The sequence below is a fragment of the Scyliorhinus canicula genome, chromosome 11 (genome assembly GCF_902713615.1).
Source record: "Scyliorhinus canicula chromosome 11, sScyCan1.1, whole genome shotgun sequence".
Taxonomy (NCBI): Eukaryota; Metazoa; Chordata; class Chondrichthyes; order Carcharhiniformes; family Scyliorhinidae; genus Scyliorhinus; species Scyliorhinus canicula.
The window spans coordinates 8,969,560-9,041,648 of record NC_052156.1 but is presented as its reverse complement, the minus strand read 5'-3'; positions in this window follow the sequence as shown (position 1 = coordinate 9,041,648).

The window sequence follows — 72,089 nt, the reverse complement described above, 5'->3', positions numbered from 1 at the left end:
CAGGAGATGAGGGTCTTCATCACAGAATTCCTAGCTTCTGATTACAGCCATGCTTCCTACTTTTATATTCCATTCTCTTTGCAATAAATGCCAACATTCCATTTGCCTTCCTAACCACTTGCTGCATCTGCATACCAACCTTTTGGGGTCCACGTACCAGGACACCCAGATCCCTCAGTACCATAGAATTCTGCTGTCACTTTCCAGTCTTCCTGTGAAAGTGGACAATTATAATTCACAGTAACATTATTGTAGTGTTAATGTAAGCCTACTTGTGACACTAATAAAGATTATTATTATTATCAGTAGGACAAATCCAACCTAGTTAATTACCACCCCATCAGTCTATTTTCCATTATCAGCAAAAGTCTGTGAGGTGTTGTCGACAGTGACAGCGCTTACTCAGCAATAGCTCACTCAGCTCACTGACGCTCTGCTTGGGCTCTGCCCGTGTCACTCAGCTCTCCACCTCATTACAACCTTGGCCCAAACTTGGACAAAAGAGCTGAGCTCAAGAAGTGAAGTCGTTAAGGGGTAAATATCAACCTGGACACCAGGGGAAGACCCCTTGTTCTTCTTCAGAATATTGCCATGGAATTTTGTACATGCATCCAGACTGGGAGATGAGATCTTGGTTGAATGCTTTTTCTGAAAGGCAACGTTGCTGCCAGTGCAGCACTCCCTCGGTACTGCAGTAGAGTGCGGCCTTGAGTTTTATGCTCAAGTCCTGGAGTGGGATTTGAAGCCAGGAGTGCTGCCAACTGAGTTCCAGCTGGCACACCTTAATGAAGCAATAACCCGAAGCCCCATCTACCCTTGCAGGTGGACCCAAAGGTTCCCAAACCACACTATGAAGAAGATCACGGAATTCTGTTTGGGGTTCTGAGCTATCCATCAACATTACTTTTTTTTAAAATAATTTTTATTCAAGTTTTTTAATAACAATAACAACAAATTTTCTCCCTGCAATTTAAAACAAACAAGGCGTGTTTCCACACCAAAACAAAAAAAAGAACTTCCCCCTCCCCAAAATAAAAACAAATAGCAATACAAGAAAGAAGGAAATAACATAACAAACCCACCGCCGCATAAATACCCCCCCAACCATCACCAAACCCCCCCCCCCCCCAGCCCCCCCCCCCCCCACCCTCCCCCAGCCCCCCCCCCCCCCCCCCCCCCCCGGTTGCTGCAGAGACCGACCACTCTCTACCTCTTCGCCAGGAAGTCGAGAAAGGGCTGACACCGCCGAAGGATCCCCTGTACCGACCCCCTCAGGGCAAATTTCATCCTCTCCAGCCTGATGAACCCAGCCATGTCGTTGACCCAGGTCTCCGAACTCGGGGGCCGCGTATCCCTCCACTGTAACAGAATCCTGCGCCGGGCTACTAGAGACGCAAAGGCCAGAATGCCGGCCTCTCTCGCCTCCTGCACTCCCGGCTCCAAAGCTACCCCAAAGATCGAGAGCCCCCAGCCCGGCCTGACCCTAGACCCAACCACTTCCGACAAAATCCCCGCCACCCCCTTCCAAAACCCCTCCAGAGCCGGACAAGCCCAAAACATATGGGTGTGGTTTGCCGGGCCACCCGAACACCTCCCACACCTGTCTTCCCCTCCGAAAAACCGGCTCATCCTTGCCCCCGTCATGTGAGCCCTATGCAGCACCTTCAGCTGAATTAGGCTGAGCCGTGCGCAAGAGGAGGAAGAATTCACCCACTCCAGGACGTCCGACCATGTCCCATCCTCAATCTCTTCCCCTAGCTCTTCCTCCCATTTCGCCTTGAGCTCATCTACTGAGGCCTCCTCCTCCTCCTGCATCAGTTGGTAGATAGCCGAGATCTTCCCTTCCCCGACCCACGTCCCCGAAAGCACCCTGTCCTGCACCCCCCTCGGCGGCAGCTGTGGAAACTCCTCCGCCTGCCTCTTAACAAATGCCCTGACCTACATATACCTAAAAGCGTTCCCGGGGGGAGATTCCACTTCCCCACCAGCTCCTCCAGAGTCGCAAACTTCCCATCCAAGAAGAGGTCCCCAAACTGTCTGATGCCTGCCCTGTGCCACTCCCAAATCCCCCACCCGTTCTCCCTGGCGCAAACCGGTGATTGCCCCATATCGGGGCCCAAATTGAGGCCTTCACTTCCCCCCTATGCCGCCTCCACTATCCCCAGATTTTGAGAGACTCAACCACCACCGGACTCGTGGAGTACTTTGCCGGGGGGAATGGAAGTGGGGCCGTCACCAAAGCCTCCAGACTCGTACCCGCACAGGGTGCCACCTCCAGTCTCTTCCATGCGTCACCCCCCCCTTCCGTCACCCACCTGCGAATCATCGCCACGTTCGCCGCCCAATAATACCCACACAGGTTGGGCAGCGCCAGGCCCCCTACATCCCTTCTTCGCTCCAAAAATACCCTCCTTACTCTCTGGTCCTTCCTCGCCCACACAAACCCCAGAATCGACTTATTCACCCTTCTGAAAAAAGCCTCAGGGATCAACATGGGGAGGCACTGGAAAAGAAACAAAAACCTCGGGAGCGCCGTCATTTTAACCGACTGGACCCTGCCCGCCAACGAGGGCGGCAGCGCATCCCACCTCCTGAACTCCTCCTCCATCTGCCCCACCAGCCTCGAAAAGTTAAGCCTATGCATAGCCCCCCAGGTCCTTGCCACGTGGACCCTAAGATACCTAAAGCTCCCCTCAGCCCTCCTCAATAGGAGTTCCCCTATCTCCCTCTCCTGACCCCCCGGGTGCAGGACAAACAGCTCGCTTTTCCACACATTTAGCTTATATCCCGAAAAGTCCCCAAACTCCTCGAGTATCCTCAGCACCTCTGGCATCTTGTCAGCCGGGTCCTCGACATACAGCAGCAGATCATCTGCACACAGCGACAACCGGTGCTCTCCCCCCCCCCCCCCCGCCCCGCACAATCCCACTCCAACCGTTCAAGTCCCTCAGCGCGCCATGGTCAGGGCCTCAATTGCTAACGCGAAGCGCAGGGGAGACAAGGGGCACCCCTCCTTCATCCCTCTGGAAAGCCGAAAGTCCTCTGACCTCCTCCCATTCGTCACCACACTCGCCACCGGGGAGCTGTACAGCAACCTCACCCAGCTAATGAACCCCTCACCAAACCCAAACCTCCGCAAAACCTCCCACAGGTAACTCCACTCCACCCTGTCAAAAGCTTTCTCCGCATCCATGGACGCCACTATTTCTGACTCCCCAGCCGCCGGCGCCATCATCATGACATTAAGGAGCCTCCGCACGTTGGCATTCAATTGTCTCCCCATTACTAACCCCGTTTGGTCCTCATGAATCACCGTCGGGACCACATCCTCTACCCTCCTGGACAGCACTTTTGCCAACAACTTGACATCTACGTTAAGGAGCGAGATCGGCCTATAAGACCCACACTGAAGGGGGTCCATGTCCCGCTTCAGAAGCAAAGAGATAATTGCCCTGGGCATCATCGGAGGCAGAGCCCCCCCCCCCCTTCCCTGGCCTCATTCAGGGTCCTCACCAGCAGAGGGCCCAGCAAACCTGAAAATTTCTGATAAAATTCCACCGGGAACCCGTCAGGCCCCGGCGCTTTCCCTGTCTGCATGCTTCCCAGCGCCTCCACCAACTCCTCCAACTCAATTGGGGCTCCCAAACCCTCCACCCGCTCATCCCCTGCTCTTGGGAACTGCAGCTTATCCAAAGAGCGGTCCATCCCGCCTGCTTCCCCGGGGGGTACCGCCCGGTACAGCCCCTCATAAAAGGATCTGAACACCCCATTAATGTCTTTCCACCCCGCACCAAGTTCCCTCCTGCATCCGTGGCTCCCCCAATTTCTCTAGCTGCCTCCCGCTTCCGGAGCTGGTGAGCCAACATCTGGCTTGCCTTCTCCCCGTACTCATACACCGCCCCCTGGGCCCTCCTCCACTGCCTCTCCGCCTTACAGGTGGTTAAAATGTCAAACACCGCCTGGAGACTGCGCCGCTCCCTCAGAAGCCCCTCCTCCGGGGTGTCTGCATATCTCCTATCCACCCTGACCAGCACCTCCACCAGCCTCTCCCTCACGACCCTATCCCCCCTCTCCCTGTGCGCCTGAATAGATATCATCTCCCCTCTAACTACTGCCTTTAGCACTTCCCAAACCATCCCAACCTGCACCTCCCCGTTGTCATTGGTTTCCAGATACCCCTCGATACCCCTACGGATCCGCCCGCACACTTCCTCCTCTGCCAAAAGCCCCACATCCAACCTCCACAGCGGGCGTTGATCCTTTCCCTCCCCCAGCTCCAGGTCCACCAAATGTGGAGCATGATCAGAAATGGCTATCGCCAAATACTCCGCCCCCACCACTCTCGGGATCAGCGCCCTGCTAAGCACGGAAGTACGCCTTATGAACATGGGAGGAAAAGGAGAACTCCCTACCCCCCCGGCTTCAAAAACCTCCAAGGGTCCACCCCTCCCATCTGATCCATGAACCCCCTCAGCACCGAGGCCGCTGCCGGCCCCCTGCCCGTCCTAGACTTCGAGCGATCTAGAGCCGGATCCAGCACCGTGTTAAAGTCCCCTCCCAGAATCAATCTCCCTGTCTCCAGGTCCGGGATCAGGCCCAGCATACGCCGTATGAAGCCCGCATCATCCCAGTTTGGGGCATAAACATTAACCAAGACCACCCGCTCCCCCTGAAGTCTCCCACTCACCATCACATATCTACCTGCACTGTCTGCCACCACTTTGGACGCGACGAACGACAGGCTCTTACCCACCAAAATTGCCACCGCACGGTTCTTTGCATCAAGCCCCGAGTGAAACACCTGTCCCACCCAACTCTTTCTTAGCCTCACCTGATCCGTAACCCTGAGGTGTGTCTCCTGGAGCATAGCCACATCCACTCCCAGCCCCCTCAAGTGAGCCAAGACCCGGGATCGCTTCACCGGACCATTCAGCCCCCTCACGTTCCATGTGACCAGCCGAACCCGAGGGGCCGTTCCCTTCCCTCTATGCCGATCAGCCATATCCCTTCCTCAACCCACCATGTGCCCAGGGAACCCCCCAAGCCCGCTCCCCACGGTGGCAAACCCCCCCCTTCACCATCCATTCCCTCACAGTCCCTGCAGCAACAACCCGGCACCCCCTCCCCTCCTCATCCCCCCCTAAACCCCCCACCCCCATTCCCCCAAAGCTAGGGCCCCCCCCTAGCTGCGTTACCCCCAACATTATGCTTCCGTGAGTCAGCTGACTTCTGCTGACCCCGGCTACTCCTGCCATAACCACGACCCCCCCCCCCCCCCCGGATGCAACACAGCCGCCAATCCCTCCCTCCCAGCGCCAGCCCCGCCCCCAATTCCTCCGGCGCGGGAAGAAAGCCCGCGCTTCCAACCCGAGCCCCGCCCCTCGACCCAACACGCGGGAAAAAGACGGACACATGACCCATCGGGACCCCAAACTACTCCCCAACCCACCAGTGGAAAAAACAAAAAAAACCCACCACAATAAATAACCAACAGCCCCAAAGAAACCCCGAAAGAACCCAAATAACCATAGCTAAAATAGCGAAAATGGTGAAATCAAACAGGAAACAGCCATCAGCAAACACAGCCACTATGGGCGAAAGGATACCCAAGAGGACAAAGCCTCCAAGCAAAGTACATTTCCCCCCAGCCCCCCAGTCCTCAGTCTGAATCCAAGTTCTCAGCCTGGACAAAAGCCCAGGCCTCCTCCGGAGAGTCAAAATAGAGCTGGCGGTCCTTGTACGTGACCCAGAGGCGAGCCAGCTGTAGAGGCCAAACTTCACCCCCTTCCTGTGGAGCACTCCCTTCACTCGATTGAAGCCAGCCCTTCTCCTCGCCACCTCCGCGCTCCAGTCCTGAAAAATCCGAACGTCCGTGTTCTCCCACCTGCTGCTCCTCTCCTTCTTCGTCCACCTCAACACACACTCCCGGTCGGTGAAAACGGACCAGCACCACCCTGGGCGGTTTTTTCAGCCTGGGCTTCCGCTGCAGCACTCGATAGGCACCTTCCAGCTCCAGGGGACCACGAAACGACCCTGCACCCATCAGCGAGTTTAATATTAGGACCACATAGGCCACCAAATCCGAACCTTCCAGCCCCTCCGAGAGGCCCGAAATCCGCAGATTCTTCCGGCGGGAGCGGTACTCCATCTCCTCCATCCTCGCCAGCCATTTCTTGTGCAGCGCCTCGTGCGACTCCACTTTCACTGCCAGGCCCAAAAGCTTATCCGCATTCTCCGAAGCCTTATGCCGCAACTCCCGAATCTCCCCGGCATGAGCCGTCTGAGTCGCCACCAGCTTGTCCAGCGAGGCCTTAAACGGCTCCAAAATCTCGGCTTTGAGCTCCTTGAAGGAGCGCTGAAGCAGCTCCTACTGCTCCCGCGCTCACAGCTGCCACGCCGCTGCTGCTTCCCCGCCTGCCGCCATCTTGCATTTTCTGCCTCTCGCCTGTCTCTGTGGTAATACCGACTTTTGGATCGCTCCACTGCGAGTCCAGTCCATCCACCGGCCGCTGGGCACACTGGCTGTGTTTCCCCCCGGGGGAAAAGTCGAAACAGCGCCGTTGCGGGCTCTTAAAAGAGCCCGAAAGTCCAAAAAAAGTGGGAGCTGCCGAACGTGCGGCTTAGCTCCACATTTCCGCCACTGGAAGTCATCCATCCATCAACATTACTAAGACACAGGGGCGGCACGTGGCACAGTGGTTAGCATTGCTGCCTACGGCATTGAGGACCCGGGTCCGAATCCTGGCCCTGGGTCACTGTCCGTGTGGAGTTTGCACATTCTCCCCGTGTCTGCGTGGGTTTCACCCCCACAACACAAAGTTGTGCAGGATAGGTGGATTGGTCACGCTAAATTGCCCCTTAATTGGAAAAAAAAATAATTGGGTACTCTAAATTTATTTTTTAAAAATCACTAAGACAAATTAACTGATTATTATCATATTAATGTGGGTACGAGCTTGCTGTGCGAATTTTGGTCGCCATGTTGCCCATCATACAATAGTGGCCAGACTTCAAGAAGACTTCATTGGCTGGAAAGTCCTTTGGGTTGTCCTAAGTTTGTGAAAGGTGCTATAGAAATGCAAGCTTTTTCCATTTCTAGCATCATCACGGGGAGGGGGGGAGTGATGGTGGGGTAGTGGTATTATCACTGGACTAGTTAACCAGAGACCCAGGGTAATGCTCTGGGGACCCAGGTTCAAATCCCGCCACGGCAGGTGGTGAAATTTGAATTCAATAAAAATCTGGAATTGTATGAACATGTCTAGTGATAAGAGGTCTTCCAACACTAGGTGAGTGATGAAGTGTTACCCGATGCAGGAGCTACGTGCTGAAAGCACCTGTTGGACTTTAACGTGGTGTTGTAAGATCTCTTACCGTGCCCACCCCAGTCCAACATTGACATCTCCACATCAAGTCTAACGATGACCATGAAACCATTGTCGATTGTCGTAAAAACCTATCCTGTTCATTAATGTCCATTAGGAAAGGAAATATGGTCTGGCTTACGCGTGACTCCAGACTCACAGCACTGTGGTTTACTCTTAACAGCCCCCTCAAGGGCAATTAGGGATGGGCAATAAATGCTGGACCAGCCCGCAACATCCATGTCCCATGAAGCAATAAAAAAGCATCTCATGCGTCAGCTGTTGAACTTTTGTACCTCAAATGTGACGGACGCATGACAGCTGATGATGCTTCAATATCCTCCGTATATTCTTGGCCAATCCCCGAATCTTCATCCCACACAGAGATGGTTTCTCTACATTGATGTCCTCAGGTAGAGTTGCTTTGATGGATTTATTAAAAAAATATTCTTCAAGTAGGACCATGCGTTGTTTCAATGATATGGAAAAAAAATAATCTTCGCAACACCAGAGATTGCTATCAATATTTCATTACTGTAGTAATGTATTACATGCACTTGAAACAGAAAAGCTGTTGCAGAACTTACCCTGTGGACAGACTCTGAAAACCGAGTAAGTGTAAATAAGTAATGTGTGTATCACTGGCTTGTCTGAGGCTCTATTGGGTCCTCCTGATACTGCATAATTAGAGGTGTCTTCCGAGGATTTGAGCTCACAGCTCTTCCAATGTTTAGTGCATCTTCTCAATGATGGTGCGGAGCGAGGGAGGCTAAATAAAGCTGAGCATTTCCGGCGGCTTGCTGAGGGAACGCGATAAGCTGACCAGACCGGCAAAGGGGGGGAACGCCCGGGATTTGGATACTCGTAGCCTTGGCTCACCTGAGCATTTGCAAAACAGTTAGATGGAGTTACACAGCTTCGGCCCAACTAGTCTGAGCTGATGTCCATGCCATATGCGAGAGTCCTCCCATCGCTGCTTCACCTCACTCTATCAGCATACTCGGCTATCCCTCTCTCCCTTATGTGTTTATCTAGCTTCCTTTTAAGTGTATCCATGATAGTCACGTCAACCAATCCCTGTGGTAGCACTTTCCACATTCTCACCACTCTCTCGGCAAAGACATTTTCGCCTCAATTCCCTGTTGAATATAACTGTTCTTTTATTTTATTTTAGAGCACCTAATTAATTTTTTCCAGTTAAGGGGCAATTTAGCGTGCCGAATCCACCTACCATGCACATCTTTTGGGTTGTGGGGGAAAAACCCATGCAAACATGGGGAGAATGTGCAAACTCCACACGGTCAGTGACCCAGAGCCGGGATCGAACCTGGGACCTCGGCGCCGTGAGGCAGCAGGGCTAACCCACTGCCCTAACTGTTCTTTTCTTGATTCTTTCATGGATGCGGTCAAGGCCAGCATTTGTTGCCCATCGCTAATTGCCTTAGAACTATGTAACTCCATAGAGCATTTCGGAGGGCAAATAAATGTCAACCCACTGCTGTGGGTCTGAAATCACAAGTATGCCACACCAGGCAAGGGAGATAGATTCCCTTCCCCTCGTGAACCAGATGGGTTGCTGCAATAATTGTTGGCAGTCATTAATGGTCTTCATTACTGAGACAAGCTTTCTATTCCTGATTTCATTAAGTGAATTTAAATTTCTCCAGCAGCCATGGTGAAGTTTGAATCCACTTCACTAGGCTGGGCCACTGCATTACCAGTCACGCGACCATTACCCCACCATGGCTCTCACATGTTTGTGATTCCAACTCTCTGTCCACCTTGTGGAACCACTTAATTGGCAGTTTGGGAGACTATGCTCGCCTGCTGGAGATGAATGGCCTCTGGTTTGTATTCATGCTGAGCATGACACCCAGAGGCAATTCACTATCCCTTGCCACGGGAACATATGCACGGCGGAGATTTCAAGGGAGTCCCTCGTGAATCACAATATCGGCTTGCCATTTTGAGTGGGCGTCCTGACAGTGAGGACCTGTGACTGTCCCCCCTCCCCCATAATGCAATTCTGCCACCCCCACCACGGGATTTGCTGGGTCCCCCCCCCAGACTACACACGCATGAAAGTTACCTGACCCCCCCCCCACTGACCCCATACCAGTGACGCCCATAAGAGACCCCCCATCAGAGACCCCTACCAGAGACCCCCACCAGAGACCTCCATGACAGAGACCCCCAACAATGATCCCGACCACAGACCCCCCCATAACTTAGACCCCAACCAGAGACCCCACCAGAGACCCCATAAAAGAGACCCCATAACAGAGAGCCCCCAGAATGGGGAACCACTATAGCAAAGACCTCCCCAATAGAGAACCCAGCCTAGAAACTAAAGAGCAGTCCAGACAGAAAAAGTTAAAACACTGCTCCTTAAAACTCACCTGTCCCCTACACCTGCTGCCTCAGGTAGAAAAAGCAGCAGCTGTAATTCCCTAGAAAGCAAAAACCACATCACCAGGGTTTGAACCCCCTCAGATCCTTTGGCCTGCAAGGCTTTTATTCACATCAATGAGGAATTGCTTTTACTAGGCTATGATTGACAGCTTTCAGATGTCTGGTTTGTTTAATTTAATTTCCCTTCATGCTTGTACCCTGCTGTCAAACAAACCGCAAGGTTCATAAACATCTAGCTATGATTGACAGCTCTTGACCACATCAAAAGCAGTTGAGTGCTTTCACTTTCTCTTTTTTTTTCCACATTGACAAATACCAGCACCAGTCCACGCCCATGTGAATCGCAGACCAGACGGCCAGACAATCAAGGAGAATTGGAGAATCCGGTGTCCAGCCTGTTAATAGGGTTAATTTGATCTATTTGCATCCTCCCGCTGGTATGGGTGTGAATCTGGATACCGTCGCCAGCGGGGGACTGAAGCATCGGAAATGGTGCCGATCCGGGTTTTTTGACGACACTGGATTCTCCGCGCGATGGCGGATCTGTCTGCTGGCTTCGGGCAGTGGAGAATCCAGCCGGGACTTTTACCCTCAGTCTTCTCTTTTCTGGAGGAAAAGAAAATCCAAAGCTGGTTTAGCACACTGGGCTAAATCGCTGGATTTGAAATCAGACCAAGGCAGGCCAGCAGCACGTTTCAATTCCCGTACCAGCCTCCCCGAGCAGGCCCCGGAATGTGGCGACTAGGGGCTTTTCACAGTAACTTCATTTGAAGCCTACTCGTGACAATAAGCGATTTTCATTTCAAAGCCTCTTCTCTTTTCTTCGCTTTCCTGATTAAATCTCTCGATTCTGGTATCATCGTTGTGAATCGTTTGTGCACCTACTTTCGTGCCTCTATGATCCCCTATAGAACAGCCAACTGTGTAGGTTCCTGTGCTGAGGTTGCATGTTGAAGACAACAAGGAGATGGTGAGGTCTTCATTCACAGAATCTTACAGCACTGATGAATGTCGGAAATTCGGCCCGTCATGAACATTGGAGCTCTTTGAAAGACCTCTCCTATTTGACCTGCTCTTTTCCCCACACAGCTCTTTTCCCATAACACTGAAAATTTGTTGGGCGGAATTCTCCGCTCCCGCGAAAAATCGGGGAAGCCGTCGTGAACTCGGACAAGTTTCATGACGGCCTCGGAGGCCGCTCCTCTCACCTTATTCACCCCCACCCAGGGGGCTAGGAGTGGTGCTCCGTAACTCTCGGCCGCTGAGCCTTGACGCCGGCGAGCTGAGAGTGACGTGACGGCGGCGCCTAAGTGACGTCACACGCGTATGCGCAGATTTGCCGGCTCTGATGTCACGACGGCTGACGGCTCAAACCCGCGCATGCGCGGTTGCCGTCTTCCCCTCCGCTGCCCCGCAAGACGTGGCGGCTTGATCTTGCGGGGCGGCGGAGGGGAAAGAGTGCGTCCCTTTGAGACGCCGGCCCAACGATCGGTGGGCACCGATCGCGGGCCAGTCCCCTCCCGAGCAAGGCCGTGGTGCTCTCTCCCCTCTCCGCCCCCCACAAGCTTCAATCCAGCTTTTGGCGCCATGTTCACGACGGCAGTGACCAGGTGTGGTTGCCGCCGTCGTGAACCGGTCGTGAACGGCAGGTCGCTCGGCCCATTCGGGTCGGAGAATCGCCGCTCGCCGTTTTTCACGGCGACCGGCGATTCATCCGAGCGGGGGATGGGAGAATCGCGGGGGGCGCCAGGGGGGGCGTGTCATTAGTCGCCCGGCCCTCTCTCCCATCCACCATGGGGAGCGGATAATCGCGCCCGCTTTCTTTCAAAATATTTCTCAAACTCTCTTTTGAATGCTGAATCAGCTTTCCGCACCCTGTCAGGCCGTGCATTCTAGATTTCAACAACTCGCTGTATAAGAACATTTCACACCCCTCTCCCTTCTGGCTCTTATTGATCCTCGTAAAGCTGTGTCCACTCATCACACACTCTTCTATCGTTGGAAAACTATTTCTTGCTGCCATTCAGGATTTTGACCACCTCTATTAAATCTCCCCTTATCCCTCTCTGCTCTCAGGAGAACAATCCTGGCTTCTGGATGTAAATTGTGAGGAGAATGTAGAGATCTCAAGAGGAGCCGGCTAAGTGAATCGGCTGGAACATGACAGATGGTTTGTAATATGACTAAGTGTGAAGTTATTCACTTTGGTCGGAAAGACAAGAAGGCAGAGTATTTGGATAGAGTCAACGTGGAGAGGATGTTTCCACTAGTAGGAAAAAACAGAAGCTGAGGCCATAGCCTCAGATTGAAGGGACAATCCTTGAAAACTGAGATGAGAAGCAATTTCTTCAGCCAGAGTGTGGTCAATCTGTGGAACAGTTTGTCGCCGAAGGCTGTGGAAACAAACCACTGAGTATGTTTCAGCCAGAAATAGATATATTCTTGATTAATCAGGGGCTGTGGGGAGAATATAGCAAACTGAGAATGAGACACATGTCAGCCATGATTGAATGGTGGAGCTGACTCGATGGGCTGAATGGCCTAATTGTGCTCCGATATCTTATGGTCTTGGTCTGAAAGGATGAAAGTTTGGGAAGTGCCTGGAATTATTTTATTCCAATACGGGATGTGGGTGTTGCTGACTAAGTCAGCATTTATTGCCCATCCCTAATTGTCCTTGAGAAGGTGCTGGTGAGCTGCCTTCTTAACCACTCCGGTCAGGTGTAGGCATACCCACAGTGCTGTTAGGGAGGGAGTTCCAGGATTTTGACCCAGCGACGGTGAAGGAACGGCCGATATATTTCCAAGTCAGGATGGTGAGTGGCTCGGAGGGGAGCTTCCAGGTGGTGGGGTTCCCATGTGTCTGTTTCCCTTTACCTTCTAGATGGTCGTGATCTTGGGTTTGGAAGGTGCTGCCCAGGGAACGTTGGTGAGTTCCTGCAGTGAATCTTACACTGCTGCGACCAGGGTGTGCTTGTTCATGAGCCATTTAAAACTAGCATGCAGGTGCAGCAAGCAATTAGGAAGGCAAATGGCATGCTGGCCTTAATTGCGAAGTGACCTGTGGACAGGAGTAAGGATGAAAGCAAAGTACTGCGGATGCTGGAATCTGAAACAAAAGAGAAAAGGCTGGAAAATCTCAGCAGGTCTGGCAGCATCTGGAGGGAGAGAAGAGAGCTCACGTTTCGAGTCTGATGGCTCGTTGTCAAAGATAACAGTCAGAGAATGTGGGGAATATTTATACTGTGGAGTGAGAATGAAAGATGAGTCATAGCCACAGAAACCCAGGGAAACCGGGTGCTAATGGCCACAGATATCAAGGGGAAAGCGTGCTAATGGCAGTCCCCAGAGAGAACAAAAGGTGTGAAAGGCCAAACAGCAGGGAAACTAACATCAGAGGATGAACTGACAGATGGAGATGTGGGGGGAGGAGGGGAAAGGGGCAAGCAAAGGGAAGAAGGGGTAAGGAAAGTTGGATAAGATTGGGGGGGTTAAATATATATTAAGAAAGACAAGAAAGAAAGAAACGGTAAGCGATAGTTGAAATTAAATGGGATAAAAACAAATGGGTCTAGGTGGTGGAGAGCTAAATATCTGAAGTTGTTGAATTCGATGTTCAGGCCGGAAGGCTGTAGCGTGCCTAACCGGAAGATGAGATGTTGTTCCTCCAGTTTGCGTTGTGCTTCACTGGAACATTGCAGCAGGCCAAGGACAGACATGTGGGCATGGGAGCAGGGTCTTGTGTTAAAATAGCGAGCAACGGGAAGGTCAGGATCCTGAATGCACACAGACCGAAAGTGCTCAGCAAAGCGATCACCCAGTCTGCGTTTGGTCTTTCCGATATAGAGGAGGCCACATTGGGAGCAGCGAATGCAATAGATCAGATTGGAAGAGGTGAAGATGAAATGCAGCACGGCAGCACAATTTGATAGTACTGTGGCTTCACAGCGCCAGGATCCCAGGTTCAATTCCCCACCATTCGGCCCATCAAGTCTGCACCGACCCACTTAAGCCCTCACTTCCACCCTATCCCCGTAACCCAATAACCCCTCCTAACCTTTTTTGGTCACTAAGGGAAATTTATCATAGCCAATCCACCTAACCTGCATGTCTTTGGACTGTGGGAGGAAACCGGAGAACCCGGAGGAAACCCACGCACACACGGGGAGAACGTGCAGACTCCGCACAGACACTGACCCAAGCCGGGAATCGAACCTGGGACCCCGGAACTGTGAAGCTACTGTGCTAACCACTGTGCTACCGTGCTGCCCCTGTGTTACCGTCCTGTTAAAATGAAGCTCAAAACAAACTCAAACACCTCGGGCTAGATTCTCCGCCATGGCGATTCTCCGTTCCGCAGGCAACGCACCCCGCCTGCAGGTTTACCAACGGTGTGGGGTGGCCACAATGGGAAATCCAAATTTCAATCCAAATAGGGGCTGGTTTAGCACAGGGCTAAAGAGCTGGCTTTTAAAGCAGACCAAGGCAGGCCAGCAGCACGGTTCAATTCCCGTACCAGCCTCCCCGAACAGGCGCCGGAATGTGGCGACTAGGGGCTTTTCACAGTCACTTCGTTTGAAGCCTACTTGTGACAATAAGTGATTTTCATTTCATTTCAAATCCCATTGGCAGGTGACGGGAACACCCCTCATGTTTCGAATGGGTGTTTTTTTTTTTAGTTTTGCCAATTAAGGGGCAATTTAGCGTGGCCAGTCCACCTACCCTGCACATCTTTGGGTTGTGTGGTTGAGACCCGCGCAGACACGGGGAGAATGTGCAAACGCCACATGGAAAGTGACCCGGAGCCGGGATCGAACCCGGGTCCTCAGCGCCGTGAGGCAACAGTGCTAACCACAGCAAGGAGCCAGTGCGGGCGTAAATAAGGGCAATTAGATTTGCTTTCACAGAGAAGGATTGAAGAGGTGCAATACGAAGGTGGCTCGGTTGGGCGGATTGATGAAGAAAGGGGATAGAGGTTCTCTGGGCTTCCTAATTGTCTAATGGTCTTTACCTCTTCCTGAAGATTCTTATGCTCTTAAGCTATAATTAAGGCAGTCGCAACAGCTTCGCACTGGAACGGTGTGACATTGTTCATTGCTGCAGTGATGCTCATTAGTATTCTTGCATTGCCTCTTGTCAGAAAAAGACAAAAAAAAAATCCAGCCAGGTTTTACAGACCTTGCATTTCAAATGAGATATTTTCTTTTCTCTGAATCCGTCATTAGCTCGCAAAAACAGGCTGGAATAAAATATCATCCAGAAATATCGCAACATATTTGCTAGAGCGAGAAAGAAAATGAGACTAAATAAGGTGGGATGAGAATCGTGCTTGCAATTGAGGCAGCTTTGCATATCTTGATTAATAGATTACCCACTGGGAAACATTACAGTCACTGGTGTCTGCTCACAACTTGGCACAGGAAGTGAGGATGGTTTTCACACCAGGACGCAGTTGACACTGGGTCGTCTTAACTGCTGTCCCCCTTCTGTTGTCTCTGCTTATCATTATGTGTCGACTCGAATGCCGTTCAACAGCGCTGAAAACTAAAGGTTCAAGAGCTGAATCCCTTCATCTCTCCACCTCCCTCGCTTTCTTCAAACCTTCGTCCGAGCTTTTGTTTCCATCCATTTTGGATTCTCAGCAACGCGGGCGAGGCTAATAGTTATTGCCTATCCCGAATTGGCTTTGTGAAAGTGGCGATGTGCTACTTCCTCGAACCGCTGCAGTCCACGCGGTGTCGTGCCATTGAGGAAGGGGTTCCAGGGTCTTGACCCAGCAGCAGTGATGGAACGGTGATATAGTTCCAGTAAGAAGTCTCACAACATTATTGGAAATCACAAGCTTTCGGAGCGCTGCTCCTTCATCAGGTGAAGTGGAAGCTGGTTCACAATCGTAGCATATATCTTGCAACTGTGCCTCTCCTGCATATGCTGTGATTGTGAACCTGCCTCCGCTTCACTTGATGAACGAGCAGTGCTGTGAAAGCTTGTGATTTCAAATAAACCTGTTGGACTTTAACCTGGTGTTGCGAGACTTCTTACTGTGCCCACGCCAATCCAACGCCGGCATCTCCACATCATCATATAGTTCCAAGTCAGCATGGAGTGTGACATGGAGGAGAACTTTCAGGAGGTAGTATTCCTGTGTGTTTGCTGCCCTTGTCCTTCCGGGTAATAGAAGTCATGGTTTGGAAGGTGCCGTCGAAGGAACATTGGTGCATTGTTGCAGTGCATCTTGTACTCACTGCTGCCGCCCGTGGATTGTCGGTGGAGGGGACAAATGTTTAAAGTGGTGGAGAAGTGGGTATAGGTAGGGTGCTCTTTCCAAGGGCCAGTGCAGACTCGATGCACCGAATGGCCTCCTTCTGCACTGTAAATTATATGATTCCATTATTCTATGGTGGTGCAAGGGGTCCAGACCAAGAGAGCTGCTTTGTCCTGGATGGTGTTGAGCTTCTTGAGTGTTGTTGGAGCTGCACTCATCCAGGCAAGTGGAGAGTATTCCATCACACGTCTTGTGGATGGTGGGCAGGCTTTGGGGAGTCAGGAGGTCACTCACTAACTGTTGCCTTCCAAGCCTCTGTGAAGTGCCTTGCATGCATACAGGTACACAGGAAAAATGGCAGCCAATCTGCGCACTGCAGAGTCCCACGAGTGCCAATATGATGATGACCATGGGCAGGATTCTCCGTCCAGCCAGACCCGTTTTCTGGTGCGCCGCGCCCCCACCAGCAGCAGAATCCTCCATCCCGGCAGCCGGCCAATGGGGGTTTTTCATTGTGGCCACTTCCGCGCCGTCGGGAAATTCCCGGACGTGAGTGCGCTGCCAGCAAAGAGGAGAATCCCACCAACAGAGAATCCCGGCCCAGATCATTTGCTTTAGCGATGTTGGTTAAAGAACAAATGATATTCAGTATTAGCCCAGTTGGCTGGACAGCTGGTCCGTGAGGCATAGCGAGGCCAGCAGCGCGGGTTCAATCCCCGTACCGGCTGAGGTTATTCATGAAGGCCCTGCCTTCTCAACCTTGCCCCTCGTCTGAGGTTTGGGGATCCTCAGGTTAAATCTCCCCAGTCAGCTCTCCCCCCTCAAAGGGGAAGCAGCCTATGGTCATTTGGGACTGTGGTGGCTTTACCTTATTTACAGTGGGAGCACTCTCCTGATCTTCTTCAGCTGACTGGACAGTTTAGCATGTCACCAAAAACATATCTCTTCATTCACCTGAGGAAGGAGCAGTGCTCCGAAAGCTCATGTTTGAAACAAACCTGTTGGACTTTAACCTGGTGCTCTAAGACTTCTTACTGTGCCCACCCCAGTCCAACGCCGGCATCTCCACATCATGACCAAAATGATGGTGAAAGTCAGCCTAATTATTGTTCTTCAAATTTCGGGAGTGGAACGTTAAACCCACAACGGTATCGAAAGTGCCAATGGAGCTATGGCTGAGATTTAACAATGCTGTGTAATTGAAAGTTGTTGGTGCTGTCTTTGGATAAGGTGCTGAAATCGCATTCAATGTTTGGGATTTGAAGACATGCCCCCTTCAGTATTGGGACTTCACTTCAGTCCCAATCTGAACCACGGAGTTAAGTGGTTACATTTGGTGAAGTCCCTGTGAAGAATGGGTTAACATCAACACAAAACTAAAAGCACAGGAATGTGTTATGAGCTTATTAAACGTTAGAGTATGAACTTCACCAATTGTAATTACTGCTCTCGGAGATGAAAGGGCTCAACTCAATCAATTAGAAATTCCAATTACACAATCCCTCTTCAGCTTTCAAAGAGTACAGTGTTCTCTGAGGGGCTGGGTACATCCCCTGAGCATCACCCACCTTCCTGTTCATAGAGGTTTCAGGGTACAGTCGGCAGAACAGGCTGCCTCGGGTGCTGAATATCTCAGGGCAACCCAAGGCGCATTCATAGTACATGCTGCTCTAAACCAGAGCCTGCTGCATGAGTTATCAGCTATGGGTTCAATGGGAAGCACACTTCCCTCTGGGTTAGAGAATTACGACTTCAAGCCCTACTCCAGAGACTTGAGCACAAAATCGAGACTGATGTTCACCACGGTAATACCAAGACAAAGTTGCACCCTTAGCTGGTTAGGTATCCCTAGACTTGACTATTCTTGTAATAATCTTTATTGTCACAAATACGCTACATTAACACTGCAATAAAGTTACTGTGAAAAGCCCCTGGTTGTTACACTCCGGCGCTTGTTCGGATACACAGGGGGAGAATTCAGAATGTCCAATTCACCCAACAAGCATGTCTTTCGGGACTTGTGGGAGGAAACCGGAGCACCCGGAGAAAACCCACGCAGATCCAGGGAGAAAGTGCAGACTCCGCACAGACAGTGATCCAAGCCGGGAATCGAACCTGGGACCCTGGAGCTGTGAAGCAACAGTGCTAACCACTGCGCTACTGTGCTGCCCGTTCCAACACATTTCGAGCTGTCATTGCGCATTTATCCTCTATAAACTTGAACTCATCCAAAACTCTGCTACGTCTATGATTCCTGGAACCGGGGCCTGCTTGTGAATCGGCCCTGTGCTCTCTGGCCTACATCGGCTGCCGGCTAGGCAACTAATCGATTTTACAATTCTCATCCCTGTTTTCAAAACCCTCCACTGTCTCACCTCTCTATCGCTGTCATCATCTCTTCCAGCCCTACCAACCCTTCAGCTCTGGAATTCTTTGCCCCGGAGAGCCCTGGAGGTTCTGCCATTGAGCATGATTTTGATGGCTTTCCGAACGTTCCACACATTAAGGGATTATGGGGATGGTGCAGGAAAACGGTGTTGGAGGGAAGGTCAGTCATGACCTCATTAAATGGTGGAGCAGGCTCGATGGGCGACATGATCTACTCCTGCTCGGGTTTTTTTAGTTCCTATTTGTGCTACTCCAATTCTGGCCTCTTGCGTATCCTCCAATTTGAATCGCTCCATGCTTGGCGGCCGTGCCTGGGCCCTAAACTCTGGGACTTCCTCCCTAAACCTGTCTGTGTCTCTACCTCTTCCTCCTCCTCCTTGAAATTGTTCATCTGCCCCAATAACTCCTCCCCCTGCCTGATCGCAAAATGTGCTTAACCATACTCTTGCGAAGAAGCCCTGGATCTCTCGACCAAACATCCAAAATAGAGCGTCCGGTATTCGCACTCTGCTGTTTCTGGGATCTTGCTGTGCATACGTGGGCTGCCGCGTTTCCAACATTATGACAGCGACGACACCTCATTGGCTGTAAACTGCTTTGGGACGCCCCGAGGTGCTTGGAAGGTGCCAATGGAACCCCAGCTTTATCTAATCATAGAATGTACAGTGCAGAAGGAGGCCATTCGGCCCATCGAGTCTGCCGGCTCTTGGAAAGAGCACCCTACCCAACCCTACACCTCCACCATATCCCCATAACCCAGTAACCTCACCCAACACTAAGGGCAATTTTGGACACTAAAGGGCGATTTATCATGGCCAATCTACCTAACCTGCACATCTTTGGGCTGTGGGAGGAAACCGGAGCACCCGGAGGGAACCCACGCACACACGGGAGAACATGCAGACTCCGGACAGACAGTGACCCAAGCCGGGAATCGAACCTGGGACCCTGGGCCTGTGAAGCAATTGTGCTAACCGCTGTGCTACCGTGCTGCCCTAATCTGAGGTGGCGCATCCTCCAGGTGTAGCATTAAACCACAGCAACGTCTGAATGTGTGAAAGTGAATTTTCTGGAGCAAGTGTTTGAAGATGGAGGGGTGCGGGATGGGGGGGGGGGGGGGGGCGGGGGGGGGGGGGGGAGGGGGGGTGCGGTTGAACTTGCTAACTCTTCTGTTGTTTGTGGGATCTTGATGTGCACACAATGGCTGCCCCATTCTCCCACGTAAACTCAAGACACTGTGCATCAAAGCGACTCCCAGCTTCTGAATTGCTCTAAGATCTTTCTGAGAGCTGTGTTAAGATGCTATATATAAATGTGAGGCTGTCTTTCTTTCTCCATTCTCTTTTAACCTTTATCTATGTGAGACAGTGTTGGCCTGCATTATTCATGATGATTTATCTCTGATCTCGGTCTTTTCACAAGTTGACTATAAAATACAGCTCCCTGTACTCCTCTGCATTTTCTGCCTTTGTTTATGCATAAAGCTGACTAAAACTGTACCACCAAAGATATGAGCAGCACAAAAATAGACCTGCTCATAAATAGGAGATGTTAGCACTCGCATATAATTCCCAGGTGTTGTTGGACCTCTTTCTCTGTCAACCTCTCCGCTGCCTCTTAATTGTCACGCTGCTTGTCCGATATCCAGTATTAGATGTGCGTGATAACCCTCACAAGGCCCACGGGGAAAGCGTGATTGACCTCCCTCCCCCCCCCCTTGGGGCTCGTGGAGTACAGGCTTCCCCGCTGGTTGGGGGGGAGGCCCACCCAGCTGGGTCCCGCAAGATGGAGCAGAAGAGCGGGCCCGAGCAGGGACCGGCATGTTGAATGTCCCAAGGGCGATTGTGTCGAGTAAATAGTTTGATGCCGTAGACAGACATTATGTTACCTTAATTAAATTCTATGTTCTTCCAACTTCTGGCGTGCTGCTCATTAAAATGAGCAGAAAGTTCCTCCAATTACATATCAGGAAGACTGAAACCGTTGGTCAGGATTTTAAGGATGACATCCTGGCCTGCCATCCAAAGAGTCAGCGGGTAGATTACCGCTGCCAGCCCTGAGTGCCCCACAGCCATTCCATGCTCCAACACTAACTGGCCGCAGGACGGATCGACCACCCCTCACTCGGGAGGAAGATCCGCCTTAGAGAGCTGCCGTGGACAGGCCTGGGACTGAGCCAATTCCCCAGATTCCAGGAAGTGGTTGGTTTTGGGGCCTCAGGGTTGGGGAAGGTGGCGATGACCGGGCGGTGTGCGGGAAGTGAACAGCAGGGAATTGGGGTGTCGGGGGAGAGACCGGGATGGGGGGGGGGGTGGAGACCCAATGGATAACGGATCTTGGGGTGGTGGGGGTGATAGGGGGGGCATCCCTAATTGAAAAGCGGGATTCTGATGGAGGCACCAACGCCTCCTTCCCAAACAAAGCCTGAACCTGATTGTTATCGGACTTCCTGCATATCCGCAGGCCTACAAATTAAGGTTGGACAGGAAAAGGCCTTTAAATGGTCAATAATTGGCCACTAAAGGGCTTCAATGAGAGCAAAGGCTGGCAGCCCTTCCAAGGCCTCACCCACCTAAAATTGCCGAGTGGTCTGGGTTGCGGGGGGGGGGGGGTTGGGGAGGGAAACGGCACCCAGTGGGAAGCCCATCAGAAGAATTTTACGATCAGAACCCACCTCCAACCTACCAGCCAGGGGGCATAAAATTCAGGCCATTGCCCTTCTGTCTCTGCTCCAAACCCGGTTCCCGAACCACTGACCCTATTCTTCTCCCGCCACATATTTCCAACTCTGTAACATCGCCTGACTCTGCCCCTATCTGAGCTCGTCTGCTGCACAAACTCTCACCTGAGCCTCGGTTACCTCCAGACTTGACAATTCCAGTGCTCTCCATGTTGTCCTCTCACCTTGAACTAAAGAAATGTGAGCTCAGGCGAACTAGTCCTGAGTCCCATCACCCCACGTGTTCACTGATCCACATCTGCTCCTGCTCCAGCATATTCTTCAGATTAAAATTCTCATCCTTGTTTTCATATCCCTCCACAGCCGCAGCCCTTCTCTATCTTCACCAGTCCTCCATCCCTTTGGAATCTCGCTGCCTATCCAGTTCTGGCCTTGGGTTTGACTGCTCCGCCTTTGATGGCCATGCCTTCAGCCTCCTGGGCCCTGAACTCTGGAATTCCCTCTCTGTCTCCCTATTTCCTGTAAGATTCTCCTTGAAACTTTCGCCTTTCCCCTTCCTCAGCTTCCACCAAATTCTTTTTCATTGGGATGCCAGATTACGAGTCAAAGCCGAGTCTCCAGCCCACCATCAAGGTTGAAGGATATAGGAGAGGCGATGACATAATAGCAACAACAACAGCATCTGTGCCGTATCTTTATCAAAATAGAACATCACAGGATTGGAATAAGACAACAATTTGACAAATGAAACATGAGGATAGGTGACCAAAAGTTTGGTCAAAGATTTCAGGAAATGTCTTAAAGGAGAGGGGAACCCCTATCAATAAACAATACTTTTTTAAACAAAGAACAATCTATGGAAGCGTCCCTAGGGTAATCGGCGAACCCTAAAGAAAACCCATGAGACCCCCAAGACAAAGCAATGTGGTTTCTGTTGACTGCTCGTGTGTACCAACCTGGAACACGGTGTCAGTGGACAGAGCATAAAGACCCAGAAAAACTCCAAGAGAAGGCGGCAGACCTGAGAAAGCTCCTAATCCTTGGAAAAACAGACAAGAGGAAAAAAGCCTCAAGTCTCTCTGAGACCAGGACATTGTGGGTGGTGCAGTTGCAAGCTGACACTCATACCCAGAGTCCAGAAAGCAGCGAGAACAGATCACAATCTATAAGTCAAGTTACTGAAGTAGCAAAAGATCCAGAGTTTGACACAATCAGAAAGCCTACTCAACCACTCCCAGCATTGAAGCACTGAAGGCTCGCAAAAGGCTCAAAACTGGGAAAAGTGGAGGAAGAAATTCTCCAGATGAAGAACTATTTCACGTTTGCATAAGAAGGGTCAAGTCGGTACTTTCTTCTATACTTTTGAAGGTGGCTTTTGAAGATTACATTATTGCAAGTCAGGGCATCGATGAAGCTCGGAGCTCGTATGATAAAGTCCTCCAGCTATTCATACTTCAGTTTTTGAAGAAATTTTATAGTTGAATTAGTAAGACCTGATTAGTAAGTTTGCAGACGACACAAAGGTTGGTGGAATTGCAGATAGCGATGAGGACTGTCAGAGGATACAGCAGGATTTAGATAGTTTGGAGACTTGGGCAGAGAGATGGCAGATGGAGTTTAATCCGGACAAATGTGAGGTAATGCATTTTGGAAGGTCTAATGCAGGTAGGGAATATACAGTGAATGGTAGAGTATTGACAGTCAGAGAGATCTAGGTGTACAGGTCCACAGGTCACTGAAAGGGGCAACACAGGTGGAGAAGATAGTCAAGAAGGCATACTGCATGCTTGACTTCATTGGCCGGGGCATTGAGTATAAAAATTGGGAAGTCATGTTGCAGCTGTATAGAACCTTAGTCAGGCCACACTTGGAGTATAGTGTTCAATTCTGGTCGCCACACTACCAGAAGGATGTGGATGCTTTAGAGAGGGTGCAGAAGAGGTTTACCAGGATGTTGCCTGGTATGGAGGGCATTAGCTGTGAGGAGAGGTTGAATAAACTCGGTTTGTTCTCACTGGAACAACGGAGGTTGAGGGCCGACCTGATATAGGTCTACAAAATTATGAGGGGCATAGACAGAGTGGATAGTCAGAGGCGTTTTCCCAGGGTAGAGGGGTCAACTACTAGGGGGCATAGGTTTAAGGTGCGAAGGGCAAGGTTTAGAGGAGATGTACGAGGCAAGTTTTTTACACAGAGGGTAGTGGGTGCCTGGAACTCGCTGCCGGAGGAGGTGGTGGAAGCAGGGACGATAGTGACATTTAAGGGGCATCTTGACAAATACATGAATAGGATGGGAATAGAGGGATACGGACCCCGGAAGTGCAGAAGATTTTAGTTTAGATGGGCAGCATGGTCGGCACAGGCTTGGCGAGCCGAGGGGCCTGTTCCTGTGCTGTACTTTTCTTTGTTCTTTGTTTATTGAGCGAGCACAAAGAGAAGGCAAATCCATGGCCTCATTCATACATGACCTGTACGGACTCGAGGAGAATTGTGACTGTGGGATCTTCAGAGATTAATTAATAGATTGTCTGCAAATGCGTGAAGATTTAACTCTCACAAAGGCAGTATGATTAGCGCCATAGACCAATTCAGGGGCAGCAAATCGGCTGTTTGTGGGAAAGTGACGTCCCTGGGAAAAAAGAGCCATTCGATATGCCGGATGAGAAAGAGGAAGTGCAGTGAAATCGGGGAAAGGCACGCCAACTGCCACCTCGGTGTGGCAGGGAAGGCCTACACAAACGGGAAGAATGTGGAACAGGAGGAGCTCAGTGCCACAGCTGTGGGAAGCGAGGACATTTGAAACTAGTCTGCAGATCCAACGATTCTATAGCTCGGAGGAAAAAAGACAAAATAACAACGGAACCAAGCCAATGATGAGCCACGTAAAAAAAACAAATAGCCAATGAAACAGAAAATAATGACTGGAATATTAAATTAAGTGTTGCTGGTCAGCCCACAGAATTCAAGCTGGATACCGGCACAAGTATTTCAGTGTTACCTGATGAAGCGAAGGGGCTTAAAAAGATCGCACTCTGACCATCCTCCATTCAATGGCAAGGTCCAGGAGGGACTACACTAATAATAGGTCAACATTTGGCAGAATTAATGTCATAATATACACCAGTATATCATGGTGCAGACACACACTGATGGACACACACAGGGACCAATCAACATGTACAAACACCGCAGCCAATCACCAGTTAGAATACACACACTATAAAGGCAGAGGGCACCACGGTTCCTGCTCATTCTGGGTGCTGCCTCTCAGTGTAACAAGAACTCATCCAGCCCAGCACAGACTTACAACACGTGCTGAGAGAATCAACTGGTTCGGACAAGTCTCTAGTTTAAGTTAGCATCATTTAGACCCACAGTCATCGTGTGTTAGTTAGTTAGAAGTAGTTAATAAAATTGAGTTGTACCTTCATCAGTGTTGGAAGTGTCTGTTCATCTCTCAAGCCTACACTAGCCAGCACATCAATTAAGATGCATGAATAAGAATGTTATTGAACCCTTGTATGTTATGCAGGAGCAAGAGTCATCATTACTGAGCAGAAGAACATGTTTGCAGTTTAATCTTGTTCACGAGGTTGATGAAATTGCTGACGTATTCAGGGATGACTTGTGATTCCTATTTTTAGACTTAGGAAAGCTGAAGACAGAATATTGCAATATCCTAAGGTGCAGATATAAAGCCTATTGTCTCCTCACAGTGAGAACGGCCCCTCAACCAGGCTTATACGGTATCCAGTGTGAGATTCAGCACATGTTACAATAAGGGGTCATCTCCGCAGTAACCATATCAATAAAGTGGCATTCTGGAATAGTCACGATACCAAAGCCCAATGGTTCAATTCGAATCTGTGTGGAGCTGACTCAGTTAAACAGGTCAGGAGAATGCAGAATCCAGCTGGCAGCATCTAGCAGTGGATGGAAGTAGAAAGCAGCACAAAACTAGATGCTGACAGCAGCTTCTGACAGCTCTCTCTGGACAAAGAAACCAGATTGATAACTACTTTCATCACCCCGTTTAGTTGTTTTTGTTTTCACAGGGCTGTTTAGCACACAGCTAAATCGCTGGCTTTGAAAGCAGATCAAGCAGGCCAGCAACACGGTTCAATTCCCGTAACAACCTCCCCGAACAGGCGCCGGAATGTGGCGACTAGGGGCTTTTCACAGTAGCTTAATTTGAAGCTTACTCGTGACAATAAGTGATTTTCATTTCATTTGGAGCATTTGAGATATTCCAACGAACGATGCCTCAGACCCTGGAAGGCATGGAAGGAGTCATACATCACATGGACAACCTTCTGGTGTGCGCTTCATCAAAGAAAGAACATGACCGCCGTGTAAGAACAGTCCTCAAAGCCCTACAAGAAGCAGATTTGACATTCAGCAACAAATGCGAATTTGCAAAGCCTCTGATAACATTCTTAGGTCACATTGTTCAAACTTCAGGTTTATTGGTCAAGCCAGAGAAAACCCAGGTGATTAGAGAGTTCCCACTGGCTAAAAATATCAGAGAATGACAAAGGATTTTGGGAGGGTCAATCAGGTAGGCATGTTCCTGCCAAACTTGGCAGAAATCAATGAGCCATTATGACAGCTGTTGAGGCAAGGTCAACAGTGTTGTTGGAAAACGGACCAGCAAAATGTTTTGACAAGGTGAGAGGACTATAGAAAGTACAGGGATGAAGTCAGAATGGAATTAGGGAAGCAAAGGGAGGATATGAAAAAGTATTGGCTGATAATATCCAAGAAAATCCTCACATGTTTTACCAGTACATTAAAAGCAAGAGAATAACTAAGGAAATAGTAGAGCCCATCAGAGATGTACATGGTAACTTGTGGATTGATTCAGACAATGTGGGCAGGGTTTTCAATGAGCACTTTGTCTTCAGTAAGGACCGATCACAGTCAAGTTCGAGATGAGCGGATAACAGAAACTAGTTTTATTACCGAGTTATAGTATGTATGTACATTACTCTCCGGATCCCAGCAGGGTCTGAGGTGTTGGTACCAAAACTGGTCGATCTTTATTTTCCAGATTATTAGAGTGTCCATGGGCTCCCGGCCCCTCAGCGGGAGAGCTTGTACTCAATGAGGATCATGGGGAGGTTAGTTACTTCTACCGCGTAGGTCTCGTGTGGGTCATAATACCCCTCCCCTGCCCAAGTCCGGAGACTCTGTGGGGTTCTTTGTGATTCTGTTATCAGGATGGATGTCGTAGTGTTCACAAAGACCACAGAAGCTAAGTTTATTAATTAAGCTAACATTTATTTACACTACTTAAATTAAGCTCGACCACTTACTCCGATAGTAAACTACACTCTACTAACACGAGTCTCTACACTCTAACTCTAACTACTCTATCCTCTCTAGATCTCTCCTACGCGCTCTATTCCAGCCTTTCTCTCTCTCCCAGAAGTCTGCTTTAAATAGTACTGCATCTAGCTCCATCCATGGTTAATTGCAACATGACATTAACTCTTTGTTAACTGAACATTTCTATAATGTCACATACTCTTCCGATGATGGTGGGGTAGGCGGATGTCTGCCTCTCTTCACTCATGCTGTGCCTCTGGTGCCTGCTGGGCCGGACCAGGCATCATTTACCTGAAGGGTGGGCGTCGTTTCCATACCGAACACTGCGGTGGAGCCTGATGGAGGCTGGTCAATTGCTTGTTCCCCATTTGAGACTTCCAACACCTGGGTCTCCATGTTGGAATCAATGACCTCTTGCATCTCTGTATCCTGTTCCCCATGGAGGCAACGTTCTCGAGTCTCGAAGAATCGGAGTAGGTTGCTTAGTAATCAGCTTCTCCCGATGACCTCACTGCATCACAGGCCTTCTGTTTTGGATATGATCGACCAGTTTTTCGTGAAGCGACCTTGAGTTTGAACTTGGTACGGTACTGGCGCGGTCTGGCAAACAGTCGTTCTCAAGATCTACTGGCATCGCCAGCTACTGGGCAAAACCCCAGTAAATTGCCTGAAGTAAATTCCACCCTTTGACTCTAAAATAGATCAAACGCAACCAACCGGGCCTGTGAATGAGAAACACCAGTTCATTCACTGTATCTCAAATCTTTCATTTGAAGTATCTCAGAATTTGCAGTCGAACACAAGTTTTGAAAAATAAACCGAAGATTTCTCCAGTACGCTTTTGTGTGGAACAGGATGATGTGTTGGGTATGCTGGGTCTGCGAGGACTGCGTTCACCATAGCAGTGAGAGAGACAGGCTTCCAACACTTGTAGAAGTACAACTCTATTTTATTGAACTATGAGCTGTTAAACATACTTGCACTGTGGGTTGACACTATGTTGAGTTGACTGGAGACCTGAGGCTAACCTGCATTTATCTCCAGTTGCATTGTGTTTCTCACAATGATATTCGATGTAACATGATCCAGGTAGGCTTATTGTGCTCGCACATAGTGGATGTTCATGTTGCTGATCACGGGCTCTGGTTGTCTCAGAGGCTGCATCCCAAGAGAGCGGGAAAACTAGTGCCCTCTGGCTTTATAGTGGCCGTGTCCTGTCTGGTGATTGGCTGCTGTGTTCTGTGTGTTGATTGGTCATTCAGTGTGTCAGTCAGTGTCTGTCTATGCACCATCATATACTTGTGTGTATATTATGACACAGGATGCACAAAAAGCCTACCTGGATCATGTTACAGCGAATATCATTGTGAGGAACACAATGCAACTGGAGATAAATGCAATGTTTATGTGGAAGAAATAATTAAGCGGCAAGTTGACGCAACACAAGTTACACTCTATGTGTTTACATAAGTGACTCTGTGGTGTAACTAGATAATTACAAGTCTTGCATGGAGCTGATTTCAACCATTCAACGCCTTTCCAATCTGAAAGTGCCAGACTAAAGAGCACAGTTATCAGAGTGTCAAACCTTTGTAAGACAAAGGGTGACTGGAGATTCAGCTGCTGATTCTCTAATTCAAGCAAAATACCCAATTGTAAAACATGAATGAATTCACCAACTCAATTCAGATGGGACAAGTGTTGGTAAGGAATCACTCTTGGTCATGGGCATTGAAATCCCCCAGCCAGAGTACTTCCTGGCTTGCCCTTGCCACCCTCAGTGCTTCCTCCTATTGGTGTTCAACATGGAGGGTTACTGATTCATCAGCTCAGGGAGTTGGGGGAAGCAATAGGTGGTAACCAGCAGGGTTCCTTGCCCATAAGACATAATAGAACCCAGAGTCGATGTTGAGGACTCCCAAGGCAACTCCCAACTGTATACTACTGTGCCGCCACCACCTCTGGTGGGTCAGGATGCCCAGGGTTGGTGGTGTCTGAGACATTACCTGTAAGGTATGATTCTGTGACCAGGACTATGTCAGGTTGTCTCTCAACTAGCCTGTGGGACAGCTCTCCCAAATTAGGCACAAGCCCTCCAGCAGTTATTAAGGAGGACTTAGCAGGGTACACAGGGCAGAGCTTAACGTTATCATTTCCGGTGCCTCGGTAGATATTGAGTGGTCAGTCCAATATCGTTCCTTCTAGACTTCGTACTCATTTGTCACAACTGAGAGGCTAGCTAGGTCATTTCAGAGTGTGTTAAAAACCAGCGATGTCGGTCAGACCAGGTAAGGATGGCCGATGAGTTTCTATGACAATGGTTTTGTGGTCACCATTATATTAGCTTTTAATTCCAGATTAAATTCCACCAAATGCCATGGTGGGATTTGAAGCCACGCCTCCCAAACGTTAGCTCTTTTCTCTCCCTGCAGATGCTGCCAGACTTGCTGAGATTTTCCAGCATTTTCCCTTCCCTCCCAAACATTATCCTTGCCCCCTGAATTATTCGGCCAGAGAAATTACCACTACGCCACCATCTCCTCCACTATTGGTTGGGCCAATACATACTGGAGTTTCGAAGAGTGGGAGGAGATCTGATGGAAACATACATGATTCTGAGGGGTGTTGACAGGGTAGATGCTGAGAGGATGTTTCCGCTTGTTAGGGAGTCTGGAACGAGAGAGCACAGATCAAAAATAAAGGGTCTCCCACTGTAGATGGGGGTGAGGAGGAATTTCTTCTCTCAGTCGGTCGTTGGTCTTTGGAATTCCCAACCACAGTGCTCAGTGGAGGCTGGGTCATTAACTATCTTCAAGATTAATTTAGGTAGATTTTTGATTGACAAGGAAGTCAAGGGTTATGGGGGGTAGACAAGAAAGTGGAGTTGAGGCCACAGCCATGATCTTATTGAATGGTCAAGCAGGCTCGAGAGGTGCCCAATTGCCCAAAAGCCCGATTCTATTTCTTATGGCCTTTTGGTCGCCACACCACCAGAAGGATATGGAGAGGGTGCAGAGGAGGTTTACAAGAATGTTGCCTGGTCTGGGAGGTGTTAGCTATGCGGAGAGAGGGGCAGCACGGTGGCCTAGTGGTTAGCACAACCGCCTCATGGCGCTGAGGTCCCAGGTTCGATCCCGGCTCTGGGTCACTGTCCGTGTGGAATTTGCACATTCTCCCCGTGTTTGCGTGGGATTCGCCCCCACAACCCAAAAATGTGCAGAGTAGGTGGATTGGCCACGCTAAATTGCCCCTTAATTGGAAAAAATAATTGGCTAATCTAAATTTTAAAAAAAAGCTATGCGGAGAGGCTGAATAGACTCGGACTGTTTTCATTAGAAAGATGGAGGTTGAGGGATGACCTGATAGAGGTCTACAAGATTATGGGGGCATGGATAGACTGGATGGGCAGGCACTCTTTCCCAGGGTGGAGGGGTCAGTCACCATGGGCATAGGTTTATGGTCCGTGGGGCAAAGTCGAGAGGAGATGTGTGAGGCAGGTTTTTTACGCAGAGGGTGGTGAGTGCCTGGACTATGCTGCCAGGGGAGGTTGTGGAAGCAGATACATTAATGGCATTCAAAAGGCATCTTGACAAACACATGGACAGGATGGGTATAGAGGGATACGGCACAAGGAAGTGCTGAGAGTTTTGGCAAAGGTTGACATCATGACCGGTACAGGCTTGGAGGGCCGAAGGGTTTGTTTCTGTGCTGTATTGTTCTTTGTTCTTTGTTCTTTGGTCTTATGAGGAGGGAACCGAGATCAGCGTTCTTCCCAGGGACCCATTTTTGCCATCTGGTCGACCTTCGGGTCATGCCCCACGTTTGCATACATTTAATGCATTCGGCCCTAATGAGCTACTGGGAGCTAACTTTAAAAAAAATCAACAAATACACAAGATTGTATTTCCCTCAAGAAACCTTTACAACTGAATGTGGTGTTGAGGCCACAATCAGATCAGCAGCCATGATCTTATTGAATGACGAGGCTGAATGGCCTACTCCTCTTCCTAATTTGGACGCCCGTACAATGGGATTTCTCCCCCCCCCCCCCCCCCCCCCCGTTCCCCACCACCATAGAATTGAAAGGAGTGGCAGGGTAGCACAAGTATCTAGCACTGTGGCGTCACAGCGCCAGGGTTCCTGGTTCGATTCCCCACTGGGTCACTGTCTGTGTGGATTATGCACGTTCTCCCCGTGTCTGGGTGGGTTTCCTCCGGGTGCTCCGGTTTCCTCCCACACTCCAAAGACGTGCAGGTTAGGTGGATTGGCCATGCTAAATTGCCCTTAGTGTCCAAAAAGGTTAGGAGGGGTTATTGGGTTACGGGGATAGGGTGGAAGTGAGGACTTAAGTGGGTTGGTGCAGACTCGATGGGCCGAATGGCCTCCTTCCACAGTGTATGTTCTATGTTCAAAAGATGGTCTCAGCAATGGTGACCATTAAACTGTCATCAATTGTTGTATAAACCCAACTGATTCATTTATTTCCTTTGGGGAAGGAAATCTGCCATCCTTACCTGGTCTGGCCTACATGTGACTCCAGACCCACAGTAACGTGCTTGACACTTACCTGTCCTCTGAAATGGCTGAAAAGCCACACAGTTCAAAAACATTAGGGAAGGGCAGCGAAAGAAAGAATAAGCTTTTCAAACTCAGCAAGTTAAGAGTTTGCTCACTTTCTGATTGGCCAGGGGTATACAGAGCATCACCAGGGTGAACAATACAGATGGGAAAAGGCAGGAGTAGATCGTGAGGCCTGTCAGGCCTTCATCATCACTCAGGACAATTATGGCTGATCTTGGAGTTCAACTCTGCTGCCCCGCCCGCTTCCCATACCTTTTGATTCCCTCAGAGATATTGGGTGTGATTTTTATGTCCATTCCCAGCAGTGGAATCTTCCAGTCACACTGGTGGTGACCCTTCCCCGCCACGGGTTCCTGGCGGCAGAGGGTACAGACAACGGGAAACGCCACTGACAGCAGCAAGACCGGAATATCCCGCTGCCCCCACCACGGCAAAACATAGGGTGGGGTTAGGGTGGAGAAATTCATGCCCTAAAAATCTGTCTATCTCAGCCTTAAACATATTCAACAGCAGAGCATCTACAATGTTTGGGGTTGAGAATTCCAATGAATCATTTGAGTGCAAACATTTTTTCTTTTTCTCAGAGTTATACGATCAACTCCTGTTCCTGAAACCGTGCCCACTGTTCTAGACTCCCGTCAGGAGAAATAATCACTCAGTATCTACCCTCTCAAGCCCCTTCATAATCTTTCAACCTTCTAAACTCCGAAGGCTAGAGGCCCAGTTTACTCAGGCTCCACTCATGGGATAATCTTTTTAACCCTGGGATCAATCCAGCAAGCCTTCACTGCACTGACTCCAGATACCCTTTCTCTTCCACCGTGAAGAATGTCACAAAATATTTGTGCTTGCCGTTTCCTTATTCCCCATGATAATTTCTTCTGACTATACTTCTGATGTTTACTTTAGCTACTCTCTTCCTTTTTTCTATACTTGTAAAAGCTCTTAAAATCTGCCTTTTATATTCCTGGCTATTTTTCACATAGATTCTGTTTTCCTTTCCAACATTTCATCAAATTTTCGGTGGCCCTTTGCTGGTTTCTAAAACATTCCCAGTCCTCGGGCTTACTGATCTTCTTCACAACCTTATAAGCCTCTTCCTTTAATCTAATATCGCCCCGAACCTTCTTTGTAACCCACAGGCGGATATTTTTTGCTGAGTTATTCTTTTTGTTAGAATGCACGTTTGTTGAACATTTAGAATTGTTTCTTTAATTGGTCTATCAGAAAGTGAACGCACTTTAACTGTTCCCCTTGTTTATTTACCGTTGTGTAAGAACAGGAGAGATTCTTAGTCAGCCATCTGCAGAAGGCAATAGCAAACCACTGCAGTACCTTGACAAGCATAACCGTGAACCAATCACAGACGTTGCAGAAGTCCATCGATGTGCAGGTTAGGTGGATTGGCCATGCTAAATTGCCCCTTAGTGTCCAAAAGGTTAGGTGGTGTTGCTGGGTTATGGGGATAGGATGGAGATGTGGGCTTAAGCGGGGTACTCTTTCCAAGGGCCGGTGCAGACTCGATAGGCTGAATGGCCTCCTTCTGCACTGTAAATTTGATAAGTCCATGGTTGCCAATGCCCCTGAAGAGAGAGAGATTTACCACCACACCTTTTAAGTTATCTACCCAATCAATCGTACCTCCTTACTTGCCTCTGTTTAAGTTTAAGAATCTTGTTTGAGATTGGAGTACATCATTTACAAACATAATGTGGAATTCAATTAGAACATAGAACATAGAACAGTACAGCACAGAACAGGCCCTTCGGCCCTCGATGTTGTGCCGAGCAATGATCACCCTACCCAAACCCACCCTATACCCGTAACCCAACAACCCCCCCCCTTAACCTTACTTTTTAGGACACTACGGGCAATTTCGCATGGCCAATCCACCTAACCCGCACATCTTTGGACTGTGGGAGGAAACCGGAGCACCCGGAGGAAACCCACGCACACACGGGGAGGACGTGCAGACTCCGTACAGACAGTGACCCAGCCGGGAATTGAACCTGGGACCCTGGAGCTGTAAAGCATTTATGCTAACCACCATGCTACCGTGCTGCCCTAATTGTATTATGATCACTATTGCCCAGCGGATCTTTGTAGTAATCCAGGAGACACGAAGATAAAGCTGAGACCAAATTTATTTAGACTCAAAAGTAAAGCTGCGCCCATGGCAAACAACATTAGTGTCCCAGCTTGGGATTCACAAGGATGCCCAATCCTGGTCTGAGATTGTATTTAAAAGGCTTGATAAAGAGTCCCAGCTAGACGGGCCTGAACATGTTACCATAGGAACTCATACTTCCAGGGGGGAGATCAATGAATGATCCCTCGTGGTCCACATAAGGATTATCGCATTCCTTCCCCCTCCCAAGTCGAGATCCTCCCCGTCACTCCCATGACCATGAAGCCTCCTTTGCCACTTCACAAATGGCCTTGAGTCCATCATCAGTGGAGTCAAATCTGGGGTGTAAAGCGGACGAGGGTTCGTCGCTTATCCACTGAGCGCCTAAGGGTCATTGATGGGGACTCTACCTTGTAACAATATGTATATTGTAACGTATCCAAAGGGCTAACAATATGATGTTAATACTTCTCACCACAAGATGGAGATAAGCAGCAGTCATATAAATATCATGTGATTCCTGGGATTCTGGGAGAAGGTGTTTAAGTGTGAGTTGCAGAGTGTTACGTTCTCTAGTTAGAGAATATTGTACAGTTTAATTTAATAATTTATACCTTGTTGACTTGTTTGAATCTTATTTAAGTACTTTAAATAAATCAGCTTTGTTCAGTAATATAGCTTGATGTTCTTTGTTAACACTATGTTCTCAAGATACCCTGATAGACGCAACAGAGAACATCACATACCACAATGTCGATTTCCAGTTGTGGGTCCGTTACCTCAGTTTCCATGTCGGAGTCCACAGCCTCTTGGGGGATAACTCTCGGGTGTACTATAGGTTTAATCCCTTGTCCAATGGTAGGTTCCAAGGACGTTGAGGGGTCATCCCGCCCAGAGCAGTGTCTGCAGTCAAGGAGCCCCTGCTCTGAAGGTGGTCTATAAGCTGCTTAACGGTCCTCTCGCTGGTCCTGACCTTGTGCAACATGGGGCCCGTCTTCTCAACCACCACTCCCGGGATCCAAGGCGGCCCGTCTCCGAAATCCCAATTATAGATGATATCTCCTGGCCTTAAAGACCTGTCGGGTGTGGTGGGGAAACAGTAGTCTGTCTGGTCTGAAGACATCGGCCCATCAGCAATTCCGTTGGCACAACCCCCATTGTCACAGCGAACCGGTAGTGGGTTCCTTCCGACCGTTTTTAAATGTTTGGGCTACCCGTTCGGTCAAGCCATTAGAAAAGGGGCGCTGGGGCGCGTCTGATTGTGTTTCATCCCATTGCAAACACCTGGAATTCTCCACTGGTGAAAGGGGTCCTGTTGTCGGACACAAGGACCTCCGGTATCCCAATGAGTGCGGAATGAGTGACGGAGTTTTTCTACAGTGGCGCTGGAAGTCGTGGAGGAATCGATGTATGTCCATCCGTTAAAAACAGGCGTCGACCAAGATCAAAAAACATTGGCCCCACAAATGGCTCTGCAAAGTCCGCATGTACCCTTACCCAAGGTCTTCCTGGCCATTTCCACGGGCGTAGGAAAAACAACGACGGGAGCAATTTATGCAAAGCATCGCTCCGCATCTGCCAGGGTTCGCGACCCATATGCAATCAGTCGCTTGGTGCCATCGTCCCAAAGATGCGATGGACTGTCGCTAATCCATAGGGAGAGGCATCGCACGTTAGTACCAGCGGATCAAAGGGCACTAAGCTATTGAACGACAGTAACCATTGCTGCACTTTTGTGAATGCTTCGTCCTGTGGTGCCTGTCAATACCACTTCTGGTTTTGCTTCAGCAGTGCGTGTAGGGGTGCCAATAAGGTGGAGAGGTTGGGGATAAATTTCCCATAATAATTGATGAGGCCAGTGTAGTAATCCAGGAGACCCAAAGATAAAGGTTCATTAAAAAATGTATTTTAACTCAAAAGTAAAGCCGCACCCGTGACATACAACATCCAGTGTCCCGGCCCGGGACTAACGGGAACTCATGGTCCGGGTGTGGGACGGTATTTAAAAGTCTCGATAACCTGTCCCACCTGGAAGGGCCTCCGCCCGTTACCATGGGAACCCGTGCTCCACAGAGAGATCAATGAGCGATCCCTCATGATCCTCGTGAGGGTTATCACAATCTTTGGCTGTGGCATTACTGATTAACCCTGTCTCATTGCACATTACTGGATCTAAAATAGCTTTATGCCTAGTTGGTTCGACAAAATATTGCTGCATGAAGCTGGGACTAAAACATTCTCCATCTTCCAAACTACCTTTACCAAATTGATTGTAACCAGTCTATATGAAGATTAAAGTCCCCCACAACTATTAAATAGCCTTTGTTACAAGCACCAATTTCTTGCTCAATGCTCTTTCCACAGGCATAACTACTGTTAGGGGGCCAATAAACTACTCCCACCAGAATTGTCTGACCCTTGCTATCTGTATTCTCCACCACGACTGATTCTGCCTCCTGATTTTCTGAGGCAAGATCGTTTTGCACTGATGTCCTCATGTCATCCTTTAGTATAAGGACCACCTCTCCTCTTTTTCCATTCTGCGTGTTTTTTCGAGTTGAAAATGAAAACTGCTTATTGTCACAAGCAGGCTTCAAATGAAGTTACTGTGAAAAGCCCCTGGTCGCCACATTCCGGCACCTGTTTGGGGAGGCTGGTATGGGAATTGAACCATGCTGCTGGCCTGCCTTGGTCTGCTTTCAAAGCCAGCGATTTAGACGTGTGCTAAACCAGCCCCAGACCCCTAGAGTATCTATTTTTCAGCCTTGATCCCCCATGTAACCACATCTCTGAAATGATGATCAGATCTAAACCACATGTGTCTCTATTGTGCCACTAGTTTAGCTATCTCATTGGGGATTCTTCATGCATTCGGAAAAAATGAATCCAATTCTTTTGTAAAACTATTATTCCCTGCATAGGTCGCTGATGTACTATTACCGTTAAACTCTCAGTTCATTCCTGTCCCCACTCAATTTGTCTTCACCCGCATCGATGTACCTTTATAATGCGTTAGCTTTTACCTTTGGGTTTCTAAATTTCCCTACATCCAAATGCCCCCACCCCTCATGAAAAGGTTTAAAGCCACCTTTGCCTATGCTGACCATCGTTGCAAAAGCATGATTATGTTTCTACGCTCTGGCTACCATTGCATTATCGTGCAATATTGCCTTGTCTTTTCTCTTTAGCTTCCCAAATCCTCCCCCCCCCCCATGTGAACCCTCTCCCCCGACACTATTTCACTTAAACTCCCCTCCACAGCCGGAGTTACAGGACTGACCAGGGCCCAGGTCTCAGTGCGATTCAGCTGAAGGTCATTACAGCGCTGGAGCTCCCGCTCTCCCCAGTACTGGTGCCAATGCCACATTGAAACAAAACCCATTGCTCCCATACCAATCTTTGAACCATGCATTCAACTCTCTAATCTTTTTACCCTCTGCCAATTTGCTCTTGGCTCAGGTAGTAAGCCAGAGATGATAACCTTTGTTCCTCTCCAGCCCCAAGAAGATGTACTAACCTCTGACACCGGGCAGGCAACATAGAACATAGAACAGTACAGCACAGAACAGGCCCTTCGGCCCTCGATGTTGTGCCGAGCAATGATCACCCTACTCAAACCCACGTATCCGCCCTATACCTGTAACCCAACAACCCCCCCTTAACCTTACAGTTTAGGACACTACGGGCAATTTAGCATGGCCAATCCACCTAACCCGCACATCTTTGGACTGTGGGAGGAAACCGGAGCACCCGGAGGAAACCCACGCACACACGGGGAGGACGTGCAGACTCCGCACAGACAGTGACCCAGCAGGGAATCGAACCTGGGACCCTGGAGCTGTGAAGCATTTAATGCTAACCACCATGCTACCGTGCTGCCCCTGAAGACATAGTCTTCAGGATAATATAATCTTTATTATTGTCACAAGTACTGTGTGGGTTTCCTCCGGCTGCTCCGGTTTCCTCCCACAAGTCCCGAAAGATGTGCTTGTTAGGTGAATCGAACATTCTGAATTCTCCCGCTGTGTACCCGAACAGGAGCCGGAATGTGATGACTAGGGGCTTTTCACAGTAACTTAATTGCAGTGTTAATGTAGCCTACTGGTGACAAGAAAGATTATTATTATTATTATCATCAGTATACACTCATAACTCATAAGTATTCAAAAGTAATCTATGTACAGGTGTGGAGGCCACACCGCAATATTCATGTTGTGTACCTGCTACCTGCAGGTACTAGAATGTACCAGGCGTTTGGCGTCTGCCGTGGCATTGCGGCTGCATCCACGGTTGTCCGTGTCCCCACTGTTCGTTCCCTCTGGTTCCCTACTTACCCTGCGTTATGCTTAATGCCCTCCCCCACTTTTGCCCCTGTCCTTTCCTTCCCCATCTTCTTGCCCGTCCCGCTGTCTCGAAAAGTCAGCTCCCTTCTCTCTCCACAGATGCTGTCAGACCTGTTGAGATTGTTCAGTATGTTCTGTTTTAGTTTCCGATTCCAGCATCCGCAGTAAGTTGCCTTTAGAAACTTTGTTACTAACACAGTATTAAAATATCATTGTCATCACACCATAGAATAGATTACAATTACGCCTTAAACAATATTACTCAATACAGTGAATGCACTACCCTTAACTGGTATCATTATTCCCACTCAAACAACAACAAAAACCATCGCAGCTCTCAATCCACCTTTAGCACTCAATAATACCTGTTTTACAGAGATATCTGGATAATCTACTTTGAGAAAGAAATATCTTTTGACACTGCTTTAGAGATAAGGGGCGAAATTCTCTGCAGACCGTCATAACGCCGATTTCCGGCGAGAAAAATTGGTGTAGATGACTCCGGCGTCGGGGCCTTCTTTTAGGCGGCTATTCTCCGTTCCCGGAGGGGCCAGCAGCGGACTGACGCGATACGCGTCAGTTTCACCAGCTGCGGAAGTGGTGAAACCCGGCGTTTTGGGGGGGGGGAGGAGGGGGAGGGGGAGGGGGGGGGGAGGAGGGGGAGGGGGAGGGGGGGGGAGGAGGAGGAGAGAGACAGCCCGGCGTTTGGGGGGGGGGGGGGAGGAGGAGGAGAGAGACAGCCCGGCGTTTGGGGGGGGGAGGAGGAGAGAGACAGACCGGCATTTTGGGGGGGGGGGGGGAGGAGGAGAGAGACAGCCCGGCGTTTGGGGGGGGGGGGAGGAGGAGAGAGACAGACAGTTGGGGGGTTTGCGGCGTTGAGTTGAGAGGGGGAGGGGGGGGTTTGCGGCGTTGAGTTGAGAGGGGGGTGTTTGCGGCGTTAAGTTTGAGGGGGGGGTTTGCGGCATTGAGTTGAGGGGGGGTTTGCGGCGTTGAGTTGAGGGGGAGGCTTGCAGCGTTGAGTTGAGGGGGGGGTTGCGGTGTTGAGTTGAGAGAGGGGGGCGGCGTTGGAGGGGGGGGCGGCGTTGGAGGGGGGTAGGGGTGGTGAAGGGGGTAGGGGTGGTGAGGGGGGGTTGGGGTAGGGGCAGCGGCGTGCAGAGGAGGGGGGGCGACGGATGCCCGGGGCAAACGCACCGTCGCCCGCCCTCTGCACGCCGCTGCCCCTACCCCAACCCCCTCCCCTCACCACCCCTACCCCCTTCACCACCTCTACCCCACTCCAACGCCGCACCCCCCCACTAACGCCGCACCCCCCCCCTAATGGAGGAAGGAAGGGGGGGAGGAGGAAGGAAGGGGGGAGGAGGAAGGAGGGGGGGGAGGAAGGAAGGGGGAAGGAGGAAGGAAGGGGGGAGGAGGAAGGAAGGGGGGAGGAGGAAGGAAGGGGGGGAGGAGGAAGGAAGGGGGGAGGAGGAGAGGGGGGGGTGTGTGGGTACCGGCCTTCAGAGGGAGGGGGATGGGGTGTGGGTACCGGCGTTGAGGGGGGGGGACCCGGCGTTGAGAGGGGGGGGACTCGGCGTTGAGAGGGGGGACCCGGTGTTGAGAGGGGGGGGACCCGGCGTTGAGAGGGGGGGTTGCGGCGATGAGGGGGGGTTGCGGCGTTGAGGGTGGGGGGTTGCGGCGTTGCGAGAGATGGGGGGGTGGCGTTGGAGGGGGGTAGGGGGGGTGGGGAGGGTGGTAGGGGTGGTGGGGAGGGGGGTAGGGGCGTTGGAGGGAGGTAGGGGTGAGGAGGGGGGGTGGTTGGGGTAGGGGGCAGCGGTGTACAGAGGGGGGGCGACGGTGCGTTGGCCCCGGGCATCCGTCGTCCCCCCTCTCTGCACGCCGCTGCCCCCCAAACCCCCCCCGATGCTGCAACCCACCCCCCCGATGCCGCAACCCCCCCGATGCTGCAACCCCCCCCGATGCTGCAACCCCCCCCCCCCCCGATGCCGCAACCCCCCCCGATGCCGCAACCCCCCCCGATGCCGCAACCCCCCCCGATGCCGCAACCCCCCCGATGCCGCAACCCCCCCGATGCCGCAACCCCCCCCCGATGCCGCAACCCCCCCGATGCCGCAACCCACCCCCCGATGCCGCAACCCCCCCCATGCCGCAACCCACCCCCCGATGCCGCAACCCCCCCCGATGCCGCAACCCACCCCCCCCGATGCCGCAACCCATCCCCCCCCGATGCCGCAACCCACCCCCCCCCCCCCAACACTGAACGGCGTCAACCATCATCAATGGTTGACGCCGTTTTAAAGCAACTGTGATTTTCGCCGACGTGACCCGTGGCCACGTCGGCGGGACTTCGGTCCATCCGGGCCGGAGATTTGTGGAAACTAAAAAAAAAATGAAATCCCGCCGGCGCCAGCTGTTTTCAGAGGCTGCCGGCGGGATTTGCACAGCGCCGGTTTTTGGCTGGTCAGAGAATTAAAAACCCTGCGGGAGCGGGATTAACGGCGCTGCCGGCCGATTCTCCGACCCTGCGTGGGGTCGGAGAATTTCGCCCAAGATCTGAATCCTGTCAGACCCATACAAAAACTCCAATATATTTCTTCAGAAACTGGTTCAAATGGTTTGTTCAACTTTCCAAACATTTTGCTCTTCTGTCTGCAGACATATATTTTAACTGAACTGTAGAAGCAAACGGCTTGACTTCTTTTCACAGCTTCAGCTCGAACTCCACTGACCTGCTTTCTACAAAATGCCTGATTCCTTAGCTCCACCTAGTATTAACATCAACTTACTATGCTGAAATCTAATTAATTGCACAAGGAATACCTTAATCCAAACAAAACTGCATTAGCCAAAGCTTTTTAACAATGGTTTAAGAGCATTACTGGTACCCAAAGCCTTTTTTGTCTTTCAAACTAGGATTATTTTAAAACATGACCGCAGCAGTCATACACACACTAACCCAGCCTTTTACCGCACCAAATAACTATGATACAATACATCTGAAATTCCTACATTTATCACAATTGCAAATACCACTTATAAATAAAGGTAACAACCAGGGTTTTACTTGCCTTACTCTGTGCAGAACCTTTGGAAAAATATTTTTTTCAGGACCAAACTGAAACACCTTTGTTCAGATGAGAATTCTATGACCAACTGATTCTTTAAGACGGATCTGGCTCCTCCCAATTACTACATCATCTGTACCCAAAGCATAAGGCATTATTTTGTCGCTTCTTGCAATATGTCCCTTGATTGTTTAGCAGGGACCAAACAATATACCCCTCATAAATTATCTACACCCCAGGAGTCATTCAATCCTAAACAATATTCCATTAGCTTGCCACCTGTAAACAAGTAAATGGTTCTCGAGATCTGCTACAAGAACACTTCACCTGCAATCAACGATGACCTCACTTGTACAACACCTTAATAACCTTTCTGAAAGTCTGTTTGCATTTTAACCCAGCTTTAAATAACATTTTGAAAAATATTTCAAATCCTAAAATATTTATTACAGTCATTGCGACAATCATACGTTTTCTGCCGCTGATCATAGACCAAGTTAGAACTATCTATCAAAAAAGATGTAACTGCCTCCTGGAACATAGTGTGCAGGTAACTCCCCCTCCCCAACACATGCACTTGTCCGAAATTCAGACGATAGCTCATCAATTTGGAGCCCAACTCTCACTTCTGCCGATGAGGTTGCCATGAATCACAGTGGTATCGACTAACTCCCACATTCTGCAGCCACAACACATCACCTGCCCTGCCATCTATTTTGTGCTTTATTTAACTAATTAAGTTTCAAGTTCAGAAATACTATTTGATTACTTACTTTAACTAGTCAAGCTATAAATTTAATTCAATAATTATATATCCCAGTACCAATATAAATTACGGGTTCCAATTACAGGGATAACGGGCGGAATTCTCCGCTCCCGGGAGAAATCGGGAGGGCCGTCGTGAACTAGGCCGAGTTTCACGATGGCCTCGGAGGCCTCTCCTCGGCCCCTATTCTCCCTTCCCGGCGGGGCTGGGAGCGGCGCTCCGTAACTCTCAGCCGCGGGGGCGTTGCGCCAAGAATGACGCGGCCGGCGCGCCTAATGACGTCAGCCGCGCATGTGCAGGTTGGCCGGCTCCAACCCACGCATGCGTGACTAACGCCATGATGCTGACGGCACGAACCCGCGCATGCGCGGTGGCCGTCTTTCCCCTCAGCCGCCCCGCAAGGCGTGGCGGCTTGATCTTGCGGGGCGGCGGAGGGGAAATAGTGCGTCCGATTTGGACGCCGGCCCGACGATCGGTGGGCACCGATCGCGGGCCTGTTCCCTCCCGAGCACAGTCGTGGTGTTCTTTCCTTGCTAGGTCACTTACAAGCCCCAAACAGGCTTCACACTCCCGTTTCACGACGGCTGCGATCAGGTGTGTTTGCCGCCATCGTGAAACGGCCGCGAACGGCAGGCCGATCGCCGTTCGTCGTGAAAAACGGCGAGCGCCGATTCTTCTGAGCGGTGGGGGGGGGGGGGGGGGAGAGAGAATCGCGGGGGGCACCAGGGGGGCGTGAAATTTGTCAGGGGGCCCTCTCGCGATTCTCCCACCCGGCGTGGGGTGCAGAGAATCGCGCCCAACATCTTAGTTTACCAACCAATCACCTACCAGTTTAGGTAATTAATAACTCTGAGGACTCACCAGCTGCTACAGTCTGGAAAGAAAGATTTGTCGAGCAGAACCCTTCTCTCCAGCAGCAACAAATTCTCACCTGAACCAAATTTCCAAGTTAGCGCACGTTTCTTGTTGCTCTCGGTCCTCGTTGACTCTGCTCTGCGCTTCCACTCTGCGCAGTCGCAAAACCCACCTGCTTTTATAAGGGGCTGGTGATTCACACCCAAGTTCCAACTGCTGTGTCAGCTTGCGATAGCAATTCAGACATATTCAGGCGCCCACTTTCATTTGGTGGGCAGTTTCTGTTAAACTAGGATGGGTTTCCTCTGATGGATTCCGGAAGCCATGGAAACGTTTAGAATCTGACACCAGAGAAGGAGCCCATTCAGCCCATCATTCTGGTTCTTTGGCAGAGCTATCAAATTCGTGCCTGGTTCCTTACCTGTCGCCATCGCAAAACATTTTCCTTTTCCAGTCGATATTTGGAAGTTACTATCGAGCCTGCTCCCATCACCCTTTCATTCCAGACCACAATAACTCGCTGCATTATAAAAATCTATCTCTGGTTCGTTCATTAATCCATGTCCTCTGATCACTGGCCCTCTGGCCAGTCAAACAGTTTCTCCTTATTAACTAAAGAAAACCCCTTTGGTTAAATTGCGTTTAGTCAGTCAGAAATCTCACATTCTAGCACCTCTGGTTCACTGTGATGGTTAACATTGTGTTTGAACTCCAATAAGCAAAGGGAGATAGGATCGGGACAGCAACATGCTCTGGGGCAGTGCGAGAGTGGCACAAGAAATTATGTGTCAAAGCTTAAGTACTGCCTTTCCCTGTGTATTTATTTTGATTGATATAAATGAAGGCCAAGTGCTAGCAGAAGCCTCTCTGGTAACGCTGCAATGGATCAGCGGGCACCTTCCCAAATCTCTCCGAGGACGTAAAAGGAGCACCCTGTCACGGTGAACTCAATTCCCTTCCGATAAGAGAAGCCTGACTCAGCTGCAACATCCTGAGCTGTGACCATCTTCTGGTGTAAAACAATCTGGAGGGCGGAAGGCCCATTGGACCCACCAGGACTGCCTGTCGCTTGATGGATCTCAGTTATCGCTTCCTCAAAGACAGAGGAATTGTTTCCCACTGATGGCACGCAGAGAATACAGATTCTAAATTGATTGACAAAGGATATCAAATTGTTTTTCTTCATTCGAGGAATGTGGGCCTCGATGGTTGGGCCAGCATTCATTGCACATCCCTAAATGCCTTTGGAAAGATGGTGGTGAGCGGCCTTCTTGAACCGCCACAGTCCCTGAGGTGTAGGCACACCCACAGTGCTGTTAGGGAGAGAATTCCAGGATGTTGCCCCAGCGACAGTGAAGGAACGACGATATATTTCCTAGTCGGTGTGGTGAGTGATGTGGAGGGGAACCTCCAGGTGGTGGGGTTCCCAGGTAGCTGCCACCCTTATCCTTCTAGGTGGGAACGTCGTGGGTTTGGAAGGTGCTGCCTCAGGAACCTTGGTGCGTTACTGCATCTTGTAGATGGTGCACACGGCTGCCACTGTTCGTCGGTGGTGGGGGGAGTGAGTGTTTGTGGAAGTGTGCCAATGAAGCGGGATGCATTAACTTGGATGGTATTGAACTTCTTGAGTGTTGTTGGAGCTGCACTAATCCAGGCGAGTGTAGAGTATTCCATCACAATCCTGACTTGTACCTTGTCGATGGTGGACAGGCTTTACCAATCATGCTGCAATCAAAGCAATCATCACAACCCAGGATGCTGACCAGTCACTTACCCAGTTTGCTTTCTACCACTAGGAGGCAGCGTATTCAACAAGTGAACCAATTAGACAAATCACTTCTTCTTCAGTGTACACCTTTCCTTTAATAAAGGTGAGCCTACGCCAGCAGTAATGAATGATGTCGCGGTGCCACAGATGTGTGTTCAATGTCAGCTTGGTTCAGCGTCATTCCACATCTGGATCCAAAGGTCATGTGTTCATAAAATCATAGAATCCCTACAGCGCAGAAGGAGGCCATTCAGCCCATCAAGTCTGCACCAACTCTCTGAAAGAGCACTTACCTAGCCCCACGCCCCAAACCTAAAACCGTAACCCCACCTAACCGTTTGGACACTGAGGGACAATTTAGCGCGGCCAATCCACCTCACCTACACAACTTGGACTGTGGGAGGAAACCGGAGCACCCGGAGGAAACCCACGCAGTCATGGGGAGAACGTGCAGACTCCACACAGTCACCTGAGGTTGTAATTGAACTAGGGTCCCTGGTGCTGTGAGGCAGCAGTGCCAACCACTCTGCCGCCGTACCGTTCAAGTCCGAGGCCAACATCTGGAGTACAAAATGACGGGCAAAACGCTCAGTGCGAGACTGAGAGGATCAGTTGGAGGCACGGAACCTGAGTATTGCTGAGAAACGATACATCCTGTCAAAGCTTTTTGTTTTGCATTCATCAGGGCAGTCGCAAGAATTTCAAATTTCGAAGGGGTTGCAAAGATTTCTCCATTTGAAATTTGGCAGTTGGAGTTTGTCCTGATGAGTGCAATATGAAAAGTTTTGACTCCTCGTGTCTTTTTCCAGCAGTACTGAGGGATTGGTGCACTGTTGGAGCCGTCATATTTTGGATGAGATATTGAAACCAAGGCTTGCCGCCTCGGGCGGTCGTAAATGGTTCCGTGGTTCAATTTTGAAGACAAACAGGGAGGTTAATATTTATCCGGCACCCAACACCATTGAAGAGGACGATCTGGTCATCGCCGCACCTCTTTGCCTGGGGTCTTGCTGTGTGTAAAATGGCCACTACGTTTCTGAGATAAGTGCAAACCTTTCTTATTGTTCTGCAGAGAAATCAATGCCCCGTTAGTGGGTAAAGGCTGGGAGATTATTGAAAAACAATATCTAAGGGTGGAATTTTACGATATTTTGGCAAAATGTCAATTCTGGGCGGGAAAAGCAGTGAGTAGCCCACCAGTGACATTGGCGCATTTTTGCATCGCCTTTTGAGGTACTCATTTGAAAGATTTGCACGGTTTCTCATGCCACCTCTGTGGTGGGCGGCCTCTGATTTGCCCACCTTGCCATCAGCTGAGTGTTGCAAGCAGCGGGATGTGCCATTTAAAGGCTACCCCAGCGCTCCCCGGCCACTTCCTCACGGACCCAGACAGAGAATGGCTGCTGAGAGGGTCGCCCCCAAGGTTCACCGAGCCATCTCTGGGCAGACTGCGGCTTTCTGCAGGGGAGCGTTGGCAGGCCCTTTACCCCTACTCAGGGAGGTGACCCTCAAACAAGGTCACCAACCCTGCATGGGAGTCATTGGTCGCGCTGTAAGCACCATCTCCCTGCAGGGCAGAGCGGGTATCCAGTTAAGCCAGGATAGGCCACTTCTCACCTATCACCACACACCCGTCACATATCCACAGGGATCTGACTCACTGGCACCTCAGGTGACACCACCACTCGGTCTCCCTCACTCTTCCCCATCTCCCCAGTGGTTCGTCTCCTCATCACCTCCCTGTTCCCCCTCTTCCTGGCATCCGCACTTGCCAGGTATCATAGAATTTACAGTGCAGAAGGAGGCCATTCGGCCCATCGAGTCTGCACCGGCTCCTGGAAAGCGCACCCTACCCAAGGTCAACACCTCCACCCTATCCCCATACCCCAGTAACCCCACCCAACACAAAGGGCAATTTTGGACACTAAGGGCAATTTATCACGGCCAATCCACCTAACCTGCACATCTTTGGACTGTGGGAGGAAACCGGAGCACCCGGAGGAAACCCACGCAGACACGGGGAGGATGTGCAGACTGCGCACAGACAGTGACCCAGCAGGGAATCGAACCTGGGATCCTGGAGCTGTGAAGCAATTGTGCTAACCACGATGCTACCGTGCTGCCCTATCCTTCCCACCTGTCCTGACACAGGGCCTGTATACACTCTTCCCATCTGTTTACTTGCAGGACCAGCTGACACATTATAAAAGAGAGTGATCCCACACGGGCAGAGAGATGCTCAAAATCAAAATCATCTCACTATTCGAGGAGACAGCCCACCATCTGGCCGGGGAGGAAGACCACCGCTCCTGCACTGAGGGAGTTGTGGACGTCAAGAAACCAAGTGTGGACCCAGAACACCATCATCCAGCACACCAACCTAACGTGAGTCCTGACTCTTCTATTGTTAGGCCCCCGCCATGCACTGATGTCATCTTCCTTCTCTTACAGGCCATTCAATAAGAAGTCTTACAACACCAGGTTAAAGTCCAACAGGTTTGTTTCAAACACGAGCTTTCGGAGCACGGCTCCTTCTTCAGGTGAATGGAAAGGCTTGTTCCAGAAATGTTTATATAGACACAGTCAGAGATGCCCCGGAATGCGAGCACCTGCAGGCAATCAAATCATCAAAGATGCAGAGAGAGAGGTAACTCCAGGTTAAAGAGGTGTGAATTGTCCCAAGCCAGTTCAGTCGGTAGGCCTCTGCAAGTCCAGGCTTGTTGGTGGGGGCCGAATGTAATGCGACATGAATCCCAGATCCCGGTTGAGTCCGCATTCATGCGTGCGGAACTTAGCTATAAGTTTTTGCTCAGCAATTTTGCGTTGTCGCGTCTCCTGAAGGCCTCCTTGTAGAATGCTGACCCGGAGATCAGAGGCTGAATGTCCTTGACTGCTGAAGTGTTCCCCAACTGGAAGGGAACAGTCCTGCCTGTTGATAGTCGCACGATGCCCGTTTATTCGTTGTCGCAGTGTCTGCATGGTCTCGCCAATGTACCACGCTTCGGGACATCCTTTCCTGCAGCGTATGAGGTAGACTACATTGGTCGAGTCGCACGAGTATGCGCCGCGTACCTGGTGGGTGGTGTTTCCACGTGTAATGGTGGTGTCCATGTCGATGATCTGGCATGTCTTGCAGAGATTACCCTGGCAGGGTTTTGTGGTGTTGTGGTTGCTGTTCTGAAGGCTGGGTAATTTGCTGCAAACAATGGTTTGTTTGAGGTTGCGCGGTTGTTTGAAGGCCAGTAGTGGGGGTGTGGGGATGACCTTGGCAAGATGTCCATCCTCGCTGATGATGTGTTGGAGGCTGCGAAGAAGATGTCGTAGTTTCTCCGCCCCAGGAAAGTACTGGACGACGAAGGGTACTCTGTCAGTGGTGTCCCGTGTTTGTCTTCTGAGGAGGTCGGTGCGGTTTTTTTGCTGTGGCGCGGTGGAACTGTCGATCAATGAGTCGAGCGCCATATCCCGTTCGTACGAGGGCATCTTTCAGCATCTGTAGGTGTCTGTTGCGCTCCTCCTTGTCTGAGCAGATCCTGTGTATACGGAGGGCTTGTCCATAGGGGATGGCTTCTTTAATGTGTTTCGGGTGAAAGCTGGAGAAGTGGAGCATCGTGAGATTATCTGTGGGCTTGCGGTAGAGCGAAGTGCTGAGGTGACCGTCCTTGATGGAGACGAGTGTGTCCAAGAATGGAACTGAATTTGGAGAATAGTCCATGGTGAGTTTGATGGTGGGATGGAACTTATTGATGTCATCGTGTAGTCGTTTCAGTGATGTCTCGCCGTGGGTCCAAAGGAAAAAAATGTCATCGATGTATCTGGTGTATAGCATCGGTTGAAAGTCCTGTGTGGTGAGGAAGTCCTGTTCAAACTTGTGCATGAAGATGTTGGCATATTGAGGTGCAAATTTGGTCCCCATGGCTGTTCCGTGCGTCTGGATGAAGAATTTGTTGTCGAAGGTGAAGACGTTGTGGTCTAGAATGAAACGGATGAGTTGCAGAATTGCGTCTGGAGATTGGCAGTTGTCGGTGTTGAGGACTGAGGCTGTTGCAGCAATGCCGTCGTCATGGGGGATGCTGGTGTAGAGTGCCGAGACATCCATTGTGACGAGGAATGTTCCTGGTTCAACTGGTCCATGGGTGCTGAGTTTCTGTAGGAAGTCCGTCGTGTCGCGACAGAAGCTGGGTGTACCTTGTACGATGGGTTTCAAGATGCCCTCGATGTGGCCAGAGAGGTTCTCACACAGGGTCCCATTGCCTGAAACGATAGGACGGCCTGGTGTGTTGGCCTTGTGTATTTTCGGGAGGCAGTAGAGATTTCCAATGCGGGGATTACGTGGGATGAGAGCACGTAGGGTGTTCTGAAGGTCTGGATCTAAGGTCTTGATCAGTCTGCTGAGTTGGCGGATGTGTTCCTTGGTTGGATCTGCGGGTAACTGCCTGTAGTGTTCCTGGTTGTCGAGTTGTCGGTATACTTCTTTGCAGTAGTCTGTTCTGTTCAGTATGACGGTGGCCCCTCCTTTGTCTGCTGGTTTGATGACGATGTTGCGGTTGGTCTTGAGAGTGCGGATGGCGTTGCGTTGTGCTTGGGTGACGTTTGAGGCTGCCTTGTGATTGCGAGTGATGAATCTGGCATTGAATCTGGCACTTCTCCAGCTTTCACCCGAAACACATTAAAGAAGCCATCCCCTATGGACAAGCCCTCCGTATACACAGGATCTGCTCAGACAAGGAGGAGCGCAACAGACACCTACAGATGCTGAAAGATGCCCTCGTACGAACGGGATATGGCGCTCGACTCATTGATCGACAGTTCCACCGCGCCACAGCAAAAAACCGCACCGACCTCCTCAGAAGACAAACACGGGACACCACTGACAGAGTACCCTTCGTCGTCCAGTACTTTCCTGGGGCGGAGAAACTACGACATCTTCTTCGCAGCCTCCAACACATCATCAGCGAGGATGGACATCTTGCCAAGGTCATCCCCACACCCCCACTACTGGCCTTCAAACAACCGCGCAACCTCAAACAAACCATTGTTTGCAGCAAATTACCCAGCCTTCAGAACAGCAACCACAACACCACAAAACCCTGCCAGGGTAATCTCTGCAAGACATGCCAGATCATCGACATGGACACCACCATTACACGTGGAAACACCACCCACCAGGTACGCGGCGCATACTCGTGCGACTCGACCAATGTAGTCTACCTCATACGCTGCAGGAAAGGATGTCCCGAAGCGTGGTACATTGGCGAGACCATGCAGACACTGCGACAACGAATAACGGGCATCGTGCGACTATCAACAGGCAGGACTGTTCCCTTCCAGTTGGGGAACACTTCAGCAGTCAAGGACATTCAGCCTCTGATCTCCGGGTCAGCATTCTACAAGGAGGCCTTCAGGAGACGCGACAACGCAAAATTGCTGAGCAAAAACTTATAGCTAAGTTCCGCACGCATGAATGCGGACTCAACCGGGATCTGGGATTCATGTCGCATTACATTCGGCCCCCACCAACAAGCCTGGACTTGCAGAGGCCTACCGACTGAACTGGCTTGGGACAATTCACACCTCTTTAACCTGGAGTTACCTCTCTCTCTGCATCTGTGATGATTTGATTGCCTGCAGGTGCTCGCATTCCGGGGCATCTCTGACTGTGTCTATATAAACATTTCTGGAACAAGCCTTTCCATTCACCTGAAGAAGGAGCCGTGCTCCGAAAGCTCGTGTTTGAAACAAACCTGTTGGACTTTAACCTGGTGTTGTAAGACTTCTTACTGTGCTCACCCCAGTCCAACGCCGGCATCTCCACATCAAGGCCATTCAATGGAACAGCAAGCGAATACCTCCTGCACACAGTCCCAGGAGTCTACCCCACACACCAGCTCCAATGAATTCTCCAAGATGGGCATCACACCTTTCACCATAGCGGAGCCACACGCCTTGGTCGGGCCCAGTAGTAGAGAGAACCTGGGGTCACAGTCTGGTGAGCACCTCACTGTCTGATCCACAGCAGGTGGAGGCAGGGACCTCCCAGGTAGCCTGCACTCGGAGGACTGCTGGAGGCCAGGACTCAGCTGAGCCCCAGCCGGATGACCTGCCTCTGGACTTGATGACGTCTCAGTCGCTGATGTTCCAAAGGCAAAGTCAGGAATGTCTGCAATGGATGTCAGCTACACTCCTTGGATTTGAAGGCTAAATGGAGGAGTCCCAACACCTTCTGTCGAAGGAGATCGGGCCTGCACTCTGAGGCTGCCAGGTCAACCCTGGAGATCGGGCCAGCACTCTGAGACAGCCAGGTCAACCCTGGAGATCGGGCCAGCACTCTGAGGCAGCCAGGTCAACCCTGGAGATCGGGCCTGCACTCTGAGACAGCCAGGTCAACTCTGCCAGGGTGACGGATGCAGTGGGGAACTGGGTGGAAGACTTCTGCCCTACTCTGTGGAGGGCATGAACTCGGTGATGCAGGATGTGAACCCTAAAGTGTAGGAACTTGTGGGCATCCATGGGTGCCAACACTAGATGGTGGCAGGGCTTTGAGACCTCATTCCAGCTGCCCCTCTGTCTCAATGAGGGAGCCAGGGGCCCGCGAGTACCTGTCGGGGAGGAGAAGCTGGTGCACAGCCTGGGACTTCCCACCCAGGAGACTTTGGAGTGTTCAGCCCATCTCCCTGGGACTGAGACAGCTCCAGCCCCACAGGCCAAGGAGGGTGGCACTACCCTCAGCCGCACCCCAGATGCAAGTCGGGGCCCTCCAGGTCTCAAACCTCCAGAGGAAACCTGCCAAGTCATCACAGTCACCAGGATGTGGCAGACAGCAGTGGAGCAGGACCTGTCACCTCTTCCTTCTCAGGGTTCTGCTCCTGCTTCTGGTGAACCTGGTGCCTCCATTGACGTCTTCTCTCCTTTCGATGCGCTAGCAGAATGACAGCCAGTCCCACAGGCTCCGTCTCTGCCGCACGCTAATCACTACAAGGGAAGAAAGATAGCGAGTGAACATTGAAGAATCACCTCCATGGGTTGACCCTTTGCCCATTCATCCCCGGGAGAAGCATCTCGATGGTTACTGACTACTGTGTTGGCCATCACATTGAGGACCTTTCCCTTACAGTCTCAGAGAATGGTCCAGCCAACACCATTCTTTCCCCACTCAACGTGACCGGGTGGTCACAGATTTGGAAACCCAGTTGTCTCCTGAACTCTCATGTAAGGCCTAGGAATATGCCCCTTGGGTCAGTGTAAGCCCCAGTGTGCTACCCTGTCAATGGGAGGGAGGCCCTGTAAGGACACCACACCAGCCACACCTGATGGAGTGGGGTGCTCACTGAGCTTTATAGCCTTTGACCTTTGTCAGGGTGGGTGTATGTGCTTGCCCTATCAGAGAGCGGTGACGGGATACCATGGCGTTCATGGAATAAGGAGATTAGCATGCAAAGGGTTAATTGCTGGTTAGTAATCAGTGGCACTCACGCACATTAGTGGCGAGTAAGTGAGCATCATTGGTTCAGCTGTCATAGTCAATGAATGTTAATGGACTAGTCACAGAGGGAGAATTCAACAAGGTTCAACGAGCTGGTAATCATCTCTTAAATCCTTCCGCCAACTCCCCCACTATTCCCCAAAGGATTAAAAAACAGTATATGGGTGGTGAAGATACGCTAACAACAACAATGGACTTGTGGGTCAATGATCTGATAGGCAAAGGTATGTCCATGGATGTCATGCCTCTCTATTAGATTTAACCTGCTCAATCATGAATTCATAGATGCTCTCTCCCGCCCCCATTATAGTGGATCCTTCAGGACTTGTCCACTCAACACCCATCCAATCCACCATCCCAGGCCTCCCTTCCCTCCAAAGCAGTAGCCCAGCAACTGAAGGTTTCGGCCTCGGGGTGGGTCAGTTTTAAAAGTGGCTTCCTTCCCCTCTTGCCGATGAATCTTTCCCCCCTGTTAGGGGCAAAACTATTCCACCTTCTATCAAATAAGCCATTGCTCCTCTGACACCCACTGTGCCTCTACCCCCCCCCCCCCACTCCATCCCCATCCACACTCCCACCCAACCGCCAGCTCTACCCCTCTAAGTTAATAACCCTGTCATCTTGATCCCCCAACCCCCCCCCACCCCTAACCACCCCCAACCAGCTCCGCCCAAGATGCCTGGCCAATACCCCAACGCCCCCCCCCCCCCCACCCCTCAACTCTTGCTGACATAGCTCGCTGCCCCCCACTGCCCCAAGCCTCGGAGCTGACTTCCCGGTGACTTTTCAAGTGTCCTCTCTGCCCTCTGGGGAAGTGGTGGGCCGTGGTGAACTGCCCACTCCCCTCAAAACTCCCCTCAAATGTCAGCTCTGCAGTTTCACGTTTTTAAAAAGCTGTTGTGAAGCGCGTCAACATGATGGCCGCCGCCGTTTACGGGTGATCCTGTGTGGGGTGGGGTTTGCTCCACTAATGGAGGCCCGCTATTGATATTAAAATGGAGTTCAGTTCCAGCCCAGGTTCGATTCTGGCCTGGGTCACTGTCTGTGCGGAGTCTGCACATCCTCCCCCTGTGTGCGTGGGTTTCCTCCGGGTGCTCCGGTTTCCTCCCACAGTCCAAAGATGTGCAGGTTAGGTGGGATGGCCATGCTAAATTGCCCCTTAGTGTCCAAAGGTTAGGTGGGGTTACGGGGGGAATGGGCTTAGGTTTGGGTGCTCTTTCAGAGGGTTGGTGAAGACTCGGTGGGCTCATGGCCCATTTCTGAACTGGAGGGATTCTATGATTCTCTGAAGTGGGAGAATCGCGTGCGGTGGTCGGGGCGGCGTGGCACGATTCGCGCGGCACTGCCGATTCTCCCACCTGGCAGGGCAGGGGAGAATCCCGCCCCCCTGTATTCCCGAAATGGTCAGAAATAATTTCAACCAAACAACAGCCCATTGGCCAGAAGAGGTTACCGACTATTCTGTCAGCTGAAGATTCATTACTATGCAGTTGGCTAGGCCCCTGTACCAACCCTGTCCCCTCCTTGGAAACAGCCCACGCGCTCCACACTTGAGCAGCACTCTCTTATTTCCTGTGAATGAACAGTGACTAGTACAGGTCCACAGGTCACTGAAAGGGGCAACACAGGTGGAGAAGGTAGTCAAGAAGGCATATGGCATGCTTGCCTTCATTGGCCGGGGAACTGAGTATAAAAGTTGGCAAGTCATGTTGCAGCTGTATAGAACCTTAGTTTGGCCATACTTGGAGTATAGTGTTCAATTCTGGTCGCCACACTACCAGAATGATGTGGAGGCTTCAGAGAGGGCGCAGAAGAGATTTACCAGGATGTTGCCTGGTATGGAGGGCATTAGCTATAAGGAGAGGTTTGTTCTCACTGGAACAAAGGAGGTTGAGGGGTGACCTGATAGAGGTCCACAAAATTATGAGGGGCACAGACAGAGTGGATAGTCAGAGACTTTTTCCCAGGGTAGAGGGGTCAATTACTAGAGGGTATATGCGAGGGGCAAAGTTTAGAGGAGATGTACGAGGCAAGTTTTTTACACACAGGGCAGTGGGTGCCTGGAACATGCTGCCGGAGGAGGTGGTGGAAGCAGGGACGATAGTGACGTTTAAGGGGCATCTTGACAAATACATGAATAGGATGGGAATAGAGGGATACGGACCCCGGAAGTGTAGAAGATTTTAGTTTAGATGGGCAGCATGGTTGACGCGGTCTTGGAGGGCCGAAGGGCCTGTTCCTGTGCTGTACTTTTCTTTGTTCTTTGTTCGCTGTTCGAGCGCAGAGTTGAGTGGCATTCCGAGAAGGAGCACATTCTCGGAGGGAAGGAACCATGCTCGGGTCTCACTGTTCCAGGCACCCACTGCCCTCTGTGTAAAAAACTTGCCTCGTACATCTCCTCTAAACCTTGCCCCTACTGCCCTCTGAAGTGGCTTTGCAAGTCAATTAGTTGAGGCAATTTAGGCTGGACAATAAATGCTGGCTTTGCCAGAGACACACACTTTGATGTCAAATGAACAGGACCCAGCGCATCATTGTGATCGTCTTCCTGCCAACTCCAGGTTAAAAAAGCTATTACCTCTGCTTCGGGGATTAACACCTCCCCTTGCCAGTTACAGTTGCTTCAGTCACTCTTAAGGTTTCCACATGTCCACTACTATACCCGCTGCTCCACCCTGGGTGTTCTGGTGAGGTGCCATCAGATGACTCATCTGCCAGGTCTTGGACCCACTATTTCAAACCTACCATCATTCCTCTTCATGAGCAGAGGATGTTTGTCCAGCTCTCATTGGGCGTTGGGTCTGTATGACAACCCTCCAGGTGACCTAGTAACCAGCTGCGTTCAGAAGCACGTCTCCAAACGAAAGCAGTACAACTACCTCTCAGGAAGGTTCGGCTATTTATGACCGTGTTGGTTTGGAGTCAAACATTCGTCATCACAGAATTACTGACATGCGCAGTTAAGAAGATGGCTATTCAGCCCACAGGCCTGTGCCAGCTCTTTGAAGGAGTTGTCCAGACAGACTCACTCCCCTGCTCGTTCCTCATTGCTCTGATCTTCTTTTCCCTTCAAGCATTCATCTCATCTCCACAATCCTCACTGGTTGATCCAGATCCCAACAGAGTGCTGTGGAAGACTATAAGACCAGAGGACATAGGAGCAGAAATAGGACAATTGGCTCATCGATTTTGCTCCGCCATTCAATGAGATTGCGACTGATCTGACACAATAATCCTCAACTCCACTTTCCCACCTTATGCCCTTAACCCTTGACTCCCTCACTGATTAAAAATCTTTCTATCTCAGCCCTGAATATACTGAATGACCTAAAGACCCACTGAGTGTCTTTAAGACAGAGATAGATAGGTTCTTGATTAATAAGGGGATCAGCGGTTATGGGGAGAAGGCAGGAGAGAAATATATTAGCCAATATTGAATGGCGGAGCAGACTCGATGGGCCGAGTGGCCTAATTCTGCTCCTATGTCTTCTGGTCTTGTGGCCTCTACAGCTCTCTGCGGTAAAGAATTCCACAGATTCACTTCCCTCCGAGAGAAGAAATTCCTGCTCATCTCTTACTCTGAGATTATGTCCTCTGGTCCTAGACTCTCCCACAAGGGGAAGCAACCTCTCAGCATCGACCCTGTCAAACCCCCTGAGAATCCTGTTCTTGAATCTTAAAGCTAGCCTTGGCCATGGTGACCATGGAACTATCATTGATTCTCATTGAAAGCATTTGTTCATGGCCTTAGAGAAGGAAACCTGCCTAAGTGTGAGTTCAGACCCACAGCTTCCTGGCTGATTCTTAACTTCCCTCTGAAATGGCCGAGCCAGCCACGCAGTTAGAAGGCAAATACGGATGGGCAACAAATTCTGGCTTTGCTTGTGTTGCACACATTCCGTGAAAGAATTAAAAAAAAATAATTTGACAAAGTTCCTTTGGGTTTTGTATAATCTGGATGATATTAGTTAAGGTGATTAGCTGAGATGCATTTAAAAGGAAGCTAGATAAACATGTGAGGGAGAAAGGAATAAGAGGATAGGTGTCAGGGATGGAGTAGGGCGGAGGGTGGGTCCCTTGGAGACAGAAGGAAGCATTGACCTTTTGCGCTGATTGGCCACTTTTCGTGTTGTCAGATCGAAAACCATTTCCTTTCAGGGACCAGGGGCTGGATTCCCTGCCCCCAACACCGAAATCGTGTTCGGCGCCAGGGCGGAGAATCCGTTTTGACGGCGAAATCGGGAGCAGCACCGGTTTTATGATTCTCTGCTCCTTGAAAAGCAGCGTACTCCAGGAGTACGCCGCGCCAAGTATCCACGGCCTCAGGCCATTGGCCGAGGCCCGCCCCACCATGCTCCGCCCCCGACCGGCCGAGTTCCCGACAGCAGGGGTTACGTGTGCTCACACCGTTTGGGAACCTCACGTGTCGGCTGCGGACTCAGTCGGCGCCGCCACAGTCGGGGCAGGGCCTCCGCGGGGGGGGGGGCTTCATTCTGGAGGCACTGTGGGCGGGCGGTCCGGGGCGCACGAGTGGACGAAGTGGGGCAGTTCCTTTGCGGTCTGGGTCCGCGGGCTGAGTCCGCCATGAAGCACGGCCCGGCTGCTGCAGGCCGCCGCTGTGCGCATCCGCGGTGGTGGAACCGGAAATGCTCAGGGCCGTATCGGCAGCTCGAGCTGCAAGCTCTACGCTGCCTCCCTGCTAGCCCCCAGCAAAACAGAGAATCAGTGGCCATTTTGCACCAGTTTTTCCTGGCGTTAACGACCACCGTTTTCACAACGGCGTAGGGAGAATCCAGCCCCAGGAGAATCGACAGCATCTCGCGGCTAAAAAAAAAAGCCGATCAAAACATTTCCTCAAAAATGTGGCGGCATAGTGGAGCTGGAGAAGAGACGCCAAGACACCGCAGGGACAAGACTCACCTGGGACATTCATATAAAACTGAAGCAACTGGAGGAACAAGGTCAGAAGACAAAATATGATAGCAATACTCTCACATCTTAATCTTGCTGATCTGTGCGAGATGGCCAACTCATGCTAATTACTTCAAACTACTTGCTCACCAGATGCTGTTCGTTTAACACATTCACTGTTAATGGGACCTTGCTGTGTACAAATTGGCTGCCATCTTTCCCACCGTTACAACAGTGACAACTCTTCAAAAACACTGAATTGGATGTAAAGCACCTTAGGGTGTCTTGAGGTGGTGCTAGAAACCATCTAACTCCTTTGTTTAAATGTTACAACCAAAACAACACAGGAACAGATGTTTGGAGATGGAGGAAAGCACAGCAAAGAGGCTTGGGGAGTGGACACAGTGGAGCACTCTTTCAAAGGGCCAATCTCGACAGGCAGCAGAGTGAATACTACACTTTTCTATTGTTAAATTCGAGCCCTTGCTGTGCGTGGCAGTGGTACAGCTGGTGGAGGGAGGGGTCCCCTCCCCCGTTCTCTGCCAGTCTGAGTTGGATTCAAACCAACGTCCCTCAGGTGAGCGACGCCAGACCGAGACACGCCAGCGGGCGGCAGGTCCCCAGTGGGGGAATATTGGGATTTGAACAGGAGATACTCTCAATGAATTGCAGACTTAAAAATGAAACTTATCCACTGACTCCGCTCCCCCCCCTCCCCATCACCAACCCCCCCCCCCCCCCCCCCCCCCTCCTCCCCTCCACCCCGCACCTCCCAGAAACAGATCAATGTTCCAGTTCGTGTTCAAAGCCCGTGCAAGACCTGGCTAATGAAGGAGAAGGTCAGAAATGGCTGGTGTGGTTGTCAAGGCAACAACTAGCCCAGGGAGGCAGTCAGACTCTTGCATCATCTGCCTGGTTAAACAGATCCTTAGAAAACATAAATTATTCTGAGTCGCTCAGCTCGTACGTTTTGGAGCTGATGGCGGGCGGGGTGAGGGGGGAAGGGGGCGGGGGGGGGGGGGGTGATTGAGGTCGCAAAGAGGCATTTCATAAGAAATGTTGTGAACTGAATTAAATGTGTACTTCTGTCCCTCAGCAACAATAACCGGTGTTCCTATAGCACGTTTAACGCAATAAGATGCCCCAAATCACTTCTTAGGAGCGTGGCCAGATAAAATCTGACACCAAGCCAAAGGAGTTATTAGGACAGATGACCAAAAGCTTGGCCAAAGATCTGGGGGTTTAAGGACTGTCTTAATGGAGGAGGGTCTGTAAAATGACATTTCCATTGAAGGCATGTCCCATTCATAAATTTTGAACATGGACTGCATTCGGTATATTATTCTTCTGAATTGTCTTATATTTAAAAATGGACACCAAAGAGGTAGCTAAGATGGCGGCTGAAGGTCAGGTGATCTCTCCAATGTAAAAGGATTAACTCCAGTCTGAAAATGCCTCTGGAAAGTTCTCAAAGAGAAATGGGCTTCACAGGTGCAAAGTGACCGTCCATAACCAGTTCAGTGGAGGAGACCCAATTAGCAATGGTTGACATTTCAGAGCCATGAGGATGGAATATCAAATAAACTCTTAAAGTGAACTAATCGTAGCTGGTGTGTTTGATAGGTTCTCAATCATTTCCCCCATTGTCCATCAATCATCCTGGCCCCAACCCATTATCTGCACAATGGAAGGCACTAAAACCTGCTACCCTATGACCGAAACTGGCGGCAGATAACAAATCTATCGTCCCAAGAAGCAGAGAAAACCTGGGCATCCTGCAAGGAGCACACAGTGCAGAATACCAGCTGCAGAACAAGGCAGTAAACCTGCACGCTGCTACATCTTAAAAGCCTCCCAGGCTGATTCCTATTCCAAGTCCACCTGTAAAGAAACCTGACCTCCTGGCAAGAAAAAAAAACACGTGACTAACTATACAACCTGCTGAACATCCATCTCTTTGAGGGAATCCTGCAATAATCCTGATACATGATTCCAGCTACTGAACCTACCTAACCTACCCTTTCAGAGTGAACACAGCACCTTAGGAAAGGTCCACAAAGACATATTTCACATGTTTAACTTATTGCAGGATAAATAATGAAATATTCTTTCGTTTTCCACCTTGAATATGTGCAGTATTCTCTTAAACTGCAACTTTCTGAGTATGTGTATGTGAGTGAGTGATGTGGCTTCCAGGCTCTCGGAGTGAAAGCGTGAATAAATAATCCTCTTTATTGAAACCCCAAAAGCTTGCTGCTGACGATTTAAGAATGACCCAGACACTCCGGAGATGGAAAACATATGGGGCGAGATCCTCCATCCCGCCACACCCACCGGCAGTGGATCCTCCATCCAGGCAGCCGGCCAATGGGGTGTCCCATTGTGGGCACCATTGCCGGGAAATCCGTGGGTGTGAGTGCGCTGCCGGCGAAACGGAGGATCCCGCTAATGGATAATCCATCCCACCTACATTCCTTTTCAAGAACACGTAAGTTACTGACAATAAGGGTAAAGGTATTGAACATAGATCATACAGTGCAGAAGGAGGCCATTTGGCCCATCGAGTCTGCACCGACCCACTAAAGCCCTTACTTCAACCCTATCCCCTTAACCCAATAACCCCTCCTAACCTTTTGGACATTAAGGGGCAATTTTTCATGGCCAATCCACCTAACCTGCCCGTCTTTGGACTGTGGGAGGAAACCGGAACCCCCAGAGGAAACCCACGCAGACACGGGGAGAACATGCAGACTCCGCACAGACAGTGACCCAGCAGGGAATCGAACCTGGGGCCCTGGCGCGGTGAAGCCACAGTGCTAACCACTATGCTACCGTGCTGCCCAATTAAGAGTTTCAATTCTCTCAAAACCCTCTCTGTAACAGTGGAAAGGGGGGGAGATGTGTCGGGGAATTCCAGAGCTAAGGGCGTTGGCAGCTGATGGCCACAGTTTGTGTGGTGATAGCAGACACTGCGCAATACACGGGTTGAAGGAGCAGAGTGATCGTCACAGGGTTACAGAGCAGAAGGAGATCGCAGATTTAGTGAGGATGGGGGGTTATTCAATGAGATGAGGTTGAGAGTAATAGAATTGACCCCTTTGCCAGACCAGGTGCCAATTATAGGCCAGTGAGAAGAGGAGCGATGGGCGAACGGGACATTGCAAGTGTGATATACGAGAGTTCAGCATGAGTTTGACTCTTCGCCAACTCTGACAATCAGATGTCCTTAGGAATCCTGAATGGAGGCTCTGGGAACTGGAAAACGAGAGAACATTCGGCCACTCCGTCAGGGAATCTTCTGGAAGATAAGATCGCTCAAAAACTGCAGAGCCTGGCGATGTGGCAAAACCTAATTCCGCTCGCGGAATGCATGCTTTTAAATCCATGGAATACATGAAGTGAAACAGCGTGACCAAGAATTTATGACCAACATAAAGGTGAAGGACAGAGAGCGATTAGTCACCACCAGGACTGACAAAAGTAGTACTGGAGACAGAGCAAGATTGCAAAGAATCGATCGGGTGACATCAAATTTTAAAAGTCGGTAATATTCGAGGAGGATGAAAATGCTGAAAGGAAGGATCAGCTTCATAGAATTTACAGTGCCGACGGAGGCCATTTGGCCCATCAAGTCTGGACCGGCCCTTGGAAACACCATCCTGCTTAAGCCCACACCTCCACCCTAGCCCCATAACCCAGTAACCCCACCTAACCTCTTGGACACGAAAGTGGATTGGCCATTTATCATGGCCAATCCACCTAACCTGCACATCTTTGGACTGTGGGAGGAAACCGGAGCACCCGGAGGAAACCTACGCAGACACGGGGAGAAAGTGCAGCCTCCGCACAGACAGTCACCCAAGGCCAGAATTGAACCCGGGACCCTGGAGCTGCGAGGCAGCAGTGCTAACCAGACTGCCACTGTGCCGTCCATGTTGTAGTTCCCGCGAGAAAATGATTGCCATGTTGTCAATGGGAACTGTTATGCATGTACCTGTGTTTGCATCTGTAAGAGCCCTTCCTGTTTATGTCCTTTGTTCCCATTTATTTCCTTTTATTATTTTTGGTCCGTGGACCCATAATCGGCTGTGCCTTTGAACAGAGGATGCAAGCTGAAGCAGCCTGCTTTGTCAGGACATTGTGTCCCCAGGTTTTATTTTTGGAGAGGAAAGGGAGACTCTTTGGTGCTGAGTGCATCTTCGGAACGGCTTTGGAGGGATTCAGTCCAATTGGCTAACTGGCAACCAGTGGGTTGGCCAGGAACAGTGTTCTGCCTGACAACAGTCAGTGATTGGTCTCTGCATGATGCTTTCTGAGAGAACTTGACAGAAGCAGTTAGACTTTGGAAGGAGAAGGAACGTTTTCTCTCCCTCTCCCTTTCTCTCTCTCTTGCTCGCTGAAGCGAACAAACAGCTTTATTGTTCGCAAACCAGTGAGTGCCTGGCACATCTTTGCTGTAAATCTGAAATGATCGTGAGTGTGCAGAGAAAGTCGTCAACCTTACCAGAGAGAACCATCCCAAGCCTGCAAGGAAGCAGTATCAAAACGAAAGCCTGAACTTCAGAAAGACATTAACTAGATGCCATCCCAGTGCATCAAAGATTTTTTTACCCTTTTATTTAATGAATATTTTCTTTACCTCTCAATCACCCTTTCCCCTCTGTGTTGTTTGTCTGTATGTGTGTCGGGAGAGTGGAGGTAGCTAGATGGGGGGGATTGGGAAAGGGGCATTAGCTAGTGAGTTATATTTTTCTGCCAATTTAAGACCATAAGCAGTGCGGTAGCATAAATGATTAGCACTGTGCCTTCACAGTGCCAGGGTCCCAGGTTCGATTCCCCACTGGGTCACTGTCTGTGCGGAGTCTGCACTTTCTCCCCGTGTCTGCGTGGGTTTCCTCCCACAGACCAAAGACGTGCAGGTTAGGTGGATTGGCCACGATAAATTGCCCTTTGTGAGCAAAAAAGGTTAGGAGGGGTTATTGGATTACAGGGATGGTGTGGGAATGAGGGCTTAAGTGGGTTGGTGTAGACTCGATGGGTCAAATGGCCTCCTTCTGCTCTGTATGTTCGATGTTCTATAAGACGTAAAAGCAGAATTAGGCCATTCAGCCCATTGAGTCTGCTCTGTCATTCAATCATGGCTGATACGCGTCTCATCCTCATTCTGCTGCTTTCTCCCCATAACCCCGATCCCCTGATTAACCAAAACCCAACTATCTCTGTCTTAAAGACACTCAGTGACTTGGCCTTCACAGCCTTCGGCGGCAAAGAGTTCCACAGATTGACCACCTTCTGGCTGAGGAAATTCCCCTCACCTCAGCGTTAAAGGATCGCCCCTTCAGTCTGAGGCTGCACCCTCCGGTTCTAGTCTCTCCAACCAGTGGAAACACTTGCTCCACTTCCACTCAAAGAACAAAGAAAAGTACAGCACAGGAACAGGCCCTTCGGCCCTCCAAGCCCGTGCCGACCATGCTGCCTGTTTAAACTAAAACCTTCTACACTTCCTGGGTCCATATCCCTCTATTCCCATCCTATTCATGTATTTATCAAGATGCCCCTTAAACGTCACTATCGTCCCTGCTTCCACCACCTCCTCCGGCAGCGAGTTCCAGGCGCCCACTACCCTCTGTGTAAAATACTTGCCTCGTACATCTCCTCTAAACCTTGCCCCTCGCACCTTAAACCTAAGCCCCCTAGTAATTGACCCCTCTACCCTGGGAAAAAGCCTCTGACTATCCACTCTGTCTATGCCCCTCATAATTTTGTAGACCTCTATCAGGTCGCCCCTCAACCTCCGTCATTCCAGTGAGAACAAACCGAGTTTGTTCAACCTCTCCTCATAGCTAATGCCCTCCATACCAGGCAACATCCTGGTAAATCTCTTCTGCACCCTCTCTAAAGCCTCCACATCCTTCTGGTAGTGTGGTGACCAGAATTGAACACTATACTCCAAGTGTGGCCTAAGGTTCTATACAGCTGCAACATGACTTGCCGATTCTTATACTCGATGCCCCGGCCAATATCCAGGCCTCTCAGTATTCTGTAAGTTTCAATGAGTAAGTTTCAATTATGATTACTGCACAAAATTAAAGGTTACTTTCTGTTAAATTTACGAACCTGGTGCCTGCAGTTTATTGGGCTCAGCCAAGGACCTTGGGCATTTAAAATAAAATCTTATTTCATCTGTGTTTCGACACTGGGTCAAGTGGGACTGGAATTGACTGTGCATGCTCCCAGGTTGCCGTGTCAGCATATTCCTGTACTGTCGGTGTGTTTTGCGAGTTGTGTTTCATGTGTATGTGTAAAGGGGATGAGCATACATTCACCGGCTCAGCCAGCTAGGCTATTGTATTTCTAACCCTGTCCTGTCTAATGTTCCCACAGCCCAAGTTAACAATTTCGACCGAATCAGCTGTGTGTTTGTGATCCAATTGTGTTATTTTGAAAAGTCAACTGATCACTGTACATGTCCTGCATAGACACTGCGCAAAATGTCAATTTGCCAGCTCACTAACCATGGTTACGCCCAGTTGCACAACAAGGACAAGCTGGTATAACAATCTTACAGTCTGAAAAGCTACCGTTCTAATCTTAGAAAGCCATTCGAGATTTTGCTATCACCCCTTTCAAGAATCGTTTGTGCAGCAGACCGTGACCTGCAACCCATTTCCTTCGGTTCTGTGGGATGGATTCTTCACTCTCCGACGCCGGCAGCGAGATTGGTGATTGGGAGGAGAATCCAGCACTGAGCAAAGAACAGGATTAGCCCCCACCGCTGATTCCATTGCCATGCCGTGGTGCCCCACTGCCGTGGGCATCAAGGTTCGTGCCCCGCACTGGCGATTTGTATTGATTTACCTACGATTAACGGGGCTGTACACCGGATGATTCACCCCTCTCAGGCATGATTCATGCGCGCGTGAAGCGGTCCCAGTATTTCCAAGCTCAGACCCCCATTGCTGTGTTAATTCGTTTCAACCCACCCCTCAGCTGCAACCTACAAGCTCCTGACGGTTTACACTGCTGACAACTCACCGTGTCCTCGATAGACTCAGAGGCCTTCTGCCCATGTGGAAACCCACCCAGGCTGTCCCTCCAGAAACCCTCATACCCCAGCGGTATCATCAACAGGATGGGAGTGCCCAAGCTCCGTCACTGGCCCACCAGGTGCTGGCACCCCCTCAATGCCCTCCTCAGAAACCCAACCCCACAGCCGAGGGAGCAGGGGGCCCAGCAGAGCTCACCCCAAACAAAGGACACATGCACCATGGCCTTTGGCACCCTCCCTGCCACACAGCCCCGCTCAGGGTGGAGGCCTCACCAGTGACATTATCAGCGAGCCCACCCCTCAGGGTCACGAGCTGTCGCCAAGCCCTGCCTGTCCACCGTGCCCCTGATCCCAGTCATCACACCCCTGGGCAGGAAACCTGACCAGCCCCCTGTCACAATCTGTGGGTAAACCCCAGTCTCCACATAACACTGCAGCTAAACACCCAGCAAACGCACACATCCCTCGTTCACCTCCATCTGTACGACCTGGACGCACATCAGCCTCTTAACATGGCGGAAACTGGCCTCACAAGTTGACCGCCTCCGCCGCACAACCAAATGCAACCCTCTCGGCGGCATAACACACGGCTCATCCAGTGAGGAGACGCATTGTGGACCACGCGGGGAGAAACACGACAGGGGTCACAGAGCCTACCAATAACACCGGTTGCGGCAGCCACTGGTACCTCTGTTTGCAGGGACGGGTGGCGAGGATAGAGACTCCCCACATCACAGGCCAGGTGCCAGTCACTGCTGGAGAAAGGAGTGGAGGGTGGACAGGAAGGTGGGGGAACAGCTTGAGGGTAGCACAACTTTACAACTCAGGGTGACCATGTAACCTGGTGGCATTGGATGGTCAAGGGAATCTTCGATCTTGCTAACATTCTCTGTCTCCCCCCCCCCCCCCCCCCCCCCCCCCCCCCGTTGCTACATGGATATCAGAGTCCAGGCAGCAATGCTCGCTATCTACCTGGCCACTGCAACCATTGCGGAAGCACAGTCCCGGTGGCCGTCAAGGTAACAGTCGTGCTGAATGTTTATGCATCTGGATCATTCCAGGTCTCAAGCCGGAACTTGTGAAGGAACTTGCAAACGTCTGCGTACAGGTGCATCCGTGCTGTCATGGATGTCCTATGGCCCATGCATTGGAGTATATCACGTTTAATCTGGACTAGGCCCACCAGGATGCCCAGGGAGCAGGATTTGATGCCATCGATGGCATGCCCCAGGTCCAGGGGATGATCGATGGACACACACGTCGCCCTCTGAGCACCAGCTCAACAAGGGGTGCCCTTCATCAATCGGAGGGGTTTCACTCCCTGAATGTGCAGTTAGTGGTCACACACCAGCTCTGATACCCAGGCAGCGTGCACGACACTTACAGCCTGGCTCACTGTACAGTTACCAAACCTTCGAGGTGCTCCATGGTGTGAGGGGCTGCCTTTTGGGCGACTAGGGTAACCCGCTAAGATCATTGGTGATGAAGCCTGGCGGAGGTCCCATTCCGAGGAGGAGAACTGTGATAACGTCATTCATGCAACAACCAGGGGCATCAGCGAGCGGTGCATCGGCTGACTGAAGATGCGCTACTGTGCCTGGAGCGTCGTGGGGCTCTCCAATACAATCCTGAGAGGGTCTCGAAAATCGCGGTGGATACGGTGCTGCATACGGAACACCATCGCGGAGCAGAGGGGTGACATGTTGGAGGAGGAGGGAGAACCTCACCTGGCAAGGAGGACAAGGATGGCGCCCAGGAGGAGCCAGACACGGAGCTGAAGCTGGCATGGCAGGCCGCCCATCGTGTGCTCCACGGCTGCCGCACATCTCCCGATTTTAGGAGGCCTAGCCACCGACAACTCCGCCAAGCTGTCCCACCCCTTCGCCTGACCTCCCCATCCCTCCACCAAAATCATTCCCACGTCCCCCTTTGCCCTGCCCCTCAATCCTTGACTCCACCTTCCCTGTCCCTTGGTCCTTCACCACCTTCCCTCCATCAGTTTTTCATTCCACCCAAAACCAAAAGAGAAAATGCTGGAAAATCTCAGCAGGTCTGGCAGCATCTGTAAGGAGAGAAAAGAGCTGACGTTTCAAGGCCAGATGACCCTTTGTCAAAGCTAAAAGGCATAGAAAGTGGGAGATATTTATACTGTAGGGTGGGGGATGAAAGATGAGTCATAGCCACAGAAACCAAGGGAAAAGAGTGCTAATGGCGGTCCCCAGAGAGAATAAAAGGTGTGAAAGGCTAAACAGCAGAGAAACTAAAATCAGAGGGTAAACTGTGACAGATGTAGATGTGGGGGGGGGGGGAAATCGATGGGCCGAACGGTCCCCTTCTGCACTGTAAATTCTATGATTCTATGACAGCACAATGGGCCCCAAACATTGGACATCCTGACACATGGCACTGATATTTTGCCCCTTTCAGCGTTGGCTTGGGTGCCACACATTGTCAGCACCACCTTCCAGGCGCTGGAAAGGTACTGCCAGCTCCTCATGTAATTTCTGGCTGTGCATCTGCACCAGTGATGGGATCATACTTTTCAGAAGCGCAACACCTGTCCGGGCGACAGCTGTTCCTTGGGATTGGGCAGCGCACTGACCATCTGCTCCCTCGGGAGCCCCTGCTTCTACCTGATATGCTGCAGCAAATGTGTGTGTGGTGCTCAACGGAGGGTGAGCCAGGAGCCTGATTACCCACCGAGGTGACAGTCTCTGCGATGGTGGACGGTGCAGGTGAAAGCAGGGTCTCGGTGTCAGCAACCCCGGCTAGCCGGGCCTCGTCTGATGGTGATTCTGTAAGACAAAAGACATGGGATGAGATCCTGTGAGGACTGGTCTGTGTGCGAGAGGTGACTCACTTTCTATAGAGACATCAGCGTTGCGTTGGGCTCTCACTGGGTTGGTGTCTGCTGGCCTCCATCGCCAGCCACTGCCCCCCCCGGCCTGCCTCGTGAGTTGCATGACCCTCTCCTCCGAGGGCTCTGGAGCTGGATGTCTGCAACTCCCGCTCCCGTCTTCTGGCGCTACCGACATTTATAGACCGCCTTATCCTTGGGGACACAGAAAGGACGTAGCGAGATGCTGGGAGGCGACTTCTATGAGGTGCAGCACCCCTGCTCCACCACCACCCCTACACCTCCCTCTCCCCTCCCCAACACACCTCCCACCCCCCCTCTCCATCACACACCCCCTCCCCAACACCCCACGCCGCCACCACCCCCACTTACCCCCGGCTTGCGGTGCAATCATCTGTCTTGCCTTGTGTGCTGGTGATGGGGCGGGACCTTCTGCTGTTCCCCGCTCCCGCCCCCAGCCACAGCCACAGCCACAGGTGTCGGCCAGCGACGAGGACAATACCAACATGCACGGGAGCCCTCGACCTGAATCCCAGGGCACCCTGGAGCTCAAGTCCAGGAAAGACACTAATTTCTCGTCACTGTTGTCTCCAACACACTCCACCATCTCAGAGAAACTCACTTCGGTTGGGTACCTTAGTAAAGAGGTACCTGTGGCATTATCTGGTGAGTGCCACACACATGCTCTGGTAAATCAGCACGGTAGCATGGTGGTTAGCACAACTGTTTCACAGCTCCAGGGTCCCAGGTTCGATTTCCAGCTTGGTTCACTGTCTGTGCGGAGTCTGCACGTTCTCCCCGTGTCTGTGTGGGTTTCCTCCGGGTGCTCCGGTTTCCTCCCACAATCCAAAGATGTGCAGGTTAAGTGGATTGGCCATGATAAATTGCCCTTAGTGTCCAAAATTGCCCTTAGTGTTGGGTGGGGTTACTGGGTTATGGGGATAGGGTGGAGGTGTGGGCTTGGGTAGGGTGCTCTTTCAAAGACCCAGTGCAGACTCGATGGGCCGAATGGCCTCCTTCTGCACTGTAAATTCTATGACTAAAGCAGGTGGAGGTAGGAACTCCCGAGGGGATGGATGGTCGGAGGGAGGGCCGACACCAGCGACTAGCTGCCATCCAGATGGATTTCAGGCTTCCAGAACGGAGAATTCTATCTATAGCGGAGATGCAGTCACAGAGACAGGGACTACATGAGGGATCATCAGCGAGCATCCAGCACTGCAGGCACAGTTGGAGGAGTCCAACCATGTGCAGGAGCAGGTGGTGGTGTCGGCCATGCGTTCCACCCAGGCCGACACCACAGGGGTGGCTTCCACGGTGGAGGCCTTGGGGATGAAGGTTTCGGCCATGGATCAACATGTTCAAGGCTTGGAGCACTCAACTAATTCCAACCCAAGGAACCCAATCCAATTCAATTTAACCTAATTCAACCCAATCCAACTCAATCCAACACAATCCAACCCAACCCAAAGCAATTCAACTCAATCCAACTCAATCCAACCCAACCCAACTCAATTCAAATCAATCCAACTCAATCCAACTCAATCCAACTCAATCCAACCCAACCCAACTCAATTCAACTCAATCCAACCCAACCCAACTCAATTCAACTCAATCCATCTCAATCCAACTCAATCCAACCCAATCCAACTCAATCCTACACAATCCAACACAATCCAACCCAACCCAAAGCAATTCAACTCAATCCAACTCAATCCAACCCAACCCAACTCAATTCAACTCAATCCAACCCAATCCAACTCAATCCAACTCAACCCAACTCAATCCAACCCAACCCAACTCAATCCAACTCATCCCAACTCAATCCAACCCAACCTACCTCAATCCAACCCAACTCAATCCAACCCAACCCAACTCAATCCATCCCAACTCAATCCAACCCAACCTACCTCAATCCAACCCAACTCAATCCAACCCAACCCAACTCAATCCATCCCAACTCAATCCACCCCAACACAATTCAACTCAATCTAACTCAATCCAAACCAACCCCCAATCAACCCAAATATTTGCGTTAGAGGTACCGAGGCTGGCTAGCCAACCTCCCAGAGCTGACCCTAATCCTACAGTTTAATTATTGATAAAGATGTGAGCCAAGACTCAAAATGTATGGATCAGTGGGTCGCACTCTCTCCTCAGAGTTAGAAAGCTCGTTGTTCAAGTCGTACTCCAGAGAGGAGAGCGTAACACCCTAGTGAACATTTCAGGGAGATTTGAGCTTTAAGGTGCTGACTTCTCGATTTAATGTTAAACTGAGGCCTCACCTGCCCTCTCAGGTGGACATAAAATAACCTAATACTACTATTTCAAATATCACTAATTAAAAGGAGAGCATGAGTTTCCCCAATAATCTTGCCAATATTAGTCCCTTAACCATCATCACTTAATGAGATGATTTGACCATTATTAATTCCTGTTTGTGGGAGCTTGCTATGCCTATAATCAGCTGCCACATTCCCTTCATTGCAGAAGCATTTCGCTAACAGAAGTGGCATATAATGCAAATCTTTGTTCTTCTTCAAAGTTTTTCAACTCAAAAAAGCGTTTAGATGAATGTTTATATTGGAATTCAATTAAGGACAGTTATTAAATAACAAGGTCTTTATTTTATTTGAATAGCTCCTTTGGTGGGAATGGTGGGTATTATCCCAGTTCTGTATCATTAAGTCTCAGTAAACATGGTCTCTCAAAACAAAATTATTATTGGTTTTAATAACCAAATAATTTCTCAGTTGACTCCCATGTCAACACAATTTGCAGGTAATAATTCATTTCCTGACATCGATGTCTCGCACGGGCTAAATAATGGAGTTGCAATATATGGTTCATCAATCATATCAGAGCTCACACTTGATATTCTGTCCTTAATGGGACCACTTGTCATCTGCGATTCCGGGAGATCTGTACCTTCTGAAAGAGGAACAGGGAATAAGGGAAGGTCTGGTAGCCCCATGGAGTGATAGGAGGAACACACATCCCCTCTCTTCCTTGGCGTCAGTGGCCGAGTGATTTTTTATTCGTCCATGGGATGTGGCCGTCGCTGACTGGACCAGCATTTATTGCCCATTCCTGAAGGCATTTAAGAGTCAACCACTTTGCTGTGGGTCTGGAGTCACATATAGGCCAGACCGGGTAAGGACGGCAGATTTCCTTCCCTAAGGGACATTAGTGAACCAGATGGGTTTTTACGACAGTCAACAATAGTTTCCTGGTCACCTTTTAGACTTCTAATTTTAATTTTTAGAGAATTCAAATTTCACCATCTGCCATAGAACATAGAGAAATACAGCACAGAACAGGCCCTTCGGCCCACGATGTTGTGCCGAACTTTTGTCCTAGGTTAATCATAGATCATAGAATTTTGGACACTAAGGGCAATTTATCATGGCCAATCCACCCAACCTGCACATCTTTGGACTGTGGGAGGAAACCGGAGCACCCGGAGGAAACCCACACGCACACACGGGGAGGATGTGCAGACTCCACACAGACAGTGACCCAAGCCGGAATCGAACCTGGGACCCTGGAGCTGTGAAGCATTTGCTCTATCCACAATGCTACCGCGCTGCCCTTAAGAACAAATTAATCTACACTCCATTATTCTACCATAATCCATGTACCTATCCAATAGCCGCTTGAAGGTCCCTAACGTTTCCGACTCAACTACTCCCACAGGCAGTGCATTCCATGCCTCCACTACTCTCTGGGTAAAGAACCTACCTCTGACATCCCCCCTATATCTTCCACCATTTACCTTAAATTTATGTCCCCTTGTAATGGTTTGTTCCACCCGGGGAAATAGTCTCTGACTGTCTACTCTATCTATTCCCCTGGTCATCTTATAAACCTCTATCGAATCACCCCTCATCCTTCTCCGTTCTAGTGAGAAAAGGCCTAGCACCCGCAACCTTTCCTCGTAAGACCTACTCTCCATTCCAGGCAACATCCTGGTAAATCTCCTTTTCACCTTTTCCAAAGCTTCCACATCCATCCTAAAATGAGGTGACCAGAACTGCACACAGTACTCTAATTGTGGCCTTACCAAGGTTTTGTACAGCTGCATCATCACCTCACGGCATTTAAATTCAATCCCTCTCTATCCACTTGAGTGGCAACTTTCAAAGATCTATGAACATAAACTCCAAGATCTCTCTGCTCCTCTACATTGCCAAGATCTCTACCGTTAACCCTGTATTCCGCATTCATATTTTTCCTTCCAAAATGGACAACCTCACACTTCTCAGGGTTAAACTCCATCTGCCACTTCTCAGCCCAGCTCTGCATGCTATCTATGTCTCTTTGAAGCCGACAACAGCCCTCCTCACTATCCACAACTGCGCCAATCTTCGTATCATCTGCAAATTTACTGACCCACCCTTCAACTCCCTCATCCAAGTCATTAATGAAAATCACAAACAGCAGAGGACCCAGAGCTGATCCCTGCGGTACACCACTGGTAACTGGGCTCCAGGCTGAATATTTGCCATCCACCACCACACTCTGACTTCTATCGGTTAGTCAGTTCGATATCCAACTGGCCAAATTTCCCACTATCCCATGCCTCCTTACTTTCTGCATAAGCCTACCATGGGGAACCTTATCAAATGCCTTACTAAAATCCATGTACACCACATCCACTGCTTTACCTTCATCCACATGCTTGGTCACCTCCTCAAAGAAGTCAATAAGACTTGTAAGGCAAGACCTACCCCTCAGAAATCCGTGCTGACTATCCCTAATCAAGCAGTGTCTTTCCAGATGCTCAGAAATCCTATCCCTCAGTACCCTTTCCATTACTTTGCCTACCACTGAAGTAAGACTAACTGGCCTGTAATTCCAAGGGTTATCCCTATTCCTTTTTTTTAACAGGGGCACGACATTCGCCACTCTCCAATCCCCTGGTACCACCACTGTTGTCAGTGAGGACGAAAAGATCATTGCCAATGGCTCTGCAATTTCATTTCTTGCTTCCCATAGGCCATGGCAGGATTCAAACCCAGGTCCTCAGAGCATGATTCTGGGTTTCTGGATTATTAGTCCAGTGATAATACCACTACACTACTGCTTCCCCTGGGCTAATCATCCTGAGATGCGGGCAATACTCTGGGGACCTAGGTTCAAATCCCACCATGATGACAACCTTGAAACCATTGTCGCTTGTTGTAAAAATCTTCCTCGTTCACTAATGTCCTTCAGGGAAGGAAATTTGTCCTCATTTGGTCTGGACTAGCCTGCATGTGATTACAGATCCACAGCAATGTGGTTGACTCTGAAGTGGCCTGGGCAAGCCACCCTGTTGTTTCAAACCATTAAAACAAGTCACAGACGGAACACCTGGCATCAACCTCAGCATCCGAACTGACAACGACAAATCCAGACATGTCAACCCTGCAAGTTCCTCCTCACTGACATCTGAGGGCTTGTGCCAAAATTGGGAGAGGTGTCTCACAGACTGGTGAAACAACAGTCTGACACAATTATACTCACGGAATCATAACATGACATCACCATATGTCTTGCCTCACCAGCAGGACAGACCCAGCTGAGGCGGTGGCTGCACAGTGGTATTTAGTCGGGAGGGAGTTGCCCTGGGAGTCCTCAGTATTGACTCCAGGCCCCAATGAAATCTCATAGCATCAGGTCAAACATGGGCAAGGAAACCTCCTGCCGATTACCGCATACCCCCCCCCCCCCCCCCCCCCCCTTCAGCTGATGAATCAGTTACTCCTCTATCTTGAACACCACTTGTAGGAAGCACTGACGGTGACAAGGGCACAGAATGTACTCTGGGTGGGGACTTCAGTGCCCATCACCAAGAGTGCCAAACAGCAT